General features: G+C 48.6%; 3 protein-coding genes across 5 annotated transcripts in view; 1 reads left to right on the top strand and 2 right to left on the bottom strand.

The window, feature by feature from the left end:
- PLCH2 (phospholipase C eta 2) overlaps positions 1–328 on the bottom strand; it is a 909,460-nt gene extending 909,132 nt beyond the window's left edge. Inside the window, exon 1 of the mRNA XM_075328181.1 lies at positions 192–328. The gene's annotated coding sequence lies outside the window, so the exon portion shown is untranslated. The remainder of the gene's footprint in view (positions 1–191) is intronic.
- A 32,593-nt stretch (positions 329–32,921) lies between these two features.
- Positions 32,922–65,068, top strand: PEX10 (peroxisomal biogenesis factor 10). 2 transcript variants are annotated; one of them, XM_075328656.1, is made up of 6 exons: positions 32,922–33,124; positions 52,473–52,553; positions 57,587–57,993; positions 59,437–59,612; positions 60,390–60,525; positions 64,795–65,068. In XM_075328656.1, the coding sequence occupies exons 1-6, from the start codon at positions 33,013–33,015 to the stop codon at positions 64,861–64,863; spliced, it is 981 nt and encodes a 326-aa protein (XP_075184771.1). In that variant the 5' UTR covers positions 32,922–33,012; the 3' UTR covers positions 64,864–65,068. The 2 variants fall into 2 exon arrangements, with proteins under 2 accessions (XP_075184771.1, XP_075184770.1); XM_075328655.1 differs by lacking the exon at positions 32,922–33,124 and adding an exon at positions 37,617–38,797.
- A 7,005-nt stretch (positions 65,069–72,073) lies between these two features.
- RER1 (retention in endoplasmic reticulum sorting receptor 1) overlaps positions 72,074–72,089 on the bottom strand; it is a 35,131-nt gene continuing 35,115 nt past the window's right edge. For both annotated transcript variants that reach the window (XM_075328813.1, XM_075328814.1), the window contains exon 7: positions 72,074–72,089. This exon is cut by the window's right edge and continues 1,572 nt beyond it. The gene's annotated coding sequence lies outside the window, so the exon portion shown is untranslated.

Raw genomic sequence — 72,089 nt, 5'->3', positions numbered from 1 at the left:
AATCCACGCCTCTGTGTGTCACAGGGTGCACCCCACACTCATTGCCAAAATCCGGTCATCGTGCACCACAGCAAAGTAATAGTCATCCACAATGTAAGAACAGAAATATGTCCCAGGACAAAAGGCTGCGTCCCGTGTTCTCAGAGGGACTAATTGTGCACAGGAGAAAATATGCAACGTAATGAACCAACCTTTAATTATCCATAGGCCACCGGCTAGGAAGTCTTCTTCTTCATGGTAAATCCCAACTTGATATATTCCCAGTAAGGCTCTGAAGGAAAACAAAGTTTCTTTGGAGCCTCCTACCCACACTGATCTCAGCTCAGCAATTCAGTCCCTATTCAAACAAGTGAGCTCCAGGGCAACAGCAAGTTCAAAGGAGGAGGAGAATCTGGAATAAAGAGGGAGTTACGATCCGGCGTAAGCAAGCCCTTTTTATCCAGATTGGAAACCTGTTCTTCAGGTTAGAAGCTGCTGAAAATATATTTCAATCCTAATATTTCAATTCTTCTGCAGCACGATTGAAAAGAAAAGATTTACTCGGCTAAAAAAGGGAGACTGGGGGTAGTAGTTGGGGTTAATGTTTACTTGGAATTATCTTTTGGCTCATCGCTTCCGTCTTTAGACACCTTTGTAACTAGTGCAGAATGTAAGTGCGGAGTAATAGCTAAGGCTCGTTCAGATGATAGTTTTTAATGTAGACGTTCTATTCGTGTCTTTTCACAGATTAAACACTCATTATAGAATATGGGGCTGGTCACAAAATCAGAGAGACATTTCCAATTTTGATAAACTCATCAGTCTATGGGTCCTTGTAAACGTGATGCCCAGGGCTATGGGGTACTCGGTCCCGGGCCGTATATGTACGAGGATGCTGTGTCACGGTTGTATAACGGCCGATGCCCGGTTCCGTGATCCTGGGGGACGCTTTCTAAAAGGGGTTATGTACAGGGGAGATGAAAGAGTTTGTATTGTGACGCCACTTGCGGGTTGCGGTTATGGTGATGGAACCGCCGATACACAGTCTGTTACCACTGGGGCTGATGGTGGTGGCAGCCTGGATGCAAGTAGAGCCGGGCCCCAGGAAGTGAATGGTGGGATCCGGCTCAGAAAGAAGGGAGACCACACGATGGGAATACATTGCAACTTCTGTTTTACTGACAGTGGTGTTGAGCTGTGGCCCTGAGGACGGCTGGTTCAGACCTCTGGTCCCTTTTGTCCCAGTGACCCAGTAGTCTCTTTCCCCGACACCTCTCACTGGTTGGTGGGACCCCGTAGCTTGGAGCGTTTGTGGGTCCCTTACTGTTTGTCGGCAGTCTCTCGTCCGTACAGCAGGCAGTGCGAACCCTGTAGGGTCAGTGTTCTGTTCCGGTCCCTGGCTCAATCTTTACTGCTGGTGCCCCCGGATTCTTGGGTCAGTGACGTCCATGAAGGTCCCCTCACTGTGCAGGTATTTGTCAGGTTGCCTGAAGCGTTCGCCTGACCTAGGGCTCTGTGCCGTCGGTGCTTTGGTTCCAGAGGTGCCTGGCTGTACCGTCTCTGGCAACAACTCTCCAACGCCACCTAGGTCACTGTTACATGACCCCATCTGGAGACACGTGTGTCCCCTTCAACTGTCACTACCGGACTCCCTGCCATCTTTCTCCTCCCCCCCCGGGTTGCCATCTAGTAGACTAGACTGGCTCTGCCTCTGGGTCGCGGACTAATCAGTCATCCCTAAAGGGGAGTGGGAACTGGGGATTTTATGTGTTGTGGTGGTACCGGCACTGGTCTTCCAGGTCCATGGCGGTAGGCCCTGCATCTTGGTCAGGATGCAATACCTAGTAGTGCCCTGATGGGTTCAGGGGCGCTACATAGAAAACTCGACTTTAATGTTTGTTTAATATAAGATTGAGTAAACTTCTTGCATGCATAAAAAAACCTGATGAAACGTTGACAAACCAAACATTAATGAAAATCTGATCCAAAAACACTGATGAAAGTGGATCCATTTTTTTTTTTTTTGCGTATCACTGACATCTGAATAAGTGAGACACAGATTAATAAAAGTGCTAGGTTAAAAAATGTCCCCATGTTTCAGCACTGGTTTAGTCTATGATTTAACCTATTAACTGTTGCAACAAATGTGAAAAGTTTGTTTGATAAACAATGATTAGAATGTTGCAATGTTGCAGGGCTGTTTGTTACATTTGCTGTATTTTATGTTTCTGGGATCCAGCAGCAGCTTTTTTTTACCCATTTCTTACTTTTTTTTTAATATAGCTAAAAACTAAATGGTATAAGGCTGTGTGCACGCTGCATCTTTGTAGTGATCCCAAAGATGTACGCTTTTTGCCCCAAAAAAACCCGCACCCACAGCAAAAATGCTACATCTGAAGCTCACAGCTAGCGCCATAGAACATGACTGCCCGCTGTGAGCTCTATGCACCGACTAAAGTGAGCAGCGCAATCAGCGGTGACATCACTCAAGTGATTTGCGGTCACAGGTGGAGGACCAAAACTACACCCAAAAAATATGAAAAAACAAGGAAAAAACACAGCATGGCTGCAAGGCCTAACCCTTAACTATGCACATAGTGGTACAATAGCACAAATAGTGGGCAAAATATATCAATGTTGAGGTAAAAGGAGCCTGATTGATTGGCATGGGTCACTGCTCTATTTCCCTTTTGTAAAGGTTCTGATATACAGAGGGTGACATAAGTATTGAACACATCACCAATTTTCTAAGTAATTATATTTCTAAAGGTGCTATTGACATTAATTTCTTACCAGATGTCGTCAACAACCCATCCAATCCACACAGGCAAAGAAATCAAATCATAGATGTCCATAAATGTAGTAATCTGTAACAATGAGTAATGACACAGGGAAAAAGAATTGAACATATGAAGAAAGAGTTGCGAAAAGCCTTGGAAAGTCCTGACACCAGCTGAAATCTATCAGTAATTATAAAACAATCCTGCCACTTAGTGAAAAATAATATCAGCTGGTTCAACTGATGGTCTATAAAATGGTGTCTCATTACCAAGGTGCCACACAAGAAACATCTCACGATGGCTAAAACCAGTGAGCTGCCTCAAGACCTACACAACCTTATTGTTACAAAACATACTGATGGCATTGGTTACAAGAGTATTTCTAAACTACTGATGGGTCCAGTGAGTACTGTTGGCACAATGACTCGCAAGTGGAAAAATATCTTTTTACCATATAGCGGCCATGATCAGGTACTCCCCACATGATTTCAGACAGATGAGTAAAAAGAATAATCAGAAGAGTTGTCCAAGAGCCAAGGATCACCTGTGGAGAGCTACAAAAAGACCTGGAATCAGCAGGTATAATTGCATCAAAGAAAACAATAAAGGGGGCTTTACACGCTGCGACATCGCTAATGCGGAGTCGTTGGGGTCACGGAATTTGTGACGCACATCCGGCCGCATTAGCGATGTTGTTGCGTGTGACACTGATGAGCGATTTTGAATCGTTGCAAAAACATGCAAAATCGTTCATCGGTGGCATGGGGGTACATTCTCGATTATCGTTACTGCAGCAGTAACGATGTAGTTCGTCGCTCCTGCGGCAGCACACATCGCTCAGTGTGACACCTCAGAAACGAGGAAGCTCCCCTTACCTGCCTCCCGGCCGCTATGAGGAAGGAAGGAGGTGGGCGGGATGTTCCGGCCACTCATCTCCGCCCCTCTGCTTCTATTGGGCGGCTGCTCAGTGACGTCGCTGTGACGCCGCACGGACCGCCCCCTTAGAAAGGACGTCGCCAGGCAGGTAAGTATGTGTGACAGGTCTGGGCGATGTTGTGCGGCACAGGCAGCGATTTGCCCGTGTCGCGCAACAGATGGGGGCGGGTACCCACACTAGCGATATCGGGACCGATATCGCAGCGTGTAAAGTAGCCTTAAGTAATGCCCTCCATGGCCTCCATGGCCTGTATGCACGCTCCTGTATACACGCTCACCACGCAAGACTCCATTGTTGAACAAAAAGAAGGTTCAAGCGCGTTGTAAGTTGCTCAACAACATTTAGACAAGTCTGTGATATACTGGGAGAATATAGTCCGGTCAGATGAGACCAAAATTGAACTCTTTGGATGCCATAATACACCCCATATTTGGAGGCCAAAAGGCAAAACACCCCAAAAACACCAACAGTGAAGGGTGGAGGTGGGAACATCATGGCGTGGGGCTGTTTTTCAGCATATGGCACTGAAAACCTCTTATAATCAAAGGAAGGATGAATGGACAAACGAACTGAGATATTCTTGATAAAAATCTCTTGCCTTCTTCCAGGATGATGAAGATGAAAAGAGGCTGGACATTTCAGGAAGACAATGATCCCAAACACTCATCTAAGGAAACTACCAACTGGTTTCAGAGAAAGAAAATACATTTGCTAGAATGGCCGAGCCGATCACCGGAGCTGAACCCAATAGAAGGAGCCAGGACCTGCAGGATGTGAAGAGTGCTTGTGTGGAAGAGCGGACCAAACTCCCACCTGAGCAATGCAGGCAATTAGTTTCTCCATACAGGAGGCTTTTGACCAACAAAGGCTTTTGTACAAAGTATTAAATACATTTCAGTAAGTGCGTTCAATACTTTTTTCCTGTGTCGTCATAAAAATGGTGTCAATCATTGAAAAAAATTGAGGAAATCTAAATTTTTGGATGTCTGAGATAAACAATGTCTTGTTTACCGTACAGGTCTAAGGATGCGATGCTAGACTTCTTTTGGTCATCAAGGAATACTAAGGGGTACTTTGCACGCTGCGACATCGCTAGCCGATTGTAGCGATGCCGAGAGCGATAGTACCCGCCCCCGTCGCACATGCGATATCTTGTGATAGCTGCCGTTGTGAACATTATCGCTATGGCAGCTTCACACGCACTTACCTGCCCTGCGACGTCGCTCTGGCCGGCGACCCGCCTTCTTCCTAAGGGGGCGGGTCATGCGGCGTCACATGGCAGGCGGCCAATAGCAGCGGAGGGGCGGAGATGAGCGGGACGTAACATCCCGCCCACCTCCTTCCTTCATCATTGCAGGCGGGACGCAGGTAAGGAGATGTTCCTCGCTCCTGCGGCTTCATACACAGCGATGTGTGCTGCCGCAGGAACAAGGAACAACATCGTACCTGTCGCTGCAGCGAAATTATGGAAATGGCCGACACTACACAGATCACCGATTTACGACGCTTATGCGATCATTTATCGGTGCTTCTAGGCTTTACACGTTGCGACGTCGTTACCGGCACCGGATGTGCGTCAGTTTCGATTTGACCCTGACGAGATAGCAGTAGTGATGTCGCAACGTGCAAAGTACCCCTTAGAGCACCTCAGGTCTTTGATCAGAGTGTATCTTTAAAGCGAATACCAGATTTCATATAATACAAGCTGCATACATTGCTACAGAGATCTCTTAGACCAGATGAGGCTGCTGTATTTACATTGAAAATCCACATCACGAAGGCTGTATAATCCTGTATGAAAGTTTAACCCAATTGCCACCACCACAGTTTGAATGACAGCTCCTCAGGGTCCCTCCTCCCTGCTGCTGCTGCTGAGATCTCACACTGCTCAGTACAAGCTGCAGCTGTCACTAAGGCTGGTTGGGGACTAAATATACTTGGACTCAAGAGTTCTCTCACCTTATAGCTGGACCCACAAAATGGTCAATATGCAGCCATTGTGATATACTGTATATTTTGAAAGTAAGTACATCAGTCTCATCAGGTCTAAGATCTTATTTAATAATGTATGCAGTTTGGTTTGTGAAATCTGGTGACAGGTCGGCTTTAAGAAGCATTATCATAACTTCTTTAGACAGACTCCCATCACTTGTGTCATTTTAGGGGTATAATGTCTAATAAAAAAGACGTGGTCAGGTTTTTTAGGTTCCCTTTCTGTAGTAATAAAAACCATTGAAATTGATTTGGCTATGCAATAGTTAAACGAGCAGCCTGTTTCTGTCACTGTGAATAGTTATTGCTTTAGTGCCTCCAGCATAATCTGGTCCATTAAGTAACCTGTGCAGGGTGTGGAGAGGATTAAATGACAGAAGGCGACAATGCATGGGACAGTCATTAGCGAATGTCACAGTCACGTGTGCCGTCACGACAGAATACTATGGATTACGTAAGGGCTTCGTGGATTTTTTAAATAATAAATTAGTGAACAAGGAATAGTGTGCATGACTCTTTATTCAAGTAAACTATTTTTTCCTGAGTGTATTTTTTTTATCTTTTGACTTAATGGGTTAATAATGGGGGTGTCTGATAGACACCTCTCCATTACTAACCCTTGGGCTTCATGCCAGCTGACACTACACAGCTGACATCAACCACAAAAAATATTACCCCGATTGTAACAGCACCAGAGCATTCGGGAAGAGCTCTGCGAAGCGCCAAAATTGGCACAGCTCAGGGACAGGCATATATATCATTGGTGCAATCTGTGCCCAAGAGGTAAGGGGGCCCATTTCTACCTCCAAAGCAGGTGCAATTTTGCATTTTTATGAGTTCTTGGGCTGCAATGGCCCAAATATTGTTCTTGTACTGGGGCCCTTTTCTGTCTGCCAGTGGCGCAACAAATGGATTCCACATCTCTGGGGCGGCTGCAGGCTGCTATTTTAAGGCTGGAAAGGCCCAATAACCATGGACCTTCCTAGCCTGATGATATGAACCCCCAGCTGTCTGCTTTAACTTGGCTGGTTATCAAAAATAGGGGGGAGCCCACACTGTTTTTCTAAATTATTTATTAAGTTAAAAAAGGCTAATTAAAAGACCCTTTAGTGTCTATATGCTTGCTCTAATCTAACCTCTCCCTCTTATATCAACTCTTCCTGACTGCTTCCAGAGAACAGTGTGCCAAGGATCGCACCATCGGTTTTCATATTGAACCGATGATGAAATGCAGCCGGCCAATCACAGTAATGCCAGGAGCCAACATGGCTATGATATTACTGTGTATGGCAGGCAATCCCCGCATGCTGATTGACTGTCTAACAGCCGTTATATATGGGGATGAGGACTTGAGTGTCACAATTCACCTTTGGCTCCGCTTCTTGCAGAGCCATTGGGTTTTGCCTATTGCTCAGTTGATTGTATTCCCTGGGTCTTTGCCGGTGGGTGGGGCTTGTTCCGTGCCTTGTTCCGGTAATTGCCTTGCCTTATCTTTGGGCTGTTTCACCCGCATCTTTGCCAGTGATAGTTCCTGCTCTGCAGTGTGCGCTTCTGGTTCTCATTAGTTTGTTCTGATCCTCGTCCCACAAACCCGACTCTTCTCCCTGTTCACCGCTCTGTCCATCTTGTCAGTGATCCCTGACTCTACGCTTGTGTGGTTCCCACAGTCCCGCTTCCCCCCTTTCTACTGACATTCCCCTTCGGCTTCTGACCCCAGCTTGCTCTCTAACTACGGCTTTGCTCCTCATCAGTACCTGACGTTTCCTCTCGGCTACCGACCTTAGGCTTTGACGTGACTTCAGCTCCTCTTACCCCTTTGCACTGACGTGACCTCCTGGCTCTGACTCTCGGTGTGTACAACCATTCTGCTACCTCCCTGTGTAGCTTCCGGTGACATCTAGTGGGCAGACACCGCATTACACCTAGGAGCTCCACATCTTTCCTGTTTACCTGCACCCCCTGGTGGTAGCATTACATTGAGCTTTCACTCAAGCACCCACGGTACCCCAATGCAATGCCGAGCATGTTTGCTCTTCACTAAAAATAATTTCTGGGGGCAAATTCTCGGGAAGATCTATATCCGGCCCATAGATCTTAACAGCTCATTTACATATTAAGAAAAATGGGGATTTCTCATTGGATCGCAGATAAAGTATTCTTGCATTCAGCTTCCTATGACCTTCAGGCCCATATAGATGGCTCAAGAAGGTTCATCCTACTGACAGATTCCCTTTAATCCCAAGACGTCTTGCAAGGCTCATTAAAGGGTTAGGCAGGCTTCACATCAGCGGTATTCTGCCGCAATGCCGAATCCGTCACAAATGCATTTCCCTTCAATACATTTCCCATGGACTCTCGGCAAGTTCTGCTCACATGCGGTTGCGTGCGTCATACACAACCGCATGTGACCAGAACTTGCCATGAGTCCATAGGAAATGCATTGAAGTGAAACGTGTGCCGCCCCCGTGCCAGCAGCCGGGCTGCTCGGATCCGGATCCACGGTGGCTCGAGGGGTGACCGGACCCGGAAGTCGTGCGGCCACTCAAATGAAGGGGGTATTTACAGGGGATTGTGTTAGAGTTCGTGACGCCACCCGTGGTGTGTGGTAAGGTGGAGTACTACCGCTGCAGTTGGGAGTACCCGGGGGGCGATGAAGGGGGGCAGCCAGGTATTAGAACCCTCCACGGGTAGGGGGGAATGCCCCGGGACTCGGTGATGGTGTTCGGGGAGTGCCGTTGGTTGCAGAGGGGTCACTTTTGCACTCACTCAGTCCATTAAGCTGACACCGACAACTGGATAAACTAAAGTTCTGTATACTGCTGCCGCTGAGGGGAGCTTAGTTTGGGTCCCGTCCCCAATGATGCTGCCTGGTGATCCGTGACCTTCCTCCTGGCATTAAGTTTACTTCTCTGTTGGTCCCGGTAGTATGGAACTAGTCGGGTCCCGCTCCCCACTATGGCTAAGTGTGGGAGCTTGCTCTCAAGGTTCACGCTTGGGATTTTCGGGACCGTTTGAGTGGAAAGACCTATCCCCCTCGTTGCGCTAGTACCCCAATTTTGGAGCGGGTGGAGAGCGGATCTTGAATGCTCTGTTCTCGTCGGGTAAATTGTCAGGTTGCCTGAAGCTACTCCCTGACCTAGGGTTCACGTACCCCGTTGTGCCCTGGTCCCAGCCTGGCGATGGTACAAGGCCGCCGGCTGTCCTCCTCGACAGTTCTGTGCCCCTTGTCACGATCCTCTGCGACCGGGGGTCCAGCTCCTCTAGGCCCAGACCACCGTCTGCTACCTTGGTGTCTCCAAGGAGCCCGACTCCTGACCTCCTCTCTCCTTCACTTCCAAACTACTTCCTCAGACTGACTGACATTCCTGATCTCCCCTAACCAGCCCCCGAAGTGGGCGACCCTATTTCACTCAGGCCGTCCACTGGTGTGTCTGGTGAGTGTGGTGCAGAGTGTACCTAGGATTTTGATTAGCTGATGTAGGCAACACCATGTATTTGGGGACCCAAAACCAAGAAGGAAATGGATATTGCTCGGGAGGGCAGATTGTACAATACCCTGTGACGACCTGATAGTCCAGGGGCGTCACAAACGAATTTTTGCCGGATGCGGCATTGCGGCAGAATACCGCTGATGTGAAGCCCGCCTTAGACATTGACTTCTAAGTACATATGCGCAGAGAGGTTTTTTTGAGAAAGTCAAAAACGACAAGTTCACCAATGGAAACCTCCTCAGAAAACGCTCCTTCTTAGGGAGTTTTTGGACAAGTTTTACGGTTTTTTTAAGCATTTTCGGAAGAGTTTTTTCCGTAATCGTTTTTTTTTTTTGTAGCCTTCTAATTGAACAGTGGATATTTTGGAGCGGATTCCATTAGGAGCCACTTGTAAGAAAGGACAATTTTCCCATCCAAACATTTTTTCAGAACTTGAAGCAGCAAAAAACAATCAAAAGATTGAACATATGAAACGCTTATGGTTTTACAATAGAAATTTATAGTCTTTAAATCATTTTTAAGTAATTTCTTAGGCATTTTTTCTTTTTTGTGACAAACCCACTCCCAAAAACGATTTACGCTCAGTGTGCACATACCCTAAGGTAGCTCCTCTTCTAGGTGGTATTTACAAAATAGTTCCTTTTGTTCTGACAGAGCTAATTTGCAGAGGAATGTGAGATGGTATAGGACTGTCTTCAGATTCTCCTTTCATCGGCTTTTCGATTATACACAAAAGAGAAGAAGGGGAAAGACTTATCAGGTGAAATGAGCCCGAATTCTGGTGCCAAAATGTGCACCAAAAACCTACGTTTGCACCATATGTATTATATGTTGTCACGCCGCTGAGGCGTGGAGATGTTCCTGTGGACTCACTGGACCACCGGGTGAATAGTGGCAACAGATTACCCGATACAGCAAGAGACTGGAGAGAACTTTGAGGAAACCAGAAGAAGGTTCATTTAAAGGGAAGATGAACAAAGCTGAGGATGAGAGGGCCCTATGGGTCACGACGCTGAGCACCACCAAAGGAGCAACCAGAAGGAAACTCCTATATAGGGATTATAACGGCACAGCATCAGAAGGTCAGGAAGCCACTTGCCAATGGGACAACTCAAATAGTCTGTAACAGTTCACACTAGACTGTGGAATGCTAGCTCAGTCAGAAGAGGGAATCCGAAATGCTTTGCACCATCCTGGCAAGACGGATCCAGCTACAAAGGAATCTGATATGCTCTGCTTAATCCTGGTGGAGCGCATCGAACCACTGAAGGAATCCAGAGGGTTCTAAAATGGCCCCAGAGGTTGAAACAGCAGTAGTGGAATTCAAGGCATACAATGAAGCCAGGAATGATGGACTGGCTGCTGGAGACTCTGTAGAGAGAGAGAGGTAAATATATTGCACAACAGAACAGAGCACAGTTATAGAACACAGAATATTGCAATAGAGGACCTGAACCCTAAAAACATTCCAAAAGAATGAACACGTTGCGCAGGCACCACCCATAGGGAGAAGGTGCCTTATAAGCAGGGAGCAATCATGCATTCAGAATCAGAACAACAAGGAATGGGTGTGCTATTCCTTTAAATCACAGCAGAGTGCGCCGCCTGCTGCCTAAGCACGCTCCCAGAGGACCTGCTCAGAGAACGCAGGTTCCGGGAGGAGAAGGAAGTGGGTGAATGCTCAGCACAGCAGACAGGGTGAGTGACATGCTGCGCAACAGCAGCGACGGAGGCAGCAGCAGAAGCTAACCCAGAGGCAGGAATGGAGGCACGAGACTTACCCCACGACCACGAGCATGACTTATGTTTTCAACAATTTCTGCACCTTATCCAAAAAGGGGACATCACTTCTCTGATAAGGGGCACAGATTAGTGGGAAAGGACATGGTCTAATGTCAGATACTGTACTTCAAAAAATGCAAAACGAATGCGCCGATGTAGTAATTGAACATAAAGTAAAACGTGGTGTGAACATTGCCTTATGCGGGCGTCACACGGTACGATCTATCGTGCGATCGTACCCGCCCCCGTCGTTTGTGCGTCACGGGCAAATCGCTGGCTGTGTCGCACAAAGTCATTAAACCGCCATCACACGTACTTACCTGCAGAGCGACCTCGTTGTGGGCGGCAAACATCCTCTTCCTGAAGGGGGAGGGATGTTCGGCGTCACAGCGACGTCACACAACGGCCGGCCAATAGAAGCGGAGGGGCAGAGATGAGCGGGACGTAAACATCCCGCCCACCTCCTTCCTTCCGCATTGCCGGCGGGACGTAGGTAAGCTGTGCTCATTGTTCCCGGGGTGTCACACGGAGCGACGTGTGCTACCCCGGGTACGATGAACAACCGGCGCCATGAAAAATAAACAATTTTTTCAAAATAAGCGATTTGTGACCAATTCTGCGTCGCTCGGAGGTGTTACACGAGACGACGTCGTGATCGATGCCAGATGTGCATCACGAAAACCGTGACCTCGACGATGCATCGCGCAATAGATCGTCTCGTGTGACGCCCGCATAAGTCCTCGTTGGAATTTTGCTTATAAAAAGCTGCATGTAAAGTAAAAAAAGTAAAGCAAATAGTCTTGATTACAGAATATCCTACTGTGGTGTATCCTACATTACACAGATCAATGTGTCTCCATAATAAAATATGATGATGATTAGTTGAATGATCGTTTGGTTAACAGCGATCTCATCTGATTCTCCCATATACAGAAATTTTTTGCTCGGCCGAGCGCAACTGTGTTCTCTATGAGAAAGCCGCTGCCAGACTCCATTGGCGGTTCAGGATTCTTCTTTCCCCTGACATCTGTCGGGAAGGGAGTTTAGTGTTCCCCAATTCCAGTCCTCAAAGCCACCAACAGGTCAAGTTTTTAGGATTTCCTTAGTATTGCACAGGTGAGAATTTAATCACCTACACAGGTGATTATTCCAACACGTGTGCAATGCTAAGAAAATCCTGAAAACATGCACTGTTGGTGGCTTTTGAGGACTGGAGTAGGAGAACACTGTTCTAATATGTATGTGTCACCCTAGGTATGGGAGTATGGGGAAGAACAATGTGTACGGCCACAGGGAAGAGAAGGCGGAGATGGTGACCCCTGACCAAACCTTCCTCTGGCCCTTGGCTTCCCTGATCACCCTAGATAGGTTCTGCACCTACCGTATGCGCCAATCAGGATACCTGACCCTGGCAGACCCTGAACTGGGTCCTAGGTAAGGAATGGATGGGATGAGCACTTAGTCAACCCCACTAAGCTCTAAAGAAGAGACAGGGAGCACAAACAGGGGGAAGTGGATGAATAATTTATCTCCAAGAAGACTCAAGGAGAGGAACAGCAACAAACAACAATGTTTCTTCGGATGAATACAAGCTGATTGTTTGCATCCAAGGCTTGGATGGGAATATAACTCTATCACCAGCAAACACCAAGAGGAAATGTGGGTATTTAAGGACCGAATGGGAACTGATGATGATTAGCAGCTGAAAGGTGAGGATATCCACAGGATCCTAAAAGGAAAAGGATTAAACCCAAGCAGAGAAGATATATATATATATATATATATATATATATATATATATATATGTATATATATATATATAGGATACCATTTGCACCACAGCACGAGGAAGAGAATGTTAGGGAGAAGTTTGAGTAGCCAAAAGCTGTGACCTTCTACTGCCGGACACCGAGGGACTGTCTGTCAACCGTGACACACCCGTGACAGTATAGGGGACTTTTAAAGACACATAGATTTGCATAAACCCTTGTGTAGCATATATAGTTACATAGTTACTTAGGTTGAAAAAAGACCTAAGTCCATGTAGTTCTGTCTTCCTCCACCAGTTCTACATTTTGTCCCTAAGTCACTTATAACAAACAATGTTTTGTGTACTGAGGAAATCATCCAGCCCTGATATAAAGCTGTTCTAGTATCTGCCATTACTACCTCTTGTGGTCGGCATTCCACAGTCTGACTGCTCTAACTGTAAAGAACCCTTTCCTATTTAGCTGTCGGATTCGCTTTTCTTCCACTCGCAGTGAGTGCCCCCTGGTCCTTAGTATTGTCTTTGGAAGAAATAAGTCAGTCCTTTATATTGACACTCATACTGCCTCCTATCTGCCCTCTATTTCTTGCTGACCTATCAAATGGAGGAGAGAACAGATCAGAGAGAATCTGACTGCTGCAGGATCTGACTACAGAAGACTTGCTTGTAGTCTGTTGCCATGGACACACATAGGTTTGCACATTACCTGATAACATAAAATGATTTTTTTTTTTCACCAAGACTATTTGTAAATTGGGTTCATTGCGATCAATAAATATGAATGTAAAAGTCTACGTGTCATAGCCACAGCAAGATTTTACTCTGAAATACTCTCCAGAATCAAACATTACCGTGTAATGCTGCAGGGAAAACGTGTAAGAGTCGACAGCTGCTTCCGGCAAACACAGCTGATCAGCGGGAGGTTCCAGCAGTTGGCCTCCTTGCAATCAGCTCATTAAGAAGGCAGCTGCAAAAGAAAAAGGCCAAGAAAACGAAAAGGGCTAATCTGCCATACCAGGCAATACCGGGCGGTCACACCAGTATGGGCATCTCTGTGCCCGGATGAAGCCGGTGGGGACTCTGCCGTCAGTGGGGTTGGTTTGACTTTCACTGATCATACAATGATTACTTGTAACATTCGTGTAAACTCCTCGTCACTAATTATACCCTTCATCATATTTCATAACAAGGTGGAACTTCAGGAACATTTACAACCTGTAAACACGAAAACTAATATTTGTAAAACCCATCGCTGTGTACATGCTCCGTATCTGCTGTTTGCTGTGGATCAATTCTGGAAAAAAGAAGGCACACGTAATATTGGAAGTTTACAAAAGCCCTAATAATGAAACTGACGTTCCACTGGAGAACCCCCAGGTCATAAACTCCTATAGGTCCAACACATAGAGCCCCAGATACAAATGTTTGATGGGTCGGGGTCTGACTGTTGGGACCCCAAAGCGGTTATTAAAAACCGTATAGCCATACAACGATTCATTGAATCTACAGATCATATGCTGTAGACCCATAGAATCCTTGACTTATAGGCCCCGTCACACGCAACGACGTATCTAACGATATATCGCCAGGGTCACGGATTCCGTGACGCACATCCGGCATCGTTAGCGACGTCGTTGCGTGTGACACCAAGGAGCGACTGTTAACGATGGAAAATACTCACCAAATCGTCCATCGTTGACACGTCGTTCATTTTCAAAAAATCGTTGATTGTTGAGGACGCAGGTTGCTCGTCGTTCCCGAGGCAGCACACATCACTACATGTGACACCCTGGGAACAACGAACAACAGCTTACCTGCGGCCGCCGGCAATGAGGAAGGAAGGAGGTGGGCGGGATGTTACAGCCGCTCATCTCCGCCCCTCCTCTTCTATTGGGCGGCCGCTTAGTAACGCTGCTTTAACGCCGCACGAACCGCACCTTTAGAAAGGAGGTGGTTCGCCGGCCACAGAGACGTCGCTAAGCAAGGTAAGTCCATGTGACGGCTCCGAACTATATTGTGCACCACAGGCAGCGATTTGCCCGTGACGCACAAACGACGGGGGCGGGTACGCTCGCTAGCGATAACGCTGCGTGTGACGGGGCCTTATGAATGGACAATGCAGGCAGCAGCAGGAGGCTGGAAATGGTAACCGCTAAATCCCAGTGGACAGAGGGACCTCTGCTGACATCATGCCCATGTGATCAAAAGGGGCAGGGCCTCCACCAACATAGCTGATACCAGGAAGCAACATTATTTTTTTTTAAGTCCATGTGGTCATGGAGTTGTTTATAATAGAAGCAGGGGTCTAGAGGTAAGACCCCCAGATGGTGGGGTGAAGCCACCCCTTGCATCATTATAGTGGATGGGAGGAAACATAACCATGCCCACCAACCAAGCTGGCCACACCCACTAACTAAGCTGGTAACGCGCAAGGTCCTTCTAGCCACTGGGATTTAGCCACAACCAGCCGGAAATGCTCAGTTCCGGTGCTGCCCCGTCTTCTTATGGAGTTGTTTATAATAGAAGCAAGGGTCTAGAGGTAAGACCCTCAGATAGTGGGGTGCAGGTGGGGTGAAGCCACCCCTTGCATCATTATAGTGGATGGGAGGAAACATAACCACGCCCACCAACCAAGCCTGCCACACCCACTAACTAAGCTGGTAACGCCCAAGGTCCTTCTAGCCACTGGGATTTAGCCACAACCAGCCAGAAATGCTCAGTTGCGGTACTGCCCCGTCTTCTGATAGTGGCCGCGACTGGTACTGCACATCCGCCTCCTATTGATTAGAATGGAAGAAGGATGTGCAGTAACCAGCTGCGGTCACTATCAGAAGATGGGGTTGAGCATTTCTGACTGCCTGTTGCCACCGGTAGGACTGAGAATAGCTGATCGGCGGGGGTGCGGGGTGTCGGATCCAGGCTGATCAGACATTGATGGCCTATCCTGAGGATAGACCAGAAATGTAAAAGTAGTGGACAATCCCTTTAACACATTAAATTTAGGTTTCGTTTTCCTTTAAGGAATATGCAGTCTGATGTATTATTGTATCCGGCGGCTCTGAATAATAAATACTGTTGGACGCTCCATCATCTCCAAAATAACATTTTAACCAACCTCCGTGCATTTCTTCCAGATATCGCATTTCTAAAAAACATTTTTGTATTTCCTGACCTGGAATTAAAGAATGTAACACAAAGTCTATTCATACGGAGAGCGACATGTCTGAGATAAGCGAATCTGGGTTTTAAGAATGGAAAAGTACCGGCCTTCAAAGCATAATGCATTATTGAAATATGTCAGACACAGAGAGGATAATAGACGTTCCACCGCCGCGTTCCGGTGTGAAGCCGTATCATAATCCTCCGAGCTAAAATGTCACATTGTTTCACCGCAAAAACAACAGAAGCTTCATTTTTTGGAAACTTTAACATTTAACTTAACTACTTCAATGCAGACAATGCAGTAATCAGTGCCCGGCAGTACAGGCGTTGATTAATGGCAGCAAATGTCAGGCACAACTCATTATTTTAGGATTTTTAATTTACTTTTCCTGGCTTTGCAGACCGGCTGCAGCACATTCCGACTTTTTTTTCAACATAAGTCCATTGAGTTAGACCGCTATACCCTAACATGTCAGTTAAACGGGAGGTGGATGTGCCGCGACCACTATCAGAAGACGGGACAGCTCCGGAACTGAGCATTTCCAGCTGCCTGCTGTCACCGCCATCGGAAGTGTGTGATCAGACATTGATGACCTATCCTAAGGGGTACTTTGCACACTACGACATCGCAGGTGCGATGTCGGTGGGGTCATGTTGAAAGTGACGCACTTCCTGCGTCGCAGTCGATATAGTAGTGTGTAAATCCTAGACAATACGATTAACGAACGCAAAATCGTCGTATTCGTATCATAGGTGTAGCGTCGGCGAATTCCATAATTACGCTGACGCGACGGTCCGATGTTGTTCCTCGCTCCTGCGGCAGCACACATCGCTGTGTGTGAAGCCGCAGGAGCCAGGAACATCTCCTTACCTGCGTCCTGCAGCTCACGCCGACTATGTGGAAGGAAGGAGGTGGGCGGGATGTTTATGTCCCGCTCATCTCCGCCCCCTTGCTTCTATTGGCCGCCTGCCGTGTTACATCGCAGTGACGGCGCACGACCCGCCCCCTTAATATGGAGGCGGATCGCCGGCCAGAGCAACGTCGCATGGCAGGTAAGTGCATGTGAAGCTGTCGTAGCGATAATATTCGCTACGCCAGCTATCACCATGATATCGCAGCTGCAACGGGGGCGGGGACTATCGCGTTCGGCATCGCAGCATCGGATTGTGATGTCGTAGTGTGCAAAGTACCCCTAAGGATAGGCCATCAATGTAGAAGTGGTGGACAACCCCTTAAATAAAGAACTTGCCAGCTTCCCCCAATCACATCTTATTCGACCATACAGATGCCACAGAGAGAGTTCACCCATAATGAAGACTGGTGGTCAGTCCCTGCCTTGGTGTTGGTGGACCCAGGATCACCATTCATCTAAATGGCCACTGCAGGGAAAATTCTGGATACAATTAAAGACCCCATTACACGCAACGACATTGCTAACGAGATGTCGTTGGGGATCACGAAATTTGTGACGCACATCCGGCATCGTTAGGGATGTCGTTGCGTGTGACACCAACGAGCAACCGCTAACGATGCAAAATACTCACCAAATCGTTGATTGTTGACACGCTCCTCCGTTCCCAAATATCGTTCCTGCTTTTGGACGCAGGTTGTTGGTCGTTCCTGAGGCAGCACACATCACTACGTGTGACACCCCAGGAACGACAAACAACACTGTACCTGCGTCCTCCGGCAACGAGGTGGGCGTGACTTCCATGTGACCGCTCTCCGCCCCTCCGCTTCTATTGGACGCCTGCCGTGTGACGTCGCTGTGACGCCGCACGAACCGCCCCCTTAAAAAAGAGGTAGTTCACCGGCCACAGCGACGTCGCTAGGAAGGTATGTATGTGTGACGGCTCCTAGCGATATTGTGCGCCACGGGCAGCGATTTGCCCGTGGCGCACAACCGACAGTGGCGGGTGCGAACGCTAGCGATATCGCTGCATGTAAAGTGGCCTTAAGAGTAAGAGGGTAAGAGCAGATGTCAGAAGCCGATCTGAGAGGGCCGTCATGGTGAGACAATCCACATGGGGAAACATTTTTACTTCTGCAGGTCTGAACGGATCTGGTGAAGGAAATATATAACTAATGCTGCCTTCACACTACATGAGTGCACATAATCCCCTGCGTGTCGGAGAAGGGCTCCTATATAGAAACAGATAAACGGCCTATAATGAGCAGCGATCAGCCATATAGAGAGTCAATCAGCGCTCGTTACTATATCATTTGTCTCACTGGTGGACACAGACAGAAGAGGCCGCTGTGCAAGAACGATACATGGGCCAAGAGCTACTCATAATGCACAATTCCACCTGCTGTGGAGGTAGAAATGGCCCCCTGATCTCTCCGACCCTGTGCAGCCGCACCAATGATATGTGCAATCCTGATTTGTCCTCTGGACCTACTCAGTCACTTTACTGCATCGGCTGGCACACAGCTGCAAAAGCTTATACTTTGGTATCAAAATCAGTTCCACTATAACTATTGTTACTCAGTATTGATGAGCAGGCACTACCATGCTCGGGTGCTCAGTACTGGTAACTAGTGATGAGCGGGCACTACCATGCTCGGGTGCTCAGTACTCGTAACTAGTGATGAGCGGGCACTACCATGCTCAGGTGCTCAGTACTCGTAACTAGTGATGAGCGGGCACTACCATGCTCGGGTGCTCAGTACTGGTAACTAGTGATGAGCGGGCACTACCATGCTCGGGTGCTCAGTACTGGTAACTAGTGATGAGTGGGCACTACCATACTCAGGTGCTCAGTACTCGTAACTAGTGATGAGCGGGCACTACCATACTCAGGTGCTCAGTACTCGTAACTAGTGATGAGCGGGCACTACCATGCTCAGGTGATCAGTACTCGTAACTAGTGATGAGCGGGCACTACCATGCTCAGGTGATCAGTACTCGTAACTAGTGATGAGCGGGCACTACCATGCTCAGGTGCTCTGTACTCGTAACTAGTGATGAGCGGGCACTACCATGCTCAGGTGCTCTGTACTCGTAACTAGTGATGAGTGAACACTACCATGCTCGGGTGCTCAGTACTGGTAACTAGTGATGAGCGGGCACTACCATGCTCAGGTGATCAGTACTCGTAACTAGTGATGAGCGGGCACTACCATGCTCAGGTGCTCTGTACTCGTAACTAGTGATGAGCGGGCACTACCATGCTCAGGTGATCAGTACTCGTAACTAGTGATGAGCGGGCACTACCATGCTCGGGTGCTCAGTACTGGTAACTAGTGATGAGCGAGCACTACCATACTCAGGTGCTCAGTACTCGTAACTAGTGATGAGCGGGCACTACCATGCTCAGGTGATCAGTACTCGTAACTAGTGATGAGCGGGCACTACCATGCTCAGGTGCTCTGTACTCGTAACTAGTGATGAGCGGGCACTACCATGCTCAGGTGCTCTGTACTCGTAACTAGTGATGAGTGAACACTACCATGCTCGGGTGCTCAGTACTGGTAACTAGTGATGAGCGGGCACTACCATGCTCAGGTGATCAGTACTCGTAACTAGTGATGAGCGGGCACTACCATGCTCAGGTGCTCTGTACTCGTAACTAGTGATGAGCGGGCACTACCATGCTCAGGTGATCAGTACTCGTAACTAGTGATGAGCGGGCACTACCATGCTCGGGTGCTCAGTACTGGTAACTAGTGATGAGTGGGCACTACCATGCTCAGGTGCTCTGTACTCGTAACTAGTGATGAGCGGGCACTACCATGCTCAGGTGCTCAGTACTCGTAACTAGTGATGAGCGGGCACTACCATGCTCAGGTGCTCTGTACTCGTAACTAGTGATGAGCAGGCACTACCATGCTCGGGTGCTCAGTACTGGTAACTAGTGATGAGTGGGCACTAACATGCTCAGGTGCTCTGTACTCGTAACTAGTGATGAGCGGGCACTACCATGCTCGGATGCTCAGTACTCGTAACTAGTGATGAGCGGGCACTACCATGCTCAGGTGCTCTGTACTCGTAACTAGTGATGAGCGGGCACTACCATGCTCGGATGCTCAGTACTCGTAACTAGTGATGAGCGGGCACTACCATGCTCGGGTGCTCAGTACTCATAACTAGTGATGAGCGGGCACTACCATGCTCGGGTGCTCAGTACTCGTAACTAGTGATGAGCGGGCACTACCATGCTCGGGTGCTCAGTACTCGTAACTAGTGATGAGCGAGCACTACCATGCTCGGGTGCTCAGTACTCGTAACTAGTGATGAGCGGGCACTACCATGCTCAGGTGCTCAGTACTCGTAACTAGTGATGAGCGGGCACTACCATGCTCAGGTACTCAGGACTTGAAATGAACAGTTGGTGATCATACAGGCTCAACTCATGTACATAGTATAAAGGAAGTCAATGGGGGACTAAAGGATTTTTCCAGAAGATCTTCCAGAAAAATGCTTGAGTCCCTCATTGACTTCCATTATATTTGGTAGACAACTCATGCCCATTCGAGCATCCGACTGCTCATTTTTAATACTGAGCACCCGAGCATGGTAGTGCCCACTCATCACTAGTTACGAGTACAGAGCACCTGAGCATGGTAGTGCCCGCTCATCACTAGTTACGAGTACTGAGCACCCGAGCATGGTAGTGCCCGCTCATCACTAGTTACGAGCACCTGAGCATGGTAGTGCCCGCTCATCACTAGTTACGAGTACCGAGCACCCGAGCATGGTAGTGCTCACTCATCACTAGTTACCAGTACTGAGCACCTGAGCATGGTAGTGCCCGCTCATCACTAGTTACCAGTACCCGAGCATGGCAGTGCCCGATCATCACTAGTTACTAGTACTGAGCACCCGAGCATGGTAGTGCCCGCTCATCACTAGTTACAAGTACTGAGCACCTGAGCATGGTAGTGCCCGCTCATCACTAGTTACGAGTACTGAGCACCTGAGCATGGTAGTGCCCGCTCATCACTAGTTACGAGTACAGAGCACCCGAGCATGGTAGTGCCCGCTCATCACTAGTTACGAGTACTGAGCACCCGAACATGTTAGTGCCCGCTCATCACTAGTTACAAGTACTGAGCACCTGAGCATGGTAGTGCCCGCTCATCACTAGTTACGAGCACCCGAGCATGGTAGTGCACGCTCATCACTAGTTACTAGTACTGAGCACCCGAGCATGGTAGTGCCCGCTCATCACTAGTTACAAGTACTGAGCACCCGAGCATGGTAGTGCCCGCTCATCACTAGATACGAGTACAGAGCACCCGAGCATGGTAGTGCCCGCTCATCACTAGTTACAAGTACTGAGCACCCGAGCATGGTAGTGCCCGCTCATCACTAGATACGAGTACAGAGCACCCGAACATGGTAGTGCCCGCTCATCACTAGTTACAAGTACTGAGCACCCGAGCATGGTAGTGCTCGCTCATCACTAGATACGAGTACTGAGCACCTGAGTATGGTAGTGCCCGCTCATCACTAGTTACAAGTACTGAGCACCCGAGCATGGTAGTGCTCGCTCATCACTAGATACGAGTACTGAGCACCCGAGCATGGTAGTGCCCGCTCATCACTAGTTACCAGTACTGAGCACCCGAGCATGGTAGTGCCCGCTCATCACTAGTTACGAGTACTGAGCACCTGAGCATGGTAGTGCCCGCTCATCACTAGTTACCAGTAGTGAGCACCTGAGCATGGTAGTGCCCGCTCATCACTAGTTACCAGTACTGAGCACCTGAGCATGGTAGTGCGCGCTCATCACTAGTTACCAGTACTGAGCACCTGAGCATGGTAGTGCCCGCTCATCACTAGTTACAAGTACTGAGCACCTGAGCATGGTAGTGCCCGCTCATCACTAGTTACCAGTACTGAGCACCTGAGCATGGTAGTGCCCGCTCATCACTAGTTACCAGTACTGAGCACCTGAGCATGGTAGTGCCCGCTCATCACTAGTTACGAGTACTGAGCACCTGAGCATGGTAGTGCTCGCTCATCACTAGTTACGAGTACTGAGCACCCGAGCATGGTAGTGTCCGCTCATCACTAGTTACGAGTACTGAGCCCCCGAGCATGGTAGTGCCCACTCATCACTAGTTACCAGTACTGAGCACCTGAGCATGGTAGTGCCCACTCATCACTAGTTACGAGTACTGAGCACCTGAGCATGGTAGTGCCCGCTCATCACTAGTTACTAGTACTGAGCACCTGAGCATGGTAGTGCTCACTCATCACTAGTCACCAGTATTGAGCACCCGAGCATGGTAGTGCCCACTCATCACTAGTTACGAGTACTGAGCACCCGAGCATGGTAGTGCCCACTCATTACTAGTAACGAGTACTGAGCACCTGAGCATGGTAGTGCCCACTCATCACTAGTTACGAGTACTGAGCATGCTCAGTATTATTCCTCTTCTGGACCCAGTGCTGCCCTTCTTCCTCTCTGCTCTTTTACCCCCTGTGTGGATTTTCAGGTAGTCGGCTATAACGCCTCTACAGAGTCCTCTGCTGCAAACTCAGCTCTGCTAAATTGCTGTGAAGCATTGAAATCTCTATTATAATTCAGCTCTGCTACTCCGCTTCCTCATCGCTGAGTTCCCCCTGCCTCTTCGCTGCGCTCTGCTATATCACTTGCCCTGCAGCTCTGCTTTATAGCAGATTACAATACTAATATTCCAGCCGCCATAGTCGCAGCTCTGCTTCATCTACCACCGTCCCTTCTTATCGCCCCCCGTGTCCGTGCTGTTTTGGGGGTTTCAGGATCTTGTCTGATTTTCCAACGCCCCAATTCTTAATATTTATAGACCTATAAGACCGTCTTTACCGCCATTGCTGCATTATTTGCTTCCATTCGATACCAGGAGTAGAAGACTAAGATGCCAGATTTACAGAATCTTCCTGTATAATGAGTCTCATCCTAACTATGTTCCTTCCAGTTTCCGCACTCGCGAATTCCATGAACAGCGATCCCTGCATTGATTTCTCCCCGCAACATCAAGAGAAAGCTATACAGTCTAATTAGTCTGATGTGTCGTATATTACTGTACATTAGGGAGGCAATTATGCAAATCAGTGTAACCGTACATCCAGCAACAGCGGCTTCTGGGCTCAATTTGGACCGTAAAATAATAAATTGCGCAGTCTGAGCGCTCAGAAAGTTGTCCTAAGGCTCCATCTAGTGGAGAAAGTTAAGTATTGCAGTTAACTGTTGTATACATGAGAAATACAATATTTGGAGAAACTTTTATATCCCACCTAGAGGAACTGCAATGACCACCCATTCTATATAATAAACAGAAGCGGTTCTGCACTGAACCATGCAATACCTTACACTGAATGTCTTGGAACAGCCTCAGTCCTCCTTTTAGAAGAAATGGTAATGGGTGCACGTGGATGAAGAGAAGAGATATCAAGAGCAAGAGTCCATGAAGTAGAAAACCACGGCCTACACCATCCAAGATCCAAAAAAGTGCTTTTATTCCATATAATGTGCAGGTAAAATAGCGGGGAGGAGAGAGCCGGGTGCAGGACCCTCCACCGACAGCCGTTTCGCACAAGGTGCGAAACGGCTGTCGGGGGGGGGGGGGGGACCTGCAGCCAACTCTCTCCTCTCCGCTATTTTACCTGCACATTATATGGAATAAAAGCACTTTTAGGATCTTGAATGGATGGTGTTTGCCATCGTTTTCTACTTCATGGACTCCCACCCATTCTATACCCATAGGCATTAATATGGAGCTGGTCCCTTTGCTGCTATAAAAGCTCCCACTCTTATGGGAAGACTTTCTATAAGATTTTGGAGGTGTCTGTGTAAATTTTTACCCCCTTCACCCAGAAGAGCACATGTGAGGCCTGATGTTGGGGAGAGTCCGGGCTCACAATCGCCGCTGTTGGATGGGGTTGAGGTCCAAGCTCTGTGCGGCCGGTCATGTTCATCCATCAAACTTCCACATATCAAGTTTTTATGGACTTTGTGCACTGGGCGCAGTCATAGGGAAGAGGAAAGGACCTTCCCTGAATGGCTCCCACAAAGTTAAAAGCTAAAATGGTCAAAAATGTCTTGTGCTTAAGATAACTGGAACCACGGATCTAGGCTGCCCCTGAGAAACTACCCTAGAGCACTATCCTCCTTCACCAAACTGTACAGCGGGCACAATGCAGTCAGGGGGTAATATTCTCCATCACCAAACACAGACTCCTCCATCAGATGCAGATAGAGCAGTGTGATCCATCACTGCACAGAACACGTCTCCTCCAGAGTCATGGTGGCAGATTTATACCACTCCATCTGACGCTCGGCATTGTGCTTAGTGATGTATGGCTCGGCATTGTGCTTAGTGATGTATGGCTCTGCATTGTGCTTGGTAATGTACGGCCCAGTATTGTACTTGGTAATGTACTGCTCAGCATTGTGCTTGGTAATGTACGGCTCAGCATTGTGCTTGGTAATGTACGGCTCAGCATTGTACTTGGTAATTTACGGCTCAGTATTGTGCTTGGTGATGTACGGCTCGGCATTGTACTTGGTGATGTACGGCTCGGCATTGTGCTTGGTGATGTACGGCTGGGCATTGTGCTTGGTAATGTACGGCTCAGCATTGTACTTGGTAATTTACGGCTCAGTATTGTGCTTGGTGATGTACGGCTCGGCATTGTACTTGGTGATGTACGGCTCGGCATTGTGCTTGGTGATGTACGGCTCAGCATTGTGCTTGGTAATGTACGGCTCAGTATTGTGCTTGGTAATGTACGGCTCAGCATTGTACTTGGTGATGTACAGCTCGGCATTGTGCTTGGTGATGTATGGCTCTGCATTGTGCTTGGTAATGTACTGCTCAGTATTGTGCTTGGTAATGTACGGCTCAGCATTGTGCTTGGTAATGTACGGCTCAGCATTGTACTTGGTGATGTACGGCTCGGCATTGTGCTTGGTGATGTACGGCTCAGCATTGTGCTTGGTAATGTACGGCTCAGTATTGTGCTTGGTAATGTACGGCTCTGCATTGTGCTTGGTGATGTACGGCTCGGCATTGTGCTTGGTGATGTATGGCTCTGCATTGTGCTTGGTAATGTACTGCTCAGTATTGTGCTTGGTAATGTACGGCTCAGCATTGTGCTTGGTAATGTACGGCTCAGCATTGTACTTGGTAATGTACGGCTCGGCATTGTGCTTGGTAATGTACTTCTCAGTATTGTGCTTGGTAATGTATGGCTCAGCATTGTGCTTGGTAATGTACGGCTCAGCATTGTACTTGGTAATGTACGGCTCGGCATTGTGCTTGGTAATGTACGGCTCGGCATTGTGCTTGGTGATGTACGGCTGGGCATTGTACTTGGTGATGTACGGCTCGGCATTGTGCTTGGTGATGTACGGCTCGGCATTGTGCTTGGTAATGTACGGCTCAGCATTGTGCTTAGTAATGTACGGCTCAGTATTGTGCTTGGTGATATACGGCTCGGCATTGTGCTTGGTGATGTACGGCTCGGCATTGTGCTTGGTGACGTACGGCTCAGCATTGTGCTTGGTAATGTACGGCTCAGCATTGTGCTTGGTAATGTACGGCTCAGTATTGTGCTTGGTGATATACGGTTCGGCATTGTGCTTGGTGATGTACGGCTGGGCATTGTGCTTGGTGACGTACGGCTCAGCATTGTGCTTGGTAATGTACGGCTCAGCATTGTGCTTGGTAATGTACGGCTCAGTATTGTGCTTGGTGATATACGGCTGGGCATTGTGCTTGGTGACGTACGGCTCAGCATTGTGCTTGGTAATGTACGGCTCAGCATTGTGCTTGGTAATGTATGGCTCGGCATTGTGCTTGGTGATGTACGGCTCGGCATTGTGCTTGGTGATGTACGGCTCGGCATTGTGCTTGGTGATGCATGGCTGCAGCTGTTCGGCTATAAAGTCCCTGGCAGGTGCAGTGCTTGTGTTGATGTCACCAGAGGAGGTCTGGACTCTGTAGTTATGGGGGTCAGCAGAGCGGTGGGGACTTTTCTGCCCTTTGCTCCTCAGCACTCGGTCTCCCACTCTGTAACATTATGAGGTCTCCACTTTGTGGCTGAGTTGCTGCTGTTCCTTCCACTTAAGAATGTTAATTACACATAAGGCAGAAGTCATCAGGAGGAGCCAACAATCTGAGGTGCATGGGGGCTTCCCGAATTGATGTCGGGGAAGAGGAGAATCTGGCCTGTCGGAATTACAATGGGTGACCCTTTTGTTCCTTCTGAAGATAACTCACCACCAGAGGAGCCCGACATCAGAAGGTTTGGCCAAACATTCCTGCATGTGATCATTAGGAGAGAGAGCTGTGGACCAAACGATTGTAGGGATTGGGTGTTTATGGACCTTAAAGGGTTTGTGCAGTGAGAACAAGTCATCACCTCTCCATGGGATGGTGGCCGACCGCTGGGACCCACAATGGTTGGTTAAACGGGGAGTTTTTATGCCTGTGACATAATGGAAAGACTTGTTGGATGTCCAACTGGTGCTCCACTCATTCTCAATGTGGCTGCCTGAAAAACAGAGGACGTCGCTTGTCAGCTCCATAGGGGAGCTCGGACTGAGCATGTGCACCACTTCTCAATTGCAAAGGAGATAAAAGTACATCAGGCTGCATGGAAAACAAAGTCGCCATAAGAGAAGCGATACACCGAGAAACAATGTGGGGACTTAATAAATTGTCAGCTAGATCTTAACAATTTAGTGTGAGTCTACGAAGGCCCCGTGCTGAAACGCGCGTAGGGAGGTGACGCAATCCTTACAGGGAATCATGTCTACGGGTCTGTCCACTATTTTGATTTATGTATTCTGATACACTGTTATTTGTATTATGTGAAATTTTTAGTGGACATATGTTTACCCTTACAGGCTTTCCTTAGTGTTTTACCTTTGGCCATTTTCTACATGTTATTTGCCTGCTTACTATACAGTGATTATTGGACCTGCTTTTTCCTGCATTCGGATATGAGCCATCTTGTGTGCCATCAATGTTATTACACCTTATCAGTCTTTATGTACCTAATAAAAATGTATTAATATTAGTATTATTATTTATTTTTGATTTTCTGAGTTGGTGTTTGAGTGTTTTGGTTGTTTTTATGTGATAGTTTCCCCAAGAAATCGCAATGTGTGAACACATCCCGATACACATCCAGCTGGCAGGTCCTGGTCACTAATATCACACCAAGCTCATAATTATAGAAAGGAAACCCACAGCTCTCAGTTTTATTAAAATGAATATATAAATAATTCTAATAAAAAGGAGAAAGATATAAACATATTTATACATATAGTTGTATGACAATGATCGATACAAATCAATATGTAGAATTAGGCCAAACCTTGTGTTCCGGGGTCATCTGCGATTTAATTGTAAAAACTGTAGAAAATTTGGATTCCTGTATTTACCATGAAAATCCCCTCTCATTGAATATATTGCCGGAAAGAAGCACGAATATACACCCTGCAACTAGATGGCGCCACACTGGGTGGTAAAAAGGGATGGATCTGCCAGGATGCAGATACCCCCCCAGGATGCAGCTCCCCTAGGATGCAGACCCCCTCCAGAACACAGACCACCCACTAAGATGCAAACCACCTCCCAGACTGCAGACCCCTCCCCCCAGGACGCAGACACCCCCGTTGGAAGCAGTCCACCCCCTTCCAGACGCAGACCCTCCCCCCCAGGAGGCTGACCACACAACCCAGGACACAGACCCTCCCCCCAGGAGGCTGACCACACAACCCAGGACACAGACCCTTCTTCCAGGAGGGTGACCACCTACTTCCAGGAACAAACCCCCCCAGGAGGGTGACCATCTACTTCCAGGAAGCAAACCACCTCCCCCAGGAGGCAGGCACCCCACAGGACGCAGACCACCCTCTTCCAGGACGCAGACCCTCCCCCCAGGAGGTTGACCACAAAACCCAGGACACAGACCCTTCCCCCCAGGAGGGTGACCATCTACTTCCAGGAACAAACCCCCCAGGAGGGTGACCATCTACTTCCAGGAAGCAAACCACCTCCCCCAGGAGGCAGGCACCCCACAGGACGCAGACCACCCTCTTCCAGGATGCAGACCCTCCCCCCAGGAGGTTGACCACAAAACCCAGGACACAGACCCTTCCCCCCAGGAGGGTGACCATCTACTTCCAGGAAGCAAACCACCCCCCCAGGAGTCAGGCACTTCCCAGGACGCAGACCACCCTCTTCCAGGACACAAACCCTCCCCTCAGAATGCAGACCACTCCCTTCCAGGATACAGACCCTCCCCCAGAACCCAGAACACACACCCCCAGGTAACAGAACCTTCCTTCAGGAGGGTGACCACCCACTTCCAGGCACCGGGATGCAGACCCCTACCTCCAGAAGGCAGGCACCCCCCCTTGAATGCAGACCACCCACTTCCAGGACACAGACCCTCCTCCCCAGAATGCAGACCACCCCCAGGAAGCAGACCACTCCCTTCCAGGATGCAGACCCTCCCCAGAACACAGATCACCCCCCCCCAGGAAGCAGACACCCCCTCCTCTAGGACACAGAGCATCCACAACACAAAGTCCCCCCCTCACCGTAACGGTTGCATCCACATAATCTTTGTTAGAATTTGTCACTTTTGTGATGCACATGTTGATGGTTCTGTCGGCCGCGCCACGCTCTGTCACGGTCACGACCCTGCCCACAAATCTCCACCCGCTCTTCAAAATGGTGGTATTCTGGATACCCATCTATGTATTATAGATAGATTTGAGTTACTGCAAATTATGATGTTCTCCTCCTTGGCTAAAAATACTTCTCAAAATTTCTAAGAGGAGTATTGTGACCCCAGTGTAAAATATGTAGTGTGACCTCTGCCAGAGCCCGTCCTATGGAACAGCGGTGGCACCAGCATCAGACCCTCAGCCAAAAGCAACTTATGTCCCTTTAAAAAAAAAAAAAAGGTTTCGCCCCATATGACCTAAATCAGGCGGTATGAGCCACATGGAGCTATGTCACTACAAAAGGTGGGAAACACCGAGAAACATGACTGGGGCCTAATAAATGGGGTGCATAAGCAAGGATCAGGGGGCTGAAAACAGAAAATAGATTGTCCGCGAGATCTGAACAATTTCGTGGGGGTCTACATGTGAGGACATTGTTGTGGAAACTACCTACAAGGTGTGAACGCAGCCCGATACAGACCAACTGGCAATAAGGAAAGGAAAATTCATCCCATACTTCTAAAAGTTTTATTAAAACAAGTACCATATTTATTGGATTATAAGACGCACTTTTTCTCCCAAAAATTTGGGAGGAAAATGAGGGGTGCGTCTTAAAAGGAGAATATAGCTTACCGGGGGTGGTGGAGAGAGGTCACAGGAGGCAGGGGCGATGCTGCAGGCTGGGCAGTACGCTGTGGGGTCTGCTGTGATGTGGTGGGCTCTGCTGCGCTACAGCCGGTGTGGAAGGTGCCGCCATCCTGAATGTCGGCGGTGCGGGCTTCAAATAATGGCACCCGGAGTCGGCGCGTGCGCAGATGGAGCTCTCAGCTCAAGATCTCATCTGCGCAGGCGCCGCCTCCGGCCCATTGATATCCCAGTAGCGGACTTAAGGAAAATGGCACCCGGAGGGAGAGGCAGATGAAGGTTGTGATTGAGCCAATAATTCAATCTGTGCACGCGCCAACTCCGGGTGCCATTTCTTTGAAGCCTGCGCAGCCGACATTCAGGATGGCGGCCCATGCCCTACCGCCCGCAGCGCAAAAGAGCCCACAGCGTACCAGAGCCGCTCCGTGCCACCGTCCGCAGCAAGCACTTGGGACACCAGCTGCACTGACGGCAGCATCGCCCTACTCCAGAACCGTCCCGGCCTCCTCTGACCCGCCCCTCCGGTAAGACACCACCGGATTATAAAACGGACCCCATTTTTTTTTAATCCTCTAAATTTGGGGTGCGTCTTATAAAACGAAAATACGGAATACCAATAATTGTAACAAAAAGGAGAAAGGTATATTTATACATTTTTATTATTTATAGAGAACCATTGATTCCATGCGGCACATGGGAACGGGTGACACACAATATACAGGTATAAATTACAGTGAATAACCCAATCCTGACAGATGGGAGCAGAGGGGAGCGGGCCCTGCCCTCGGGGGCTTACAGACTACAGGGTAATGGGGAGGAGACAGAAGGTCGGGGGAACAAATGTAGAACAATCAACTTTACAGTATCAATATTTAGGATTAAGCCATGTTGGACATTGGCGACAATGAAAGAAAAAAATGTTTGTATCCGAGTCCCGTGTATTTGTGCATTTACCATAAAAATCCTCTCTCGTTGAATACATTGGAGGACACAGGAGTGATGGGGATTACACCGCACTGTTCTCTCGGTCTCCAAGGTGGGACGACGGGAGGGGGGGCGGGTGTTTACACGGGGGGAGCAATTACACCCAGTACAAATACACAGATACAAGCTGTATTTGAAAAACAAAGGGAGATTGATAACACACAAAGATCCCTGTGCGAGCCCCCCAACATGAAGGATCACCTGCTTCTATGCATGCCCCCCAACATGCAAATCTCCCCTTCCTTGTGCAACCCCAACATCACCCGCTACCCAGTGCAAGCCCCCCCAACATGCATTGCCCAGTGAAAGCCCCAACATGCAGCATCACCCCCTGCCAGCTCCCCCCAACATGCAGCATCACCCCCTGCCCAGGGAAAGCCCCCAAACATGCAACATTGCATCCCCTGCCCAGTGCAAGCACCCCCAACATGCAGCATCGACGCCTCTGCCCAGTGCAAGCCCCCCAACATCCAGCAAAGTACCTGCTCAGTGCAAGCCCCCCCCAACATGCAGCATCACTGTGCCCAGTGCAAGCCCCCCAACATGCAGCATCGAAGCCTCTGCCCAGTGCAAGCCCCCCAACATCCAGCAAAGCACCTGCTCAGTGCAAGCCCCCCCAACTTGCAGCATCACCCCCTGCCCAGTGCAAGCCCCCCCAACATGCAGCATCACCCCCTGCCCCGGGCAAGCCACCCAACATGCAGCATCACCCTCTGCCCAGTGTAAGCCCCCCAACATGCAGCATCACCCCCTGCTCAGTGCAAGCCCCCCCAACATGCAGCATCACCTCCTGCCCCGGGCAAGCCACCCAACATGCAGCATCACCCTCTGCCCAGGGCAAGCCCCCCAACATGCAGCATCACCCCCTGCCCAGTGCAAGCCCCCCAACATGCAGCATCACCCCCTGCCCAGTGTAAGCCCCCCAACATGAAACATCACCCCCTGCCAAGTGCAAGCCCCCCAACATGCAGCATCACCCCCTGCCCAGTGTAAGCCCCCACAACATGCAGCATCAAAGCCCCTGCCAAGTGCAAGCCCCCCAACATGCATCATCACCCCCTGCCCAGTGCAAGCCCCCCAATATGCATCATCACCCCCTGCCCAGTGCAAGCCCCCCCAACATGCAGCATCACCCCCTGGCCAGGGCAAGCCCCCCAACATGCATCATCAACCCCTGCCCAGTGCAAGCCCCCCAACATGCAGCATCACCCCCTGCCCAGGGCAAGCATTGTCTATTGCCCTTAGTTCAGTACCGTGCTCGCAGCTTCAGTACATTCCCTGTGAAATATAAACAAGCTGAATTATTCTCCCTGCACAGCACACCCCTGCACAGCACACCCCTGCACAGCACACCCCTGCACAGCACAACCCTGCACAGGACAACCCTGCACAGCACACCCCTGCACAGCACACCCCTGCACAGCACAACCCTGCACAGCACAACCCTGCACAGGACAACCCTGCACAGGACAACCCTGCACAGGACAACCCTGCACAGCACACCCCTGCACAGCACAACCTTGCACAGCACACCCCTGCACAGGACAACCCTGCACAGCACACCCCTGCACAGCACAACCCTGCACAGGACAACCCTGCACAGGACAACCCTGCACAGCACATCCCTGCACAGGACAACCCTGCACAGCACACCCCTGCACAGCACACCCCTGCACAGGACAACCCTGCACAGCACAACCCTGCACAGGACAACCCTGCACAGCACAGCCCTGCACAGGACAACCCTGCACAGCACAGCCCTGCACAGGACAACCCTGCACAGCACAACTCTGCACAGGACAACCCTGCACAGCACACCCCTGCACAGGACAACCCTGCACAGGACAACCCTGCACAGGACAACCCTGCACAGGACAACCCTGCACAGCACACCCCTGCACAGGACAACCCTGCACAGGACAACCCTGCACAGGACAACCCTACACAGGACACCCCTGCACAGCACAACCCTGCACAGGACACCCCTGCACAGGACACCCCTGCACAGCACACCCCTGCACAGGACAACGCTGCACAGGACAACCCTGCACAGCACAACCCTGCACAGCACAACCCTGCACAGCACACCCCTGCACAGGACACCCCTGCACAGCACAGCCCTGCACAGGACAACCCTGCACAGCACAACCCTGCACAGGACAACCCTGCACAGCACAACCCTGCACAGGACACCCCTGCACAGCACAACCCTGCACAGGACAACCCTGCACAGCACAACCCTGCACAGGACACCCCTGCACAGCACAACTCTGCACAGGACAACCCTGCACAGCACACCCCTGCACAGGACAACCCTGCACAGGACAACCCTGCACAGCACAACTCTGCACAGCACAACCCTGCACAGGACAACCCTGCACAGGACAACCCTGCACAGGACAACCCTGCACAGCACAACTCTGCACAGGACAACCCTGCACAGCACAACCCTGCACAGGACAACCCTGCACAGCACAACCCTGCACAGCACAACTCTGCACAGGACAACCCTGCACAGGACAACCCTGCACAGGACAACCCTGCACAGGACACCCCTGCACAGCACAACCCTGCACAGGACACCCCTGCACAGCGAAGCTTCCTTCCTGGTGACAGCGCTTCACTAAACAGGCCCCGCCTTTTCCAGTGACGTCATTCCCTCAAGAAATCAATTCCAATACTCCACAACACCGTGCGGTGCTCTCAATTGGAGGAGGCTCCGCCCTTTCCGGTGACGTCACCGCTCACAACGTAGTAGTAGCTGAGCTCCCCTGCAGGCGCAGCGGTCGGGGATGAGGGGTGTTCCCTGCTGTCATGGCTGTCACTGCCGCCTCCCAGCCCCAGCTCATCCGCAGCTGTCAGAAGGACGAGCAGTTCCAGGGCAGCCTGAGAGGCCGCGCACATGAGGCCTTCCAAGCGTTCACAGGTGAGGACGGTCCCGACATGCAGCGCGCTCCCTGCGAGCCCGCAGAACCACAAGTCCCAGCGTGCAGCGCGCTCCCTGCGAGGCCGCAGAACCACAAGTCCCAGCGTGCAGCGCGCTCCCTGCGAGCCCGCAGAACCACAAGTCCCAGCGTGCAGCGCGCTCCCTGCGTGCCCGCAGAGCCACAAGTCCCTGCGTGCCCATAGAACCACAAGTCCCTGCGTGCCCATAGAACCACAAGTCCCAGCGTGCCCCCAGAGCCACAAGTCCCAGCGTGCAGCGCGCTCCCTGCGTGCCCCAGAGCCACAAGTCCCTGCGTGCCCCCAGAACCACAAGTCCCAGCGTGCAGCGCGCTCCCTGCGTGCCCCAGAGCCACAAGTCCCAGCGTGCAGCGCGCTCCCTGCGTGCCCCAGAGCCACAAGTCCCAGCGTGCAGCGTGCTCCCTGCGAGCCCCCAGAACCACAAGTCCCAGCGTGCCCCCAGAACCACAAGTCCCAGCGTGCTCCCTGCGTGCCCCCAGAACCACAAGTCCCAGCGTGCTCCCTGCGTGCCCCCAGAACCACAAGTCCCTGCGTGCCCCCAGAACCACAAGTCCCTGCGTGCCCCCAGAACCACAAGTCCCTGCGTGCCCCCAGAACCACAAGTCCCTGCGTGCCCCCAGAACCACAAGTCCCTGCGTGCCCCCAGAACCACAAGTCCCTGCGTGCCCCCAGAACCACAAGTCCCTGCGTGCCCCCAGAACCACAAGTCCCTGCGTGCCCCCAGAACCACAAGTCCCTGCGTGCCCCCAGAACCACAAGTCCCTGCGTGCAGCACGCTCCCTGTGTGCCCCCAGAACCACAAGTCCCTGCGTGCCCCCAGAACCACAAGTCCCTGCGTGCCCCCAGAACCACAAGTCCCTGCGTGCCCCCAGAACCACAAGTCCCAGCGTGCAGCGCGCTCCCTGCGAGCCCCCAGAACCACAAGTCCCAGCGTGCCCCCAGAACCACAAGTCCCAGCGTGCTCCCTGCGTGCCCCCAGAACCACAAGTCCCTGCGTGCCCCCAGAACCACAAGTCCCTGCGTGCAGCACGCTCCCTGCGTGCCCCCAGAACCACAAGTCCCTGCGTGCCCCCAGAACCACAAGTCCCTGCGAGCCCCCAGAACCACAAGTCCCAGCGTGCCCCCAGAACCACAAGTCCCAGCGTGCTCCCTGCGTGCCCCCAGAACCACAAGTCCCTGCGTGCCCCCAGAACCACAAGTCCCTGCGTGCAGCACGCTCCCTGCGTGCCCCCAGAACCACAAGTCCCTGCGTGCCCCCAGAACCACAAGTCCCTGCGAGCCCCCAGAACCACAAGTCCCAGCGTGCCCCCAGAACCACAAGTCCCAGCGTGCTCCCTGCGTGCCCCCAGAACCACAAGTCCCTGCGTGCCCCCAGAACCACAAGTCCCTGCGTGCCCCCAGAACCACAAGTCCCTGCGTGCCCCCAGAACCACAAGTCCCAGCGTGCCCCCAGAACCATAAGTCCCAGCGTGCAGCACGCTCCCTGTGTGCCCCCAGAACCACAAGTCCCTGCGTGCCCCCAGAACCACAAGTCCCAGCGTGCCCCCAGAACCACAAGTCCCAGCGTGCAGCGCGCTCCCTGCGTGCCCCCAGAACCACAAGTCCCAGCGTGCCCCCAGAACCACAAGTCCCAGCGTGCAGCGCGCTCCCTGTGTGCCCCCAGAACCACAAGTCCCAGCGTGCAGCGCACTCCCTGTGTGCCCCCAGAACCACAAGTCCCAGCGTGCAGCGCGCTCCCTGCGTGCCCCCAGAACCACAAGTCCCAGCGTGCCCCCAGAACCACAAGTCCCAGCGTGCCCCCAGAACCACAAGTCCCAGCGTGCCCCCAGAACCACAAGTCCCTGCGTGCCCCCAGAACCACAAGTCCCTGCGTGCCCCCAGAACCACAAGTCCCTGCGTGCCCCCAGAACCACAAGTCCCTGCGTGCCCCCAGAACCACAAGTCCCTGCGTGCCCCCAGAACCACAAGTCCCAGCGTGCAGCGTGCTCCCTGCGAGCCCCCAGAGCCACAAGTCCCTGCGAGCCCCCAGAACCACAAGTCCCAGCGTGCCCCCAGAACCACAAGTCCCAGCGTGCTCCCTGCGTGCCCCCAGAACCACAAGTCCCTGCGTGCCCCCAGAACCACAAGTCCCTGCGTGCCCCCAGAACCACAAGTCCCTGCGTGCCCCCAGAACCACAAGTCCCTGCGTGCCCCCAGAACCACAAGTCCCTGCGTGCCCCCAGAACCACAAGTCCCTGCGTGCCCCCAGAACCACAAGTCCCTGCGTGCCCCCAGAACCACAAGTCCCTGCGTGCCCCCAGAACCACAAGTCCCTGCGTGCCCCCAGAACCACAAGTCCCTGCGTGCCCCCAGAACCACAAGTCCCAGCGTGCCCCCAGAGCCACAAGTCCCAGCGTGCAGCGCGCTCCCTGCGTGCCCCAGAGCCACAAGTCCCAGCGTGCAGCGCGCTCCCTGCGTGCCCCAGAGCCACAAGTCCCAGCGTGCAGCGCGCTCCCTGCGTGCCCCAGAGCCACAAGTCCCAGCGTGCAGCACGCTCCCAGCGTGCCCCCAGAACCACAAGTCCCAGCGTGCCCCCAGAACCACAAGTCCCAGCGTGCCCCCAGAACCACAAGTCCCAGCGTGCCCCCAGAACCACAAGTCCCAGCGTGCAGCGCGCTCCCAGCGTGCCCCCAGAACCACAAGTCCCAGCGTGCAGCGCGCTCCCTGCGTGCCCCCAGAACCACAAGTCCCAGCGTGCCCCCAGAACCACAAGTCCCAGCGTGCAGCGCGCTCCCTGCGAGCCCCCAGAACCACAAGTCCCTGCGTGCTCCCTGCGTGCCCCCAGAACCACAAGTCCCTGCGTGCCCCCAGAACCACAAGTCCCAGCGTGCAGCGCGCTCCCTGCGTGCCCCCAGAGCCACAAGTCCCTGCGAGCCCCCAGAACCACAAGTCCCAGCGTGCCCCCAGAACCACAAGTCCCAGCGTGCTCCCTGCGTGCCCCCAGAACCACAAGTCCCTGCGTGCACCCAGAACCACAAGTCCCAGTGTGCAGCGCGCTCCCTGCGTGCCCCCAGAACCACAAGTCCCAGTGTGCCCCCAGAACCACAAGTCCCAGCGTGCAGCGCGCTCCCTCCGTGCCCCCAGAACCACAAGTCCCTCCGTGCCCCCAGAACCACAAGTCCCAGCGTGCAGCGCGCTCCCTGCGTGCCCCCAGAACCACAAGTCCCAGCGTGCCCCCAGAACCACAAGTCCCAGCGTGCAGCGCGCTCCCTGCGTGCCCCCAGAACCACAAGTCCCTGCGTGCCCCCAGAACCACAAGTCCCAGCGTGCAGCGCGCTCCCAGCGTGCCCCCAGAACCACAAGTCCCAGCGTGCCCCCAGAACCACAAGTCCCAGCGTGCAGCGCGCTCCCTGCGTGCCCCCAGAACCACAAGTCCCAGCGTGCCCCCAGAACCACAAGTCCCAGCGTGCAGCGCGCTCCCTGCGTGCCCCCAGAACCACTTAGGCTCTTCCCAATTTTGCCAGGCCTTGCTGTGACTTGTAGTCCTCCCTGTAGTGTGAATATTCCGTGCTGTACATTGCAGCCCTGTTGTCCCCCTCCTGTTTTGGGCAGATGATGCCCCAGCCTCAGTTTATTTGCCGCTGCTCCTGATGCTGTGGGACCCCATGTAAAAGGACTATTTTTTTATTTTTTTTCCCTAATCTTATGCTACCCCGTTATGTGATGTCTTCATTCTGTGCAAAACATGGAGGCTCCCTGCTGTAAACAAGCGCCCCCCTGTGCACAGGCCATATGTAGTACTGCGGCTGAGCTCAGCAGAGGTGTCTGGATTATAGTCTGGTGCCAAAATATGAAGCTTTGAGTCTATTTACCTGTTCAGCATGGGCCAGCACGCAGCTTGCGGGGCCTGTGTTGGCGCGTGGGTTGCGGGGCCTGTGTTGGCGCGTGGGTTGCGGGGCCTGTGTTGGCGCGTGGGTTGCGGGGCCTGTGTTGGCGCGTGGGTTGCGGGGCCTGTGTTGGCGCGTGGGTTGCGGGGCCTGTGTTGGCGCGTGGGTTGCGGGGCCTGTGTTGGCGCGTGGGTTGCGGGGCCTGTGTTGGCGCGTGGGTTGCGGGGTGTGGGTTGCATTTGTTTTATATACATATTAGTGTCCTGTACAGCTGTTTTTGCCAGATCTGTTCTCCACCTATATGTATCCGGAGTGCGGATTGGCAATGTTGAGGACACCGCTGGCCCTAAATCCGTCCCTTCCTCTCAATTCTCCCCTTTTGCAATGTAACCGGCATCTGCGGAAAAAATCCAAACCAAACATACAAGGATCCCACCTGAGCCCAGCGCTGGGTTTGGGCTGGACGCGTTTTTTTGTTGCACAACACAAACCTTATCATCCATGACTGTCTTCCAGCCGTGGCTTCCAGGCCGGGGGATGGGTCATTGTGACCTCAGTGGCTCAGAGTTCTATTCTAGAAGCGCTTGTTCAGATTGATGCGACACCTCGCGGAGCCTGTAGCGACCATCATCGTGGCCCATTAACCATCAGACACCACCTCATGTCGCATCAGTTATATTTGAAGTGGTCAGTGAAGCCCCCAGGTGAACACCTAACGAAGATCATGGATTGCCCAGCTGTGATTTTTGACAACGGCTCAGGACTATGCAAGGCTGGACTTTCCGGTGATAAACTCCCGAGATCCGTCATTACGTCGGTTGTGGGTCGGCCGCGGGTCCAGTTGTCGCTGATGGGAGTAGAGCAGAAGAAGTGTTATATTGGAGAAGACGCCCAGGCCAGAAGAGGAATCCTCGCTCTGTCCTCTCCAGTAGAACGAGGAATTGTTAAATCTTGGGATGACATGGGGAGCATCTGGAGCTACGTGTATGACCATGAACTTGGCTTGTCTGCCAGCGACCATCCGGTCTTCTTAACTGAAACCCCCTTCAGTCCAATTAACAACAGAAAGATGATGGCCGAAATAATGTTCGAGAGGTATAATGTCCCGGGGATGTATGTCTCCTTAAAAGCTGCCTTGTCACTTTATTCCTCCGGTGCTACCACAGGGCTGTTTTTGAATATCGGCGATGGCGTCTCCCATATGGTGCCAATCTACAACGGATACATTATACCCAACACTGTGGCGAGACTGAACCTGGCCGGCAGGGACATCACCGATCATCTCGGCAAGCTTCTTCTGGAAGTCGGCCAGAGTTTCGTGAGCAGCGCAGAACGAGAAATAGTGAGAGACATCAAGGAGAACCTCTGCTATGTACGGCCGACTGGAGGAAACCCTCCGCGTGGCCTGACAGGAGGAAGCAAGACATACCAACTTCCCGATGGAAACATCGTAAACCTAGACTGCCAGCTGTTCCGCGCCCCTGAGATCCTCTTCGAGCCGTCTATTGTGGGTTTAGAGGCGCCCGGCCTGCATCAGCTTATCTATATCACCATAATGAAATGCCCCATTGACGTACGCAAAGATCTGTTCAACAACATCGTCCTGTCTGGTGGGACGACCATGATTCCTGGACTCAACGAGAGGATCTTAGAAGAGCTTCAACCCATGGTGCCAAAAGGGGTCAACGTAAATGTAGTCTCTCCGGAGGATCGTCGATTCGCCGTGTGGACAGGGGCGTCCATCCTCTCAAGTCTGGATTCCTTCCGAGGTCGGTGGGTGACCAAATCTGAATACGTGGACATTGGTCCCAATGCATTGCTTAGAAAATGTTACTAGTGCGTCATCTCGTAGATCCGCTCTATAGACAACAAAATAAATGAGGGTAAAGCCAAAAACAACAATGAGATTTGTGTATGTATTTGTGAAATATGAACAATTGGAGTCTGTAGATGTAAGAGGCCACTATTCGATGTGCTGCTCCGTTCATGTCAATGGGGTGGTGGTCAGGCAGGTGCACCACTAATCCACGAGGGGGTCCTAAGTCGCACACCCGGTCAAACATCATTACCTACTCTGTGGGCAGGCAATAAATGGATTTAGTAGGTCACTCCAGTAAGTTGTTTTGCTCAATCCGATACTTGGCTTGGAGAAGACCTATGTAGTCTTCTACTAGGCATTGCTCCCACTAGCCAGTTTCCTACTCCACACTGATGAGGGGCAAATACCCCGAAACAGCGGTCTGTGGATGGATACCATGTTTTGGTATAGGCGGTTTCCTTGACTGGAGACTGCCCTTCCTGTGGTTGTTCCTTCCCGGTGAAAGACCTGGCTAGTTTACTGCCAGCGTTGAGAAACATGTGATGGTGTCTCTGCGGCATTCTTGTTTTGGCTTGGAGAAGGGGCAGGCCCGGGCGGTGAAGGTGGCAAGGGTTGTACAGTCTTTGGTGTCTCTTGCAGGTCCGCGGGCTATACTGATACCTCCTAAGCCATCATAGTGTAATCACCTGCGGCTGCTGTGGGCAGCCGGTGGTGATTCCTGCACATTTCAGCTGAATTGAACAGCTGACATGTGTGCCTCGCAGGCACGGGTGAATCTGCGATCTACGTGTGCCTGTTAACCCCTTAAATTGCGCTGTAAAAGTGACAGCGCGATTTAAATGCCCGCCACTGTAAATGTTCACTCACTTGGCTCAATCAGTGTGATCGTGACGTGATCATTCTGAGTCGATGGTAGCACAGTCATACCTCACATGACTCACTTCCTATTCTAGCTGGCTGAGTGCTGCCTGTAACAAGAGGTGAGTATTTCTGCTGATCTCAGCTGTGTAGCTGTGATCAACAGAAATGAATGAGCGATCAGATTACTGATCCTTATAGTTCCTTTAGGGGGACTAGTAAAATTAAAAAAAAAAGTTTTTAAAATGTTAAAAAATAAAAATATACACATTTGGTATCTCCGCATTAAAAAATGCCCGATCTAACAAAATATATAATGTGATCAGTAAACGGCGTAGCGGCAAAATGCAAATGCCAAAATTACATTTTTGAGGTTTTTTTTTGTCTCGCAAATTTTGCGTAGCATCTGTGCAAAAAATGGTACCAATAAAAACGTCCGCTCAAGACAAAAAAAGAGAACGCTTTAGTTTGCGGAAACTGGTGTAAAAAGTGCATCACTGCTTTTGGACAACGTGTGTGTGTGTGTGTGTGTGTGTGTGTGTGTGTTTTTTTTTTTTTTTCCATTACACAATTTGGTAAAACTTATGGTTTAATTTAAAAGTAGAACTTGTCCTGCAAAAAAAAAAAGCCCTCATATGGGAAGATTGGCACAAAAGTGACGGCTCTCGGAAGAAGGGGAGCAAACTTCCCCACCCCCCCAAAAAAAAACCAGAAAATCGTCCGGGGGTGAAGGGGTTAATAGGCTTGTTCTCTAGGGTATTTGCTCATTGTGTGATGCCCTTGGCAGCCGTGTCGCACAGCGTGCAACCACTCTCTGCGCACCCACAGGGTAAGGCCTGATGGAGCTGCCATAAAGCATTGCGGGCGGTCACCACTGGGGCTGCCCATTAGATGAGTGATTTTTTTTGTAGGGATCCAGTTGTTTCACCCGTGTAATCGTCCAGTCGGGGAACATGGGTGAAACAATCACAAAACAGCAGCGGCTAGTGGTTGCTGCTCCTCTCGGCCACATCTGTCTGCTCTGTTTTTCTGTGCCGGAGAAGTTAAAGGGAATCTGTCACCAGGTTTTTTTCTCTCCCATCTGAGAGCAGCATAATGTAGAGACAGAGACTCGGATTCCTGTGATGTCACTTGCTGTCATTTTGATATAATCAGTGGTTTCTCTGCTGCAGATCTAGCCATTACACAGAGCTCATGAATATGCTGGACTATCTGCAGCGCCCCAAGTAGTCCTGTAATGATGATCTACTGCTTTATGAAAAGTACACTAAGCAGCCTAGTAAGTGACACATCACTGGAATCAGGATCTCTACCCCTACATTCTGCTGCTCTCAAATTGGGTGGTAAAAAAGGGAACCAACCAGCAGGTTTTTTCCCCTATAAACTAGTAGCAGTGCCATAATGGCTCTAGGATGCTGATTACAATGATACCGTCAGTTGAGAAATCTGATGCTTGATTGCAGAATTATCCTTGTTCAGGCCTTCAGAAATGATGTAATTTGTACAGTGACTTTATCATCAGGCCGGCACTTTATAAGTTAGGTCCTCTAACGATTCCTCCTCCGGCATTGCCTCCTTTTCTTCATTTAATATTGCACCGCCGCCATTACTGCTGCTGTTGGCGCATGCTCATTACTATTTTGACGTTGTCTTCAATCAAAATACGCGCTTGCCCTGATTCTGGCGCCATTTTACTGAGGACACTGGAGATGACTAACTGGCGACGGCGCATGCGCTGCTGAAAAAAAGAACTCCATATGTGCATGTGACGCTGCCACTCATATTAGTCCACTGTGTCTTCAATAAAATGGTGCCAGAGATCACAGAATGCGCATGCGCTAATTGCAGCACTAATTTTTTTTATTTTATTTTTTTAGACCCCATAACACTATCAATGCGCATGCGCCACCAACAGCAGTAATGGCGTCAGCACGCAAGTTAAATGACTTGTAGGAGGAGGAATAAGAGGGGACCCGACCCACAAAGTTCCCCGATGTTGAAGACATTGCACCAATGACGTCATTTCTGAAAGTTTGAAGAAGAATTTTGCTGCAGTTAAAGGAACCTGTTGGGTCCAATATGCACTCAGGACCACGAGCAGTTCTGGGTGCATATTACTAATCCCTGCCTAACCGGCCCTGTATACACTAGCATAGATAAAGCTTTAGAAAAAGTATTTCTAAATATCCGATATGACATGCTAATGAGTGCATGGACTAGTCACACGGGCGTTACTTCCCTTGGCTAGTTGGCCCCCTTAGCACATCCCTGTGGGTGTCTTTACATGCTAATTGATGCGCAGAAGCATAGTCACTCTCACCTCTCTGCTGCCACCGCTGGATTTCGGCTCCGTGCGCATGATCAGACGTTCCGGACTTCCGGTCATGGGCACTATGAAGTCGGGTGTACGCGTCCCAGCTTCAGACTGGTGTAGTGCGCATGACCGGAAGTGCTGGGGATGCTCTGATCGAGCGCAATGAGCCGAAAAACAGTGGTGGCAGCGGAGGAGAGCGACCATGCCTCTGACTTTGTTCATTCATTAGCATGTTAGCACGCCCACGTGGTTGTGCTAAGGGGGCCAACTAGCCAAGGGAACTAACGCCCTTGTGACAAGTCTCTATGTGCTATATTGAACACTTGAATTTCCTATAACATCATCTCTGGAGCATCTTTACTTACAACTAATACATTGTACTGTTCCTCTGTTATTCCTCCAAGAAATTTATACAGAAACTGACAACTGGGTGTTGCCATTCCTCTGCTGACACTCCGCACTGATTGGATGGTGTCAGTCTATTTACGGACACTCTCTTTTTAGAAAAAGGGAAACACCCTTGTTTCAATGTATTCATGCACTCCCAGGAGGAATAACAGAGGAACGGCTCTTAGTATAATAAGATATTTCATAGGGAGTACATTTGTTTACAAAATAGAAGTGTCAGATTGTCAAAACAGGAGCGGTGATAACTGTCTGATTGGACCTCCACTGGTGTGTGTGTGTGTGTGTGTGTGTGTGTGTGTGTGTGTGTTCGTTCCTCCCACCTGTCCCATCATCACTGCAGCATCCTTTCCCCTCGTGGATGCGACGCTTCGTCCTTTCCCCTCGTGGATGCGGCGCTTCGTCCTTTTCCCCTCGTGGATGCGGCGCTTCGTCCTTTTCCCCTCGTGGATGCGGCGCTTCGTCCTTTTCCCCTCGTGGATCTTTGAAGTTACTAGTTAATTTATAGCCTTCATTGATCCCTTCAAAACGAGAATTTTTTTCACAGTTGTGTCTCACTTGTTAGGCCCCTTTTCACAAATCAGTTTTTTGCCGTCAGTCACAATCCATTTTTTCGATGGATCTGTTCGAGATTGTGGCTAAACTGATGTGACGGATCCGACTAGCTGGAAGCTAAATAACAAATAGGAGCATGCTCCGTTAAAAAAAAAAAAAAAAAACAAACCTGAATCTGTCGATGGTTTCAGTCATTGGACGGATCCTGCGCCCATAGGCTTCCATTGTACCAAACGACGGACGGTGACTGATCCGTCGCTGTCCGTTTTTTTTTTTTTTTTTTTTTTTCCTTTTTTTAGACTTACACAAAAAAGTTACTGTGGACATCGTTTCTGTCCGACGGATAAAGATTTTTTTGACATCTGTCAAACGATGGATGAAACGTGAGGATATCAATCGCTAATACAAGTCAAAGAGAAAAAAACAGATCCAGCAGCATCAGTCGCTGGATCTGTTTTTTTTAAAAAATTTTTTCAAAATTGGACGGATTGTGACTGGCAAAAAACCAGGGTGGATTTGATTTAAATCTAACTGATTTAAATCACGATTTAAATCACTAATCAGTAAGGCTTGATCTAAGTGATTTAAATCAAAGTTTCTACCTAAACTAGTTCTTGCTACTTTAACATGCAAGTAGATGAAGATTTTTAGAATCACTTTTTATATTACTTTTTTCTCCCCAGTTTAATGGGTTAATCATTCATATTTGGACACCACTGTTCTGTTGTACTTAGGAAGGAGAAAAATAATCCTGACCTTAATAACAATTTAAATAGATTTATTCAACTGAAACAATAACAACATTACAGCATAAGTTATTTGCTTAAACAAACATCCATGTTTAACTAATTTGGCTAAACAAAATATATATATATTTAACCTCATAACGACGGCCGTACGACTTAAAGCGGCGGCAAAACGGGGTACTTATTCTGTTCCGCCGCTTTAAAGCGGCGGCCCGAAAAAACCCTGTAGCGCCCCCCAGCGACCGAAAATCTCGGGGGTTTCAGCTACCGGGGGTAGCTGAGACCCCCCAGATTATGAATCGGGGTGTTTTTTTTGGACCCCGATCATGTGATCGGCGGTATACACCGTATACCGACGAACACATGAAAAAAAAAGAAATGGCCGGTAAAACTGATTTCTTTTTCATCTGACATGATCAAACATGTCAGATGAGAAAGAAATCTAACCCCCTAGTGCCCCCAAAGCCCCCGGTACCGGAGAGTCCCCCCACCCCCACCCCTACCCCCACCGGACATCCAAAATGGCGCCGAAGCGCACAGAAAACTGCCGCCGGCGCCGGCTCTGCAGTCATTTCCCTCCGATCTGAAATGATCAAACATTTCAGATCGGAGGGAAATGTCCTCCCCCTGACCCCTCCTCCGGTCCACCGGAGCCCTCTGGTCACCGGAGCCCCCTCCGGTTCTCCAGAGCCACCACCCCCCTCCCCCCTCCGGAGCGTGGAAGATGGCGGCGCACAGCGCGCGGCCGCCTTCATTCTGCTCTTTCTGCCGCATGTGACACGTCACATGCGGCAGAAAGGTGTCCCCAGGTCCCACTAGGTCACCCCCCGTCACCCCCCCCCCAAGCCCCCGGTTATACGTTACCTGTCTGCCGCTCCGGGCCCGCGATCGCCGCCTCCTTCTTCAATGCTGGCGGCGCATGCGCAGACAGCGGCTGTCAGCTGGATCCCTGCAAGCAGGAATCCTGCTGACGTCGCTGATGCACAGGCTCCACTGTGGACCGGGGGAGGGTGAGTGCAGTGATCTGCAGCCACACTCCTCACATGGAGAGGCTGCTGTTCCAGAAAATGGGGGGTACGTTCTGTGAGCGTGCCCCTCATATTCTGGAATGAGGTTACTGCAGGTCACTCTGCCCTAGGTTGGACCGGGGCAGTGTGAGTGCAGTATTCTCAGATTACTGCACCCACACTGCTCATGGAGAGCTTGCTCTTCCAGAAAATGGGGGATACGTTCCCTGAACGTGCCCCCCCATATTCTAGAAGATCCAGAGCCGGCGTGGGACCTCCAAAATGGATTACAGCGACCGGAATTTCTTTATTTTCAATAAATTGGTAAAAGAGGAATGTTTCGGGGAGTGTTTTTTCAAATAAATTTTTTTTTTCTTTTTTTTTTCTATTACTGACTGGGTTAGTGATGTCGGGTATCTGTTCAGATGCCGTGACATCACTAACCCCAGGGCTTGATGCCAGGTGACATTACAGCTGGTATCAACCCCATATATTACCCCGTCTGCCACCGCACCAGGGCGCGGGATGAGCTGGGGCGAAGCGCCAGGATTGGCGCATCTAATGGATGCGCCACTTCTGGGGCGGCTGCGGCCTGCTATTTTTAGGCTGGGAAGAGTCCAATAACCATGGCTCTTCCCACCCTGAGAATACCAGACCCCAGCTGTCCGCTTCACCTTGGCTGGTGATCTAATTTGGGGGGGACCCCACGTTTTTTTTTTTTTTAAAAAACGCCTGGGGAGCCCTCCAAATTGATCACCAGCCAAGGTGAAGCTGTCAGCTGTGGTTTGCAGGCTACAGCTGTCTGCTTTACCCTAGCTGGCTATCAAAAATAGGGGGGACCCCACGTCGTTTATTTTAATTATTAATTTTTTGGGGGGCTAAATACAAGGCTAGGCACCCTTTAGTGCCACATGAAAGGCACTAAAGGGCGCCAGCTTAGAATATGCAGGGGAATGGGACGTTATATTTGTTTGACATCTATCCATTCATCCATTGTAGCATTTTACGCTGTGTGCCCACAATCAGGGTTTGCAGCGTTTTGGGCGCAGAGTGTTTTCCCTGTGTCCATAACGCTGCGTTGTGCAGTAGAAGCACAGTGGAAGGATTTTTAGAAATCCCATACCCAATGTGCTTCTTTTCTCCGCAGCATAAACCGACCTGTGGCGCAGCTTCCCGAGCCTCAGCATGTCAATTTATGCTGCGGAGATGAGTGTTCTCTGCAGGTAGCATAGAGCTCCACAGCGGCCTGAACCCAAATCGTGGGCTTGGGCAGCTGCGTTCTCCCGTGGACAACACTCACATCTCTGCAGGAGGCTGACACTGTGTACTAGACGCCGTGTCGCTGGATCATGGCCACATAGCCTAAAAGTGAGACATTTGTTGCTACAGCAACATTTTTGTGAAGTACCTGTGGATTCAAAATGCTTACTATACTCCTGAATAAAATCCAGTTTCCAAAATGGGGTCACTTGTGGGGGTTTTCTGATGTATAGGTACCCAAGGGGCCCTGCTAATGTGCCATGGTGCGCGCAATTTATTTCAACTTTTCCAGAATTCAAATGGTACTCCTTCCATTCCAAGCCCTCCCATTTATCCAAACAGAGGTTTTTGGCCACATGTGGGGTATCCCTGTGCTCATAAGACATTGGATAACAACCTGTGGGGTCCACGGTTTGTTGTTGTCTCTTGAAAAAGTGAGAAATTTGATGCTAAAGCAACAGTTTTGTGAAAAAAATGAAAATTTTCAATATGGCAACCTAAGCTTATCAAATTCTGTGAAGTACTCGTGGATTCAAACTGCTCACTATACACCTTGATAAAAGCCTTGAGGTGTCTTGTTTCCAGAATGAAGTCACTTGTGGGGGACCGCCACTGTTTAGGCACCTCAGGGGCTCTCCAAATGCAACCTGGCGTCCGCTATTGATTCCAGCCAATTTTGCAGTCAAATGGCACTCCTTCCCTTCCGAGCCCTGCCATGCGCCCAAACAGTTGATTTCCACCACATATAAGGTATCGCCAAACTCAGGAGAAATTGCACAATAAATGTTATACTGAATTTTTTCCTTTTACTCTTGTAAAAAAAAAAGCTACCTGGTTGAAATAACAATTTTGTGGTAAAATTTTATTTTTTTTTTTTCATGGCTCAACGTTATAAAATTCTGTGAAGCACCTGAGGGTTCAGGGTACTCACCAAACATCTAGATAAATTCCTTGAGGGGCCTAGTTTCCAAAATGGGGCCACTTGTGCGGGGTTTCTGCTGTTTAGGTACCTTAGGGGACCTCCAAATGCGACATGGTGCCCGCAATCTTTTTCAGCCAAATTTCCTTTCTAAAATTCAAATATTGCTCCTTTCGTTCCAAGCCCTCCCATTTGTCCAAACAAAGGTTTCAGACCACATGTGAGGTATCACCGCGCTCATAAAAAAGTGGTTAACAAACCTTGAGGTCAAATTTTTGGAATTGCCTCTTGAAAAAGTGAGAAAATTGATGCTAAAGCAACATTTTTGAGAAAATTATTAAAATTTTCAATATGACAACGTAACGTTAACAAAATCTGTGAAGTACCTGTGGATCTAAAATGCTCACTATACCCCTAGATAGAAGCCTTGAGGGGTCTAGTTTCCAAAATGGTGTCACTTGTGAGGGATTTCTTCTGTTTAGGTACCTTAGCGGACCTGTAAATGCAACATGGTGCTCGCAATCTATTTCAGCCAAATTTGCTTTCCAAAATTCAAATATTGCTCCTTCTGTTCCGAGCCCTCCCATTTGTCCAAACAGAGGTTTCTGACCACATGTGGGGTATCGGCGCGCTCATAAGAAAGTGGGGAACAAGTTTTGAGGTCCATTTTGTTGTGTTATTTCTTCTAAAAGTGAATAAATTTGGGTTAGAGCAACATTTTTAGGTAAAATTTAATTTTTGCTTTTTTTCATTCCACATTGCTTTTGTTCATGTGAAGCACCTGAAGGGTTAATAAACTTCTTGAATGTGGTTTTGAGTACTTTGGGGGGTGCAGTTTTTAGAATGGTGTCACTTTTGGGTATTTTCTGTCATCTAGGCCTATTGAAGTCACTTCAAATGTGATGTGGTCCCTAAAAAACTGGTTTTGTAAATTTTGATGTAAAAATGAGAAATTGCTGATAAACTTTGAACCCCTCTAACTTCCTAACGAAAAAAAATTTTGTTTCCAAAATTGTGCTGATGTAAAGTAGACATGTGGGAAATGTTATTTATTAACTATTTTGTGTCACAGAAATCTCTGGTTTAACGGTATAAAAATTCAAAAGTTGAAAATTGCTAAATTTTCAAAATTTTTGCCAATATTCAATTTTTTTCATAAATAAACACAAAAAATATTGTCCTAAATTTGGTACTAACATGAAGTCCAATATGTGACGAAAAAACAATCTCAGAATCACCGGGATCCGTTGAAGCGTTCCAGAGTTATAACCTCATGAAGTGACACTGGTCAGAATTGCAAAATTTGGTCTGGTCATTAAGGTGAAAATTAGCTCCGTCACTAAAGGGTTAAGAAACTTCGACTGTCAGCCCAGCCGACACATGAAAAACTTAAATGCTACTGTCCCTGCTGTCCTCTGTAGCTCACTTGTCGTCATCTTCTTCTTTGTTCCTATTCATAATCTGGAAAAGAAAAACAAGCTTTCCTGCTTTATTGGGTCCCAACCGATTTCTCAATTTAGAATGAATGAGTCCAAAGGAAGAGAATATTCTTTCAACGCCTGCAGAAGAAGCTACTGCTGTTAAAAGTGAAATCATTACTTGAACAGTCTCTAAATCCAAGCGCTTAAGTGACTTCCACCAGTTTACTGGTGTGACCTTCCTTAAAATATCTTCAGCAAACATATATTTCTTGAATGGTTCCCCCTTAGCTCTGAAGTTTATTATAGTTGGCATTAAAGATGGATGATTGCTGGATACCCATGTCATAGCTAACTCCTCTTCCTCAGCACTTACCGTATTTTTCGCTTTATAAGACGCACCGGAATATAAGACGCACCCCAAACTTAGACATAAAAAAAGGTAAAAAAAAGAAAAATGGGGTCCGTCTTATACTCCGATGTTCTCTTACCGGAGGGGGGCAGCAGTGGTGGTGAAGCGGGGTCACAGGAGGCACAGGTTGTGCTGGCAGGCGCGGCAGGTCAGTGGCAGCGGGGTCCGTGGTTGCAGGTGCCGTGGCGTCCGTGGTTGCAGGCGCGGTGGTGTCCGCGGTGGCAGGATCAGTGGGGTCCGTGGTGGCGGCAGCAGCCGTGGCATGAGAGCCGTGCAGCAGGCCGGTGCAGTGAGTGTCCGCGGTCCCGGTTCAGTGGTGGCAGCGGCGGCGGCGGCGGCTCAGTGGTGGGAGCGGCGGCAACTGCTCAGTGGTGGCAGCGGCAGGGACTGCTCAGTGGTGGCGTGTGTCCGCGGTCCCGGTTCAGTGGTGGCAGCGGCGGCGGCGGCGGCTCAGTGGTGGGAGCGGCGGCGACGGCTCAGTGGTGGAGTGTGTCCGCGGTCCCGATTCAAGTAATGGCGCCCGGAGCGACGCATGCGCAGATGGAGCTCTCATCCAAGGGCTCCATCTGCGCACGCGCTGACTCCCGGAGCAGCGCGTGCGCAGATGGAGCTCTCATCCAAGAGCTCCACCGGCGCCATCATTTGAAAGTGGGACCGCGGACAACTGGTAAGCTGCACAGCCGCCCGCCCCGCATGCACAGAGTGGCAGCCAGCAGGCTGCCCGCCCACTCTGCGTACAAGCCGCCGGGTACCTGTGCTTGCGTGCGGTGGCAGCCGGGTACCCATGGCTGTGTGCGGGCGGCAGATGGGTGACTGTGTGAGGGCGGCAGCCGGGTACCTGCACGGTCACCCGACTGCCGCTCGCACACAGCACCCGGCTGCCGCCCGCACACAGCCATGGGTACCCGTCTGCCACCGCATGCAAGCACAGGTACCTGGCTGCCGACCCCACACAGCACCCGCTGCCGCCCGCACACAGCCACGGGTACCCGGCTGCCGCTGCATGCAAGTACAGGTACCCGGCCGCTTGCATGCAGCCACAGGCACCCGCCCGATCGCTTCAGACAGGACCCCCCCCCCCCGCTACCGCTTTATAAGACGCACCCCCCATTTTCCTCCCAAAATTTGGGGAGGAAAAGTGCGTCTTATAAAGCGAAAAATACGGTAGGTTTTGACCCTGATATTGGATATTGACAATATTTGCCAAAAAATGAGCTGGAGTCAGTGCTTGTCCCATTCGTTTGTTTACTGCTTGTAATTTAATTCTGTCCATGTGTAGTTCTGTTTTTAAGTGTTCACTCAGTTCCTTCCAAATTTCAACAGCATCCGCAATAAAACAGCTATTTTTCTGTATTTTGTTTAAAGCTTGAGAGATGGGTTTCAGGAAGCTCAGCATATGTTCAACATTTCTCTTAAGCCCAATGTTGAGGATTTTGGCCGTGACAGTGCCATCTATTTTATCTCGATTTTTCTTCACAAAGTGTCATCAGAATAGGCCAGTTTTTGATATACTGCTCAAAACAGTCCACCACAGAGTTCCATCTAACATCTTGTGGGAGCGTTAGCTTGGTTCCACCCATCCTTTTCAGAGCTGCTGCAGCAAAATGATTATTACGGAAGTATTTAGCAATTTCAACAACATTAGCCTTTATTTCTGGAACACTTAAGTCTTTGGCTAAGAGGTGCAGCAAATGAGCACTGCAACCATGTTATTAGCAGCTTTGTATTCTCTCCCTGCTCTTCTAAATCTCTTCTCATCTTGGATACGTTTGCAGCATTGTCAGTGACCAAACTGCGTACTAGACATTTGAATTTGTGTTCACATGTCGTTATAGCTTTTACTGCCACTTCTTGTAAGTATTCTGCTGTGTGTGCATTTCCTGACGTATCAGTTGTTTGTGCAAGGAAGACTTTACCTTCTTCTGTTGTTATACAAGCACATACAATAGGATCATTGTGAACATTACTCCACCCATCAATACTTAGGGTAACAATTTTACCCTCCAGAGCTGTTGCACATTGCTCCATTTCTCTGTCATACACTTGATCCAGTAGTTTCCCTGCAACATCAGCTCTGCTGGGTGCACTGTATCCTGGTCTCAGTGACTGAACCATATTAATGAAATGTGGGTTCTCAGTCAGACGGAAAGAAGAGTTTGTTGCATAAATAAACTGGGCAATTTTTTCATCAATCAACTCTTTTTCTAATCTGCTAGTTCTTATCACAAACCTATCTATGGTGGTTCCAGGAGGTAAAGGTTTTTTTCTTCCTTTTGGGTGATGGTGATATGTGGCTGTGGGTGTCTGATGATGATGCTGCTAATGAAGCACTATCCTGGATGGCTGATGGTGATCTTGGAGGTGGATAGTTTCCAGAATCCATGAATTCCCCGAAACAAAAAAAGTCAATGCTGTTATTTTATTGTTTATTATACAATTGCTGCTTATTGTGCACAACACATCACTGCCCCAAAAGGAATATTTGTTTTTCTTCATAACTGTACCAAATGACAGTAACATGCAGTAATAATAAGAAATATAATTTTTCTCACACATGACAGTTCAGTCTTTAGAAATAGGATTCAGTAAAAATGTTTACCAACCTGAAGATCCTGCCTGTTCAGAAGTGTTTCTTTGGTCATCTTCATCACCGCACTTCTCATGATGTTGCCTCATTCGCGCCACCAGGCCTTGCATCTCTTTGTTGCATCGTTTGCATTTTGCACGCATGCCTGCCTTACCGATAGGCGAAGGAGCGTCATTAAAATATTCCCAAACTGGGTCTCTTTTACGGCCTGCTGCCATTATAAGGAAAGAATGTAATAAACCTCAGATCGTACACACAAACAGATCCAAAGTTGTCTGTCTGTGGCTATGCTGCAGTATTGTGCTCAAAGTTTCACTTTCATTTTCTTGTCTGCTTGCCCTTCCTCCTCCTCACACTTAGATTCACATTCTTCTTGTGTTGTGCAGATCTATTCCACTCCAAACAATCAATCATATTGTCTAACTTCTTGGACTTGGCACTGAAGGGGTTGATTCTGTATTCATAGGTTTGTAGAACAATAGGATTAAGGTCTTTATCTCAACTCTGTTCATGTTGTAATATTTTTGCCGTGAAGAAGAGGCTGGGACCTCTGCGGAGTCAAATTCAGTTTTGAGAACTGCGTAAGTAAAGCGAGCGTCTGTGATAATATAGGAGAGAAACTGCCCACTAATCCTACAGAAACCTCTGGAAGAGCATGACATTGTGAATGTTACACACATACAGCCTTTATTCTACTGAGTTAAACAACTCAGCCTTATCTCATGATGGAAGAACCTTTTGGATGGTAAAATATTTTCCTCAAAAAGCAGTTTATTGAAAAAAATCCGATTGTTTTTTTTTTTAAAAAAAAAACTGATTTTTATCCACCCTTGCTGCAAGTTCGTTCTCTGCTGCAAGTTCGTTCTCTGCTGCAAGTTCGTTCTCTGCTGCAAGTTCGTTCTCTGCTGCAAGTTCGTTCTCTGCTGCAAGTTCGTTCTCTGCTGCAAGTTCGTTCTCTGCTGCAAGTTCGTTCTCTGCTGCAAGTTCGTTCTCTGCCGGCAGCAAAGCTCAGCGGGGACGAGCAGAAGATTAGTGAGGCTGAGCACAAATAGCAGAGTCTGAAAACCACAGTCTTTGAAAGCCTTTTATAGGTAAAATGAGGGATTTAGGATGAAGTTTTTAATTTATGTATTTATTTTTTAAGGTGCTAAAAAATGGCTGCAGTGGAGAAAAGAACTGGAACTCCTCTGTGATCTTGCGTATTACACACTGACTACATTTTCAGGTAAGGATTGGAAAGGTGACGCATTTCAAGTTATTGCTTTAGTTTTTGTTTTTTTTTTTTTTGTTAAACCCATTTCAGTCCTTTTTAAAGGTGTTGTCCACTACTTCTGCATTCATGGCCTATCCTTAGGATAGGTCATCCATGTCTGATTGCCTGGGTTCCGACACCCACAGCCCCGCCGATCAGCTGTTCTCGTCGGTAGTGGCAGCAAGTAGCTGGAAATGGCTCCGTTCTGGAGCTGCTCCGTCAACTGATAGTGGCCGGGCACTGCACATCGCCTCCCGTTCACATCAATAAGAGGTGGATGTGCAGTGTCCAGCTGCTACCAGAAGACAGGGCGGCTCTGGGACTGAGAATTTCCAGCTGCCGACACCGAGAACAGTTGATTGGCGGGGGGAGGGGGGTACCTGGTGTCGGACCCAGGGACATTAAGGACAGACCATCAATGTAAAAGTAGAGGCCAACCCCTTTAAAATAATCAGAAAAAAAGCATGCATCTGGGTTCTCACAAAAAAATTGGCAAAAAATTTAGGATTTTCCAGAATCTGAAATCTTTGGAAAATTCATAAGAGATTTGATTGATTAGATTGATTCACTCATCTCTAGTGATAAGTGGTCTTGTAGTTGGAATTCCCACCAGTCAATTGAGCAACGGTCTTTATGGGACTGGCGATCCCGGCCAAGATGGTTAATGCTGTCCGTTCCATAGACTTGGAATACAGCGGTGGTGTTCTGCATGAGCATGATGCATCTGCATCAGTGGGAAGGTCACTGTCCATCACTGTCACGTAGGACACATTGGTGTTGGACACTAAGCCTGTGTGTGTGTGTGTGTATGTATATCTCTCACACACACACTATTATATATATCTATACACATATATACATACGTGCGTGTGTATGCGCACGCATAATATATATATCTCTATCACACACATATGCATACACACATTATATACAGACATATATGTGTATATAATGTGTGTATGCATATGTTTGTATATGTGCTTGTGTAAAATATATATATATATTTTATAATATACACACATACATTTATATATATATATACACACAGTGCCTACAAGTAGTATTCAACCCCCTGCAGATTTAGCAGGTTTGATAAGATGCAAATAAGTTAGAGCCTGCAAACTTCAAACAAGAGCAGGATTTATTAACAGATGCATAAATCTTACAAACCAACAAGTTATGTTGCTCAGTTAAATTTTAATAAATTTTCAACATAAAAGTGTGGGTCAATTATTATTCAACCCCTAGATTTAATATTTTGTGGAATAACCCTTGTTTGCAATTACAGCTAATAATCGTCTTTTATAAGACCTGATCAGGTCGGCACAGGTCTCTGGAGTTATCTTGGCCGACTCCTCCATGCAGATCTTCTCCAAGTTATCTAGGTTCTTTGGGTGTCTCATGTGGACTTTAATCTTGAGCTCCTTCCACAAGTTTTCTATTGGGTTAAGGTCAGGAGACTGACTAGGCCACTGCAACACCTTGATTTTTTTCCCTCTTGGTTTTCTTGGCTGTGTGCTTTGGGTCGTTGTCTTGTTGGAAGATGAAATGACGACCCATCTTAAGATCCTTGATGGAGGAGCGGAGGTTCTTGGCCAAAATCTCCAGGTAGGCCGTGCTATTCATCTTCCCATGGATGCGGACCAGATGGCCAGGCCCCTTGGCTGAGAAACAGCCCCACAGCATGATGCTGCCACCACCATGCTTGACTGTAGGGATGGTATTCTTGGGGTCGTATGCAGTGCCATCCAGTCTCCAAACGTCAAGTGTGTGGTTGGCACCAAAGATCTCAATCTTGATCTCATCAGACCAGAGAACCTTGAAACCAGTCTGTCTCAGTCCTCCAAGTGATCATGAGCAAACTGTAGACGAGCCTTGACATGACACTTTGAAAGTAAAGGTACCTTACGGGCTCGTCTGGAACGGAGACCATTGCGGTGGAGTACGTTACTTATGGTATTGACTGAAACAAATGTCCCCACTGCCATGAGATCTTCCCAGAGCTCCTTCCTTGTTGTCCTTGACTCTTCGGACAAGCCTGGCCTCGGCACGGGTGGAAACTTTCAAAGGCTGTCCAGGCCGTGGAAGGCTAACAGTAGTTCCATAAGCCTTCCACTTCCGGATGATGCTCCCAACAGTGGAGACAGGTAGGCCCAACTCCTTGGAAAGGGTTTTGTACCCCTTGCCATCCTTGTGACCCTCCACGATCTTGACTCTGATGGCCTTGGAATGCTCCTTTGTCTTTCCCATGTTGACCAAGTATGAGTGCTGTTCACAAGTTTGGGGAGGGTCTTAATTAGTCAGAAAAGGCTGGAAAAAGAGATAATTTATCCAAACATGTGAAGCTCATTGTTCTTTGTGCCTGAAATACTTCTTAATACTTTAGGGGAACCAAACAGAATTCTGGTGGTTTGAGGGGTTGAATAATAAATGACCCTCTGAATAAACTTTTCACAATTTAAAAAAAAAAAAAAAAAAGAAATAACATTCTTTTTTGCTGCATTTCACACTTCCAGGCTGATCTACAGTCCAAATGTCACAATGCCAAGTTAATTCCGAATGTGTAAACCTGCTAAATCTGCAGGGGGTTGAATACTACTTGGAGGCACTGTGTATATATAATAGTGTCTGTCTCCAAAATTGTGTCCTTACGGTGACACAAAGCTGATTGGCCGCTGGGCTCGCCGTGGCCCCGCCCCCCCCCCCCCACGGATTGGCCGGCTGCTCACCCAGGCTCCTTCCCCCCACAGATTGGCCTCTCGCCCCGGCACCCTACAGGCATTGGCAACTCTGCCACGCCCCGCCCCCCCTCACGCAATGCATGCTAGCTCTGGCCCCGCCTCCCCCACGCATTCCCCGAACAGACACGGTCATGGAGCCACGACTCACAGGTGAGTACTGTACCCCAGGGAGCCCACATCAGCGTACGCCGCCAAACCAGCCGACACATACCCTCGCATTGCTGGGGCTGGCCGGCGTATGCTGGTGTGGGCTCCCGTGCGAGCGGGGGGAGGAGATACGCTGGTAACCATGGTAGCATAGTTACCAGCGCATCAAGGTCCTGCAGCGGCGGAACACACACACACACTCTCTCACTCTCACATCGCATCCACACACTCACAACATCCTGGGATATCGCTTGCTTCTCGGCGGCGATACTGTGCAGTGAACTTCCAGGACCTGCCGGAGGATCACATGGCCAGAAGCATGTGGTATCTCCGGATGTTGAGTGTGAGCGCGTATGTGCAATATCGTCAATGTGTGTGTGTGCGTGAGTGTATGCGATCGGGGGTGTGTGTGAGTGTATGCGATCGGGGGTGTGTGTGAGTGTATGCGATCGGATCTGTGAGTGTCGGCAGAGGAGCACGGCGTGCTGGAGGAGGCTGGGAGGAGAGAGGCTGATCCTGGGGAAGGCTGGGATGGGGAGGCTGAGGCTGGGGGAGGCTGGGAGGAGAGAGGCTGATGCTGGGAGGAGAGAGGCTGATGCTGGGGGGAGAGAGGCTGATGCTGGGGGGAGAGAGGCTGATGCTGGGGGGAGAGAGGCTGATGCTGGGGGGAGAGAGGCTGATGCTGGGGGGAGAGAGGCTGATGCTGGGGGGAGAGAGGCTGATGCTGGGGGGAGAGAGGCTGATGCTGGTGCAGCATGGGGGATGGAGCACGTTTGGGAGTGCGCAGCATGGCGGATGGAGCACGTTTGGGAGTGCGGAGCATGGCGGATGGAGCACGATGGGGGGTGCGCTGCATGGGGGATGGAGCACGATGGGGAGTGCGCTGCATGGGGGATGGAGCACGATGGGGAGTGCGCTGCATGGGGGATGGAGCACGATGGGGAGTGCGCTGCATGGGGGATGGAGAACGATGGGGAGTGCACACCTCCCCCAACACACACACACACGCGCGTGCACTTCACAACACACCACACACATTGGGAACCACAAACTGCCCTACACAGACACCCACACACAACGCTGCACACACACAACACCCAACACACAAATATACGCACATACCGCACAACACACATTGCACAAAACATACCTCCCCCCAAAACACACCGCGCAACACAAACCGCGCAACACACACACAACGCTACAGACACACAGCGCTCCACAAACAACGCAACACACATACAACACCGCTCTCGCCCCCCGTCACACCCAGACAACACCCAGAACATGTACAGCCCCTACACAAACACTTGGTAACTACACACAACAACATATATATATATATATATATATATATAAGACGCACCCTGGTTTTAGAGGAGGAAAATAAAACTTTAAGCAAAAAAATGTGGTCATGACACACTGTTATGGGGCGAGGATCTGCTGCTGACACTGTTATGGGGTTAATGTCCCCAAATTCTCTACTAAGGTACCCCATCCTGGTAATGATCCTCCTGCCTTGTATATGATCCTGCTCATATTCCCCCCCATCCTGCTCATATTCCCCCCATCCTGTTCATATACCCCCCCCCCCCCCCATCCTGGCTGTAATTGCCAGGGGTGATCATGCGGGCCGGCTCTTTACTATGCGCGCGTCCCCGCTCGTCCTCTCGCCCACCTGTCAGCGCCGGCTTCTGTGCTGAGAAATGGGCGGGAGGATGGGCGTGCATATGTAATGAGCGGGCCCACGTGGTCACAGCAGGCTGCTACAGCCGTCTCGTGCCCCCGATGGCCCGCTCCACCGCAGCACCTCATTCCCCACAGCCACAGTCAGACCATAAGACGCACCCCCAACTTTCCCCCAACATTTGGGGGGAAAAAAGTGCATCTTATGGTCCGAAAAATACTATATATATAGATATAGATATATATAATAGATAGAGAGAGAGAGATACATAATATATAGATATATCTATCTATCTATGTATATAATATGAGTAATATATACATAATATATGTGTGTGTGTGTGTATATGTATATATAATATTAGTATTTATTATATACAAATTTTATTTATACATAATTTTTTTTTTTTTTTTCTTTCTAAATTTTGTTAGGTTACCAAACGTTGGGTGAGGAATATGTGAATATTGTGCAGGTGGACTCCTCTAAGCGGAAGGTGCCGTCCTTGCTGCAGCGCACGTTGCTGATCGGCTGTCACACCCTGTTCCCCTACCTCCTGGACAAGGAGCTGGTGCGTCTGGAACATGAGCTGCAGGTAGAAATCGATGGCGTCCGGCTCCCGCACAGCAGCCTGTCCTCCGGATCCCATCACCGCTCATGGATGTGGAAATGGTTCCACCGAAAAATAGCCGCCCTCTCCGACCAGCAGAAAAGGACATTGGTGAAGGCGGTGTATATCTTCCGGCAGAGCGTCACTTTCCTGAGAAGGTTCCATCTGGCCGTATTCTACATGAACGGATCCTTCTACCACATCGCCAAAAGGATAACTGGCATCACCTATGTAAGTTGTACATAGATTGTGGTATAATCGCGTCCTGATGGCAGATGTTGGGGGCAATGATGGCAGCCGCCCACTGGAACAAACCTAAAGGGTTATTCCCATCTGCATAAATGGATATTGTTGGAAATATAAGCAATTTTGCAATTTACTGTTTACTAAAATTTGCAACTGTTCTTGAGATATCAATACTTTTTTTCTTTTTTTTTTTTTTTTTTTTTTACAGCTTTTTACTTTGAAGACCGACCCCCGCTGCTGTCTATTGTATTGGATCAGGAGGTGACCGAGCGCCCCAGCTTGTCGGCACTGTACATGTTCTGCTGTATAGCCGCGGTGGTCGGTTTCCAAGGCAACAAGCTGTAAACAAGTGTTATGTTAAGAACAGCTGACAATCTTAATAAGCCGGAAGCTGCAAAATCACTTGTATATCCTTGCACAATATCGAGTTACTGTATTTTTCATATTATAAGACGAACTTTTCCTTCCACAAATTTGTAAGGAAAATGAGGGGTGCATCTTATAATCCAAAGGTAGCTTACCGGGAGGTGGTAGGGAAGACTCGCAGGGGGCAGAGGCAATGTTGCGGCCTTCAGGGGCAATGCTGCGGGCGGTGAGGCAGGGGAATCCTGAAAATGTTGGCGATGCGGGCTTCAAATAATGGCACCTGAAGTTGGCACGTGCGTAGTGGAGATCTTGGCTCAATATCTAATCTGCACACGCGCCGCCTCCGGCCCATTGATCTCCCAGCAGCGGACTTAAGGAAAATGGCACCCGGAGGGGGCGCGTACACAGATGAGATTTCAGCTTGTCACTAAGCCAATAGCTCAATCTGCGCACGCGATGACTCCAGGTGCCACTTCTTTGATGCCCACAACCCCAACTTTTTCTTGATGTTGTTTACCTCACAGCGCCCTCTGAGAGGATCTAGGACACTCTCTGTGCATCGGCTGCAGCATCTGACTACTCCAGCACTGCCTCCTGTGATCCTGCTCTGCTGCAGCCCCCACCCTTGGTAAAAAAAACATTGGATTATAGGACTGCCCCCCCCCTTTTTTTTTTTTTTTTCCCCTAAATTTGCGGTGCATCTTTATAAAGCGAAAAATACAGTATATGAAAAAGGGAACAACCCTATAAATGCTCAGATGAACACGTCACGGAGCGCGCTCATCCAGCAGCTGCATTATGTATTTGGCCTGAAGGTCATGGTTTGATCTCATGTAGAAAACAGTGTCCATGTGCCCGATTACAACATAGGGGCATTATAGAAAGGGGTATCCTTTCGGGACCACCAGGTAATGTGGCCACTTCTAGGGAAGTCGCTGGCTGACCTTGACTTTAGACAAGGAGGGATCCTGGCAGAGTGATGAGCCGTGTGTTGGAACAATCTAGACAGTTTTTGGCGGCGACTTACAATTATAAATTTTGTAATTTTCTGTTTTCTTGCAGCTCCGTGTGCGTGGACCACCGGGAGATGACGGACTTGTGCGCAAAAGTTACAGCCTCCTTGGAGCAGTGTCCGTGCTCCATCTCCTGCTGCTGGTCTTCGTGCAGCTGCAGAGCGTTCAGCAGAAGCAGGAGGCGCAGCAGAAGTTCAAACTGCACCGACGCATGTCCTATCAGAGGTGAAGACCCCCACCCCTTTCCTGGCCGCTGCCGGTATCCTCCACCCTGTGTGGTTCCTTCCTTTATACCATGGTTACATCTTTTCCCATTAAATACATTTATTACCCTTCCACAGGATAGATGATGATAAATGTCTGCGGCAGTGTGTGAATGGGGCAGTAGTCACACACGCACCCTACAGGGGACGAGACTCCTGTTCTCAGGATTGGTGGGGGTCTCCGCTTATCCTTACCGGTTCATTCACACAATGGGGTTGGGGGTCTCCACTTATCCTTACTGCTTCATTCACAGAATGGGCTACAGGACTCCTGTTCTCAGGATTGGTGGGGGTCTCCGCTTGGCCTTAGTTGAAGTGGTCCATGTCTGATCATTTTGCAGGACTGTATTTTCCAAGTTCTGTTACTACTGGATATTGGTGGTCAGGTACTCTTATCTGCAGCGGTGGCCGAACTTGCTCAGCTCTCACGAGTTCTTCTATAGAGCTTGTAAGCGCTGCTCTGTGGATAGCCTGTAGAGCACCAATCCTACCTGGGTCACTATATTGCAGGAACAAAGCTAACTCTGCAGCATTGTAGAGAGCACAATTCCAACCAGACAAGCTTTGATGCCACTGGTCCACACTTTCAAGCCCCCAATTCTGCTGCACTGTATATCACAGCCTGGACTTCTACTAAACTGACATCTCTAGGGCCTTAGGGATGAGTCTTCTATAGCAGGAATGGAAAGATACAAATGATACCATATATTTTATATATATTTTTTTTTTATGTTCCCAGAGCGCCCCCTCATGAGAAGACATACCAGCGTCCTTCAAAATGCACGTTATGCTTGGAGCACAGGCGGCACAGTACGGTGACCCCTTGTGGCCACCTCTTCTGCTGGGAGTGCATCACTGAGTGGTGTAACACCAAGGTGAGAGATCGGGAAATAACTAAACATGTCGTCCTCCTCCAGAATCCCCAACTTCCCATCTAAGCAGACAGAGGATAGACAAACCTAAACATTTTTAGGGCCTTGGTCCAACAACCATGCACCACCAGCATGGCCACTGAGCCTGCGTCCTGCAAATCTGTGTTTTGTTTTTTCGTTGGAGGCGGTGTGGGCCTGAACCGCATTGTTGCGGAGCTGCACAGCACATCTGTCGATGGAATGAAGGCTGCAGCTGGATATTGCATATACGGGGGTTGGACAAAATAATGGAAACACCTAACATTTTGGCATCATAGTCTTCGGCAAACCATGACATGTTAATGTTTTGTAGTTGATTATTTGTCTTATGTGATAGGTGTATATGTAAATTAACTGTTTGTTTTGCAGAATTGTAAGAACATTGATGAGAACCTGATACCAATGGCAGACCTCTCGGATTTTCAAAGAGGCCAAATTGTTGGTGCTCGTATGGCACGCGCTAGTGTAACAGAAAGTGCCCGAATGCTTGGCGTGTCAAGAGGTCCTGTCTCCAAAGTAATGACTGCGTTTGAAAGAGAAGGAAAAACGTCCGCAGCAAAGCGCAGGTCCGGCCGAAAGGCAAAGTTGACTGAGAGAGACCGTCGGACTCTAAAGCGAATTGTGAGAGCATCGCAAGACCACGGCTCCGAAAATCACTGCTGAGCTCAATGAACACCTACAGAACCCAGTTTCATCGGGATCTGCACAAATCTGGATTACACGGAAGAGCTGCAATTAGAAAACCGCTGCTCTCAATGACAAATGTGTCCAAGCGTTTAGAGTGGTGTAGAAACCTCCAGAATTGGTCACTCGAGCAGTGGAAACATCTGATATTCTCAGACCAATCATCGTTTACCCTTTTTCCGCCCGAGTGTACATTTGGAGACAACCGAAAGAAGCCTTCCATCCAGACTGCCTTCTCCCCACCGTAAAACATGGCGGAGGTTCTGTGATGATCTGCGGTGCTATTCCGTGGAAATCCGCCGGGCCAATAATATCCTTTCTTGGAAGAATTACCAGCTAAGATTATTTAGGCATTTCTTATTCGTGGAGATCCGCCGGGCCAATGATATCCCTTCATGGAGGAATTAACAGCCGAGATTATTTAGGCATTTTGGGCGACCAAATGCATCCCATGGTTCGAGCACTGTTCCCGGAGGGGAACGCCATCTTTCAGGATGATAATGCACCAATTCACACATCTAGAATCGTTCAAGCATGGCACGAGGAACATTGTAATGAAGTTGAGCATCTCATCTGCCCCCACAATCCCCAGACCTCAACATTATTGAGCATTTATGGTCCATTTTAGAGATTCTAGTTAGACGTCGATTTCCGCCACCATCGTCGCTCAAAGAACTGGAGGGTGTTATAACTGCAAAATGGGCTAAAATTCCTTTGGAAACAATTCACACCTTGTATGAATCCATTCCTCAGAGAATTGAGGCTGTAATCGCCGCAAAAGGGGGACCTACACCATATTAAACTAACTTTTGTTGATGTTTCCATTATTTTGTCCAACCCCCTGTATATCCCTCATTCAAATCAATAGGGGGCGGATGTGCTGTGCCACGGCCGCTATTCTATTGACAGAGCTGTACAGGCTGACACTGGAGCAGCTGATCAGTGGGGGTGCAGACGGCCTGACCCCACCGATCAGACATTGATGACCCATCCTAAGGAAAGGCCATCAATGTTGAAGTCCCGAGTAACCCCTTTATGGAGCCATAGCAGATTTCATTCCTGTAATGCTGCCACGCGTCTTACCCTATACTAAAATGAACATGCGAAGACTCAAAATTCGCAGTGACGGTCACTTTCTATACATCCTGCGAGTACGTACCCTCCTTGTGGCAGTAATGCGCCTTTTTTTTTAAAGGGGCGATGATCTCAGCCTTGTTGGATTTTCAATCCTTCCTTTTCCAGCTTACTGACGTGAGCAACACCAGAGCCGATCTTCCATCTTGTAGAGGTTTCCTCACCATGTAGATCCCATTCCACATTTCTTCTAAGGGTATACAGGGGATCACATGGCTGGGACCACCCACCATGAGCCAGAACAGTGGATCCAGCCCATCTGTGCATTGCGTGGTTGCGGCACTATTTGAGTGGTCGCCATGTAATTTATGCCCTGTGTAATTGTGATTGAAACAATGCAATATAGAACCAAGGGCTTCTCACGTGACCCGAGACAACTGTTCCTTTAATGTCCAACATAAGGATTGTTTCCATATTCCTAGATGAGTATTTTCAGATAGTGCAAATGTGACGACTTCTGCAATTTACTGCTTTTGAACATTTTGCAGCCATTTTGAGATATTAACACTTTACAACTCGTTGCCTTGGTGACCGACCACCTCTGTTGTTTTAGCTTGTAAACACTATGGCCATCATTGGGCAAGAACAGTGATCCTGACCAGTTTCAAAACAGTGCTTACAAGCTGAATTATAAAGAGACGGTGGCTGCTGCGGGCGTTCGACCGGCCGGGGCTGTGGAGTCTGAGTCGGTGTTCATTTTGGTGGAGTCAGAATAAAATGGACAGACTCCTAAAATATATAATAAATTGGGGACAGCGATGCAATGCAGAATGTGCTGAATATTTTTTTCATATGAATTTGGGAAAGTTATGAAATGTCCTATAAATGGCTGTTTTATTCCTGATCTAAGGCTACATTCACACACAGCGTTTTTAGTGCGTGCATCACATGCGCTGTTGTGCACATGCTGCAGCTGGCAATAAGAGAGTCTGCAAGAGGGACTTGCTGGAAATCTGATTGGAAATCTGATTGGAAAAGTGAGGAAATTGGTTATTGCTGCCAGAACCCCCTAAAATTCATTCCATCTTGGAGACATGTTTGGAAAGGGCCAATTGTCGATCAAGCCACTCAGTGAGGCAGCACTGATTGAGCGATTGCTTGAACTAAAACAGTTTCTTATAGATATGGCGAACCCTCTGGTAACCCTAAATGAAGGTCAATGGACACACGTGGCTGAATTGAAGGAATTGCTTAATCACCCATTTACCGTGACTAAAAAATTACAAGCTGAGGATTTAACTCCTGTCATTTTCATAAGGGGGTGGAAGAACTTGCTATTTTGCCCTGTCCCAAAGAGGAGGTTTAATCGCAGATCGCATTTCTGCTTCAATGAAACGGAGAGACACAGCTATTGGACAATAAAATTCTTCTGGCAGCTGTTTATGTGGACCCAAGTCATCATATACTGCTTGATGATCAACAGCTTACTAAAGGAAAATAAGCTGAGTGAGGTAGCAGTTAGGATGAGCGGCTACAGGACTGCCAGGCGTAAGATGACTTGGGTCCTGACAGTGCTACTGCTGCCATATCTTCATCCTCATCAGATGAGGAGTTGAACTTTGACAAGTATTTGGATGACATGGAGCAGGCAAAGCGTTGCCGGAAGGAAAAAGATTTCACTCCGTCTCCTATAGCAGCAGATTGACCAGATTTCAGCAACATTCTTCACTTGCTCTCAAAGAAATAGAAAAATTCGACCGTTCATCAAAACTGACTGCATGAGGCAATTCCTTTTATACCCGGAAATTGTTAGAGCTGTCGCCCGTGTGGTTACGGCTTTGCCTCCAACCCAAGTTACTGTAGAGAGGTTGTTCTCCAGCCTTAACATTATTAGGCCAGATTTGAGGTCATCTGCGAAGGACGATCTGATGGAGGCAATTTTGTTTCTTACAACAAATTCATAGACTGCACAAATGTTATTTAGTATGTTTTTGTTGAAAACTGTTTTTTGCCACTTACATAGTGTATTACATATTTACAATTTATTAGTTTTTTTGTTCTTAAATTGTAGAACAAAAAATATATTTATTGGGATATCTAAATATATTGATTATTGTATCATAAAAATGATTAAATGTCTGATCACACTGTACTACAATACATTTTTCACTTAAATATAAGCAATAAATGTCGGAGTCGGTGCAAGGGAAATTGAGGAGTCTGAGTCGCAGGTTTGGCTTACCGACTCCCCAACCCTGCGCGTTTTGGCCGGCCGGGGCTGCTGGGCGCGCGTTTCGGCCGCAGTGGTCGGTCTCCAAAGCAACCAGCTATAAAAAAGTGTTTATCTCAAGAACTGATGAAAATTTTAAAAAGCAGTAAATTGAAAATTTGCTTATATTAACTAGCTCTAGCCAAAAAATCATACCCATTGATGAAGAGGGTAATAACCTTTTTATTATATGCTTATCATTGCAGGCTGAATGTCCTTTATGTCGGGAGAAGTTTCATCCACAGAAGCTGGTCTACCTGCGCCACTACCGATGACTTCCCAAACGGCTCCACCGACTCAAGGGCTTCACCACCGGTCGTCTTCTCAAGCCAAGCAGCCACATTTAGGGTTAATAGTTCCTAACCCATTACATAAAGCACAACTACTAGTTCCAGGCCAAACTAACAGTCTGAGGTTTACAGGATCTGCTGTCCTAATACTGTACTATGGGATATAAATTAAATGTCTCTTTGTGTAAGACGTGCGGAGTGTTCATGTGTGTGGCATGTAACCAGACGCAGGAAACCATCAGTGTCTTATCCGATGATTGCAGAGAACTGGACTCTGTCGCCACCTGCTGGCACTTATAGGGTATGGCTTAACAGCTCATTTACAGCGAGTCAATACTGTTATTTTGGGATTTCTCGTGCAGCAAGTGAGCTATCCGTTTTTGTAGACGGAAAAATGGGTAAAAGTAAGTGACAAGTTAAATTGTGACGTGTGCACCCGGGTAGGTTGTGGTATTTGCTAAACATGGTCCGATCAGCGACAACAGATGACTTCCAACTGCGCTGGAAGTTTTTCAATAGTTAAAACATCAGTTGCAAACCTTTTTTTTTTTTTTTGGTGTTTTTTTTTTTCTACATAGGAATTAATGGGCAGTGACGTCACCTTGTAGCCTGAGCTTTAATTAATACAAATCAAAATCCATTTTAAAGCCAGAGCCTCCCACCATAAATGTCTGCCTATTCATTTAGCCATGTGATGTTTCTGTTCCCCGTATGTTTCTAACCATCCAAGTCATCCAATGTCTTTTATAAATGTAAATTCCCTCAGGGGAGAAGAAAAATATTTCCATTTCTGCCACTAAACACATAATACACTTCAAAATGAGCCCTGCAAAAATGAGGCTTAAAGGGAACCGGTCACCCCTTTTTTGGCCTATAAGCTGCGGCCACCACCACCGGGCTCTTATATACAGCATGTTAGAATGTATATAAGAGCCCAGACTGCTGTGAGAACATATAAAAACACTTTATAATACTCACCTAACGGTCGTGCGGTTGGCCAGATGGGCGTCTCCGGTGCCGGCGCCGCCTCTTTCGGCCATCTTCATCCTCCTTCTTATCTAGCCATGGTGCATGACGCATCCAAAGTCATCCACACTCGCCGGCATTCAGGTTCTGAGCAGGGCAGATCAATGTATTGTAGTGCGCCTGCGCAGGACCGGCGAGTGTGTATGACTTAGTACGCGTCATGCACCCCGGCTTCAGAAAGAGGACAAAGATGGCCGAAAGAGGAGGTACCGATATGGCTAACCAAGCGACAGTTAGGTAAGTATTATAAAGTGTTTTTTATGTTGTCACAGCGGCCTGGGCTCTTATAGACAACATGTTAGAATGCTGCATATAAGAGCCTGGTAGTGGTGGCCGCAGCTTATAGCCCAAAAAAGTGGTGACAGGCTCCCTTTAAAGGGTAACCTGCTGGAATCAAGCGGCTGCAGGGAAAATATAACTTCATTTTCTCCCTGCAGCTGCACTATTCAATTAGCAGAACATGTATTTATCTGCAGATTACCTCTATGGCTGAAGGTAAATATCAGATTTTCTTAAAGGGACAGATCCACTTTAAAGGGAACCCATTATTTCTTACTGACAGGGTCCCTATAAAGCTGATCTGTCCCCTTATATCACAATGCAAACTTCATGCATTACTATATAGATCTTAGACCTGATGAGACTGTTGTACTAACTTCTATATTCTAAGTCAGAATGACTGTGTTCAGAGACGGAATACAATTGGACTCATGAGGTTTTTACCTTGTAGCTGATCTCTCTTTAATATCAGTATAATATGGCCATCTTGAAATGGCTATTCAAAGTAACTTAAACAGCCTCCTCCGGTCCATTCAGTTTGTACTGTGAAATCTTCTGATCGATTTTTTTTTTTTTTTTTTTTTCTTAGTTCTGTAGCCCAGAGGCTGAGGAGAGTGAACCTTCTTAACCAATGCAATACGTGCAAACATTTTACAGGACATGATGGGAGTTGTAGTCCAAATCTCAGACAATCTACATCAATAGTTTTTGGGTTGTCATTCTGTATCAAATTAGGTAAATAATGCAGATAGTGGGAAAGTAGTCATCACACAGGGCAGGTGGTTATTTTATAGGATGCACTAATGGTAAAAAGATTGTAAGATGATGGAGCTTGACTGTACGGTCAGGGGGTTGTAGTACTCTCGGCCATTGACGTACGGTCAGGGGGTTGTAGTATTCTCGGCCATTGACGTACTGGCAGGGGGTTGTAGTATTCTCGGCCATTGACGTACTGGCAGGGGGTTGTAGTATTCTCGGCCATTGACGTACTGGCAGGGGGTTGTAGTATTCCCGGCCATTGATGTACGGTCAGGGGGTTGTAGTATTCTCGGCCATTGACGTATGGTCAGGGGGTTGTAGTAGTCTCGGCCATTGACGTACGGTCAGGGGGTTGTAGTAGTCTCAGCTGGCCTTGTGTTACTGAGCGTACATTAATGAGTGTGCACGTGCTGTATTGAGAGGCAGTGAATGACTAGTGATCTGTGCCAGCCATTGACATAACTATTTCTAATTGTTTTAACTATGTTTCTCCATGAACTGTGATCACTAATGTCTGATTAATAAGAGTCTAGGGAGGTTGCGTTTACACAGGACATCAACTTCTCAGAGCCCAAACTTCATACAGTGTCTATTTCCCACTCATGTCCATACTTGCAAACTTTTGAGCCTTTCCCCACTGAGATATTACCTGTGGCACGCTTGGCCAAAATCCTAATATATAGATATTTTTCACTACTGTCCAGGCTTCATTTTTAGGCTACGGTCACATGACTGTATAAAAAAAAATCTGATTTTTAATTCCAAAAAAATCTTTTATTTTATTTTTTTCACAACTTGTCTATGATGTCTTCCCTCCTCCTCCGGACCCGAGCTCAGCACTCGCATGGGTGGACCCGAGCTCAGCACTCGCATGGGTGGACCCGAGCTCAGCACTCGCATGGGTGGACCCGAGCTCAGCACTCGCATGGGTGGACCCGACCGATGAATTTAGGTCAGGAGCCCTGCAGCTGCTCCGTATTCAGACCATGAATGTCGATATGTGAGCTCACCAGAGGGTCTCCACTTTTGCTTTCCCGGTTTTGAGCTTCTGATGTCTTGTGTAAGCCCGGCCTGAGGACCCTATACTCCATATATTTAAGATTGATCGTATTTTTAATTTATCGTCTGTGATTCGTTATGTGTTTTGCAATGAAAGATTTAATTGTATTAATTTCGTTTGAATAAAACCTATTTACAGGTAAAGTGTCTGGTGGGTATTTTATACTTCTCATACTGCAAGATGATACTATAAATCCTGTATGGACATCACCTTCTAAAGGCACGATTTCAAGCTGTGGTGGTGTTGGGGAGGGGGGAGATAATCATTATGGATCGGGCACCTGAACTTGAACCAATGTGTCTTTAAGTATATACATGGAGTATGAAGGTGTTAAGTTTGGGGTCCGAAGACCCTGCTGCCGTGCCAGATATCAGGATCTATGCTCCGATCATAACTTATGGACATGCGAGTCCAGCCTGGTGATACTACTGATGTTACTATTGGTCAGAAAGTAAAAGTTTACTAGTTATGAACCTGTAAAAAAAATAATCTACATTCCATCCTTCTTTTGGGTGTGATGGGGCTGGAGTCAAAGGGGAACGCAAACATGCTGGTTATGATCTCCCGAACATGGTAGTGCCCGCTCATCACTAGTTACTAGTACTGAGCACCTGAGCATGGTAGTGCCCGCTCATCACTAGTTACGAGCACCTGAGCATGGTAGTGCCCGCTCATCACTAGTTACGAGTACCGAGCACCTGAGCATAGTAGTGCCCGCTCATCACTAGTTACGAGTACAGAGCACCTGAGCATGGTAGTGCCCGCTCATCACTAGATACGAGTACTGAGCACCTGAGCATGGTAATGCCCGCTCATCACTAGTTACTAGTACTGAGCACCCGAGCATGGTAGTGCCCGCTCGTTACTAGTACTGAGCACCCGAACATGGTAGTGCCCGCTCATCACTAGTTACGAGTAACGAGCATCTGTGCATGGTAGTGCCCGCTCATCACTAGTCACCAACAGTGTGTTGAACAGAGAACCTAAAACTGGACTTTTTGTGTGAGGATAAGAATTGAGTATTCAAAAATACTTAATTCAGCCATTTCATAGACTCCGGTATATAGTTTAGTAGATGTAAACTAACGCACATATTTATGCATGTCTTTATTCTTTTTACTAATACATATATATGTATATTGCATATTCAGTGTATTTTCTGTAACACAGTATATATCAGTATATGTAACTTGAAGATGGCTGCCATATCCTGTCTACACCCGGGATGATGAACAAAAATTCCTAAGCCTGGACTGACCAATCAAGTTGAGATTATGCTAATTTCTATACGTCTTTAAGCCCCAACCTACGATACTTGATTGGACTAAACGTTTGTTTACACCCCTTTACTTCTTGGTCCTATAGGGGCTTTGTCTAAGACTAAAGGTCAGTTGCCCAGCATCTGTCGTGAGAGAGTGAGTCATAATTGATTCAACGAATTGTTATTCTTTCTCGTTGTGCACACATGACAATATAATTTGAAACAGCAGTCAGATCTAGAGGGACCGTTTGGGTCAAGTCCTCAACATTTGTACCAAAACTTTGCAGATATTCTTCAAAATAGGAGGTACACACGCAATAGTGAAGTCCCCCTCCCCCATTGTGCGCAGTCGCCTTTTCCATTTTGCCCATATGATAGCGGCAGTTGACCCCTGTAGCTGCCATGTTGATATCACGGTTAATAAACGTCCCTCCACATTCGTCTAAATTGAAAATTCAACTTTATTCAGACAGGCCATCGGCTTTAGCCAAATTTACAAGTGTTATAATAACAAACAAATCCAAAATGAAGCCCCCAATATTCCAGCCACATCCCATTTATTATACTAAATCCATGAAAGGCGATGTCCATTCATGTCCTCATTTGGCAGGGGCGGCCTCCGGGGGTTAATAATGTTCGCGGTCATCTTTATCATTAGCTGCGATACGTCTAAAATCATGAACAAAACATGCAAATCAGCGTTACAAAAAGGCAATGGAATAGCCGACAAGTCTGCCCCGATCCTGCTGGTATTGTGCGCGGTGCAAATTGGGGTGCAAATATCAATACTGCCTCAGATATGGGGGGGGAGGGGGAATAAGGTGCCCATAGCAAATATCACCGGGAGACCAATGGATAAGGAGGCGGTTTTGATACAGGACGCCAATACTGTTCCTAAGGAACAAAAATGCCAAGAAAAAAAAAAAATTCAAAAATATCAACCAATTATTAAAATTAAAAAATATATAATCTATAAATGTTTTCAAATAAAGTAAAAAAAAAAAAATGTTTTGAACCAATGAGGGTGGGGGGGGGGGGGACCAAAAAAAACCAAACCCTGCATGTAGAAATAGCGCCACCCTTGTCTACTGGTTGTGTCTGGTACTGCAATGCCACATATTATGGAAGTAGCATTTATTTTTTTTTAATCACTAGATCCCACAGCATCATCCAGAATATAATCTGGCCTTTAAGGAGCGGGTTTGGGTCTAACAAAGGATGACGAGGGGGATGATGATACAGTAGAAGCCGATAAGTCGCCAAATGGGCATTCAGAATACCTAGATATTTTTTGGCATAACTACAGGTGAAAATCAACGAGATGAGTATGTGCGACCGTTGTGAAATCCAGCGTAGGTCGTAACTGGGTTGTCAGGACTAAAGTTGGGGGGGGGGATTAGGGCTCAAAGAATCAAAAGTCCCTATGGAGAAATAAAGGCCCTACTGCCCATGTTATTACGGTTGCAGTTTTCTAAGGCATTTTGATACAAGGCCCTCGAGAAGACAATCTACATGGAATATGGCCACATCCGGAGTAAATGCAAGAAGTCGTAGGTGACCCTCCAGGCCATAAAAGTCACGATTTCATAAAGGGGGAGGGGGGGCAGTAGTCCGCATCCCCCCCTAAAGTCATTACCAAGTGCAAGCATGGCTTTGTCTTTCCAGAACTTGTCGCCATATGTGATGTGTTGTGGCCGGATAGGCAACAAAATGCGAATCTATATCCAAAGTGGTTTTACCGGTGAAGGCCATGCGGTTCCGCAGCACTAAGGTGGCCAATACCAATATAACCAGCTCTATGTGCGACTATGCAGATGGCTGAGTGGTAAATTCGGCTACAGACTTAAAAGGTGTTGTCCACGCGTTTCATTCCAAACTATTTTGCAGCTGAATTCCATTAAAAACGTTGCACCATTTGGCTTTTAGAGGCTCTTTGTTTCCTTTAGATTCAACTATACTCAAAAATCAGCTGTGATTAACTCAGAAAAAGGCAGAGAAAGTCTCTGCCAGACCGTCATAGCAAGCTCACTGACTGATTCTCAGTTAACTTATTCTACATCTGCAAAAGACAGTGCAAATCTGAGATAATAAAAGGCAAATGGTGCAAAATGTTCGATGGAACCCAATTGTATCAAATTATTTTGGCCCCAATGACTAGAATTGAGCGAGTACCTAACTATTCGTACTGGCTATAGTCATACCGAGTACTGTCTAACACTCGCGCATTCATTCCGAATAGCGAGTGCAATGCAAGTCAATGGGGAAAACTCACAACCAGTAAACCGAATTCCGTACTAGATGCTACTCGCATGAATAGTGCGGCATTCAGGGTGCTCTTTACTTTGCGAGTTTTCCCCATTGACTTCCATTACACACGCTATTTGCGAGTATTAGACAGTGCTCGTTATGAGTATAGCGAATATGAATAGTTAGGTACTCATTCAACTCTACCAATAACATCCATTTAAGGGGGGGGGAGTGGACAACCCCTTTAAAGGCTGTTTGAGTATCAATCAGGTTCCTAATGATGTTAGATCTATATTTAGATGATGTTCCTCCCCCTTTTCTGATCTGTGAAAATAGAATTAGTCTTACCGGTAATTCGGTTTCTGGGAACCCTCCACGACAGCACCAGGAAAAACACTGTAGTGCTGTCGTGGAAGGTGACCAGAGAAAATAGAAACCGAATTACCGGTAAGACTAATTCTCTTACCGGTAATTCGGTTTCTATTTTCTCTGGTCACCTTCCACGACAGCACTACAGTGTTTTTCCTGGTGCTGTCATGGAGGGTTCTCAGAAACCGAATTACCGGTAAGACTAATTCT

This window comes from Anomaloglossus baeobatrachus, chromosome 11, assembly GCF_048569485.1.
Source record: "Anomaloglossus baeobatrachus isolate aAnoBae1 chromosome 11, aAnoBae1.hap1, whole genome shotgun sequence".
Lineage (NCBI taxonomy): Eukaryota > Metazoa > Chordata > Amphibia > Anura > Aromobatidae > Anomaloglossus > Anomaloglossus baeobatrachus.
The sequence above is the reverse complement of the archived record's forward strand: the minus strand, read 5'-3'. Positions and strand labels throughout refer to the sequence as shown.

Bases quoted from the DNA above. Each gene is read 5' to 3' on its own strand.
- PEX10 (XM_075328655.1), top strand. From the start codon at position 37,690: ATGTCGCATCAGTTATATTTGAAGTGGTCAGTGAAGCCCCCAGGTGAA. The intron at 57,994-59,436 runs GTAAGTTGTACA...GTTTTCTTGCAG, and splicing joins GGATAACTGGCATCACCTAT to CTCCGTGTGCGTGGACCACC. The intron at 60,526-64,794 runs GTGAGAGATCGG...TTATCATTGCAG, and splicing joins CTGAGTGGTGTAACACCAAG to GCTGAATGTCCTTTATGTCG.